This window comes from Salvia hispanica, chromosome 6, assembly GCF_023119035.1.
Source record: "Salvia hispanica cultivar TCC Black 2014 chromosome 6, UniMelb_Shisp_WGS_1.0, whole genome shotgun sequence".
NCBI classification, from domain to species: domain Eukaryota; kingdom Viridiplantae; phylum Streptophyta; class Magnoliopsida; order Lamiales; family Lamiaceae; genus Salvia; species Salvia hispanica.
In genome coordinates this window covers 15,349,831-15,404,663 of record NC_062970.1, presented here as the reverse complement: position 1 = coordinate 15,404,663, position 54,833 = coordinate 15,349,831, and the positions used below count along the sequence as shown (strand labels likewise).

The following is a 54,833-nucleotide window of genomic DNA, read 5'->3' as shown; positions in this document are numbered from 1 at the left end:
CACATCCCGCTAAGGTTTCCCAAAAGGGCATGTGAATGTTGTCTTATCCGTCCCCCGGGTTCACGTGTTTAAAGTAACCATTGTACCCATCAAAAAGGAATCTTCCTCCCCCCGGTCGCTCCGGCATTTGATCGATGAATGGCGGGGGAAAATGGTCCTTCGGTTGCGGTGTTCAACTTTCGGTAATCTATACACATTCGGGGGGTAACTATGGTGGGTCTGGTCATTCCTCTCATTCTTGACCCCCGGACCCGTTTCTTGGGGCCCCGTATGGATTGGTGCCCTTTCCCCATCGGTCGGTATATAATCCCCGGTGGGGAAAACCAGATTTCCTTGGTATTCCCCATGTTTGGGTTCACCTTTCTTTGAGAGTCTCTATGTGCCTTGGCTCCTCCTCACCTTGGGGTTGGGGGGCGTCAGGGCTTATCCCCCGGGTCGTGGCTCCTCAATAGCCTTCTTTTTTTTCCCCGACGGTTAGTAGTCTTGTCTCTTGCTCTTTAGTCACCCCGCATAAAATTTCGGGGAATGAGTTTTTCCCCCCCTAGGTAGGCATATTATTTGTGACTTTTTAACTCCAGGGGGGGGGAGGGCGTGTTTCGTAGGTAGGGGGTTCTTCTTTGAATCCTCCTCTTCTCTTGTTCGGCGTGATTTTCCTCCATGGGGCCGGTACCACGGCCCTACGGATCGCTAGTTTGCCCGAAAAAATTCCCAATTTTGCTTCCGATCTCTTCGTCATCGACCGTGCGATCGGATCACCCATGCGGTGCTTCCACATCCCGGCATACACATCAAGGCTTGGGCTTTCTCAATAATTGGTCTCAAATTCTTGGACTAAGGGGGCAATTACATCAACATAACATAGATTTTAGAATCGATTGGTTTTTTTATGGCTTCATTGATGTCAAAGACAAATTTTACCATTAAATATCGTTTTCCCTGCCCTATCCAATTTTCTTGCCGTTCTTTAAAAAAGGTTTCCCAAGGTATCCCCCTAGACTCTCGCCAGGTTCCTCATTTTTTTGACATAAAAAACAGCGGGATAAGTAAAATTTTGTATCGACCAAAAATCTGAGATTTTGCATAACCCGGGGTCGCCGGGCGGCATCGATGTCAAAACATTTTTACATGGGGCTAACTTCATTTAGCCATCTCATCGCCTTATGCCAGTTTATCGCATCCCCCTTTGGGCGGCTTTAAACCCCCCCTTGGAGCCGGGGAGTAGTGAGCACAAACTTTATATCGGGTCGATGCCCAAATTTTTTTTCCCATTTATTAATTTTGGCCCTCATTTTTTTTCTTTAAGAATTGAGAAAGGATTGAGTGACATGTTAGATTTAGTTTCCTTTTAAAAACATAATATATACTATTTGTCATAAATTTATTGATAAAATTGAGAGTTCCCAAAAAAATTTTTAAATTTTCCCCTTTTTAAAATTTAAAATTTTGTCCCCTCAGGAGGTCTCGCATTAAAAAACTTTTTTTCGGTCACAAACGAATAGTCCGGGGACGACACGGCATGGGCAAATGTTGCCTAACATGACCACGTTTGCATTCGGGAAACTTGTTTTACAACCCCTCCCCTAATTGATGGAGACCATATACAAACTTAGTTCGTAATTATCGCTTAGATATTTGATTTATGGTTTTTTATTAATTATCCTTATCGTTAGTGCAGATTAAAGGCTTAATTAAATTCTGTTGGCATTTAATTGACTGGATAATTAAATCTTTTATAATCTTTTAAACATCTTATTAAAGGATAATGTATTAATTACTAAAGTTTAATCCATATTCATGTCTTCTATAAGATTTATCTAAAATAATTAATTATTTATATCTTGGACTGAATGAATAAATAAACTTAAATTAATTCCTTATTAAGATTAGGAAGAGAATAATATTATATTATTTAATGAAATCCTACATATCTATCCTTATTAGGATTCTAGATACATATAATATTTAGGAAACTATTTAATTATTCTTGTCCATATCATCTAAAAATAAAATAAATATATTTATTTCCATAGATATAGTCAATAATCTAAATATTCCTAAAATCTAGAGAAATCTTCCCAAAATATTTTATTTTTATTAAATAATAATATTTTAATGATATGTTTTAATTGAGGAATCAAATAATCATTAAAATAATATTTCATCGTTATCTCGCGATCGAGGTTCGCACGATCAACAACGATGAAATTTTCGACGAAGGTCTCGCCGGAACGGCAGCTGGCCGTCCAGCCCTCGCCGGAAACTGCTTCCGCCCTACTTCTCCGGCGTGAAAACGCCATGCATCGCGACGTTGCAGGCTGCAACGTTGCGCTCCCTCCGTCGACGTCAACCCAGATCGCGACGGCTACCGCGCCTTTTCGGCGACCATCCCTTTCTCCGCCAGTGGACTCACGAGAACGAGCTGCCACCGCATAGAGTGGCATCGCTCCTGTTCAGCGTCGCACGGCTAGGGCACGACTAGGGTTAGGGTTCGGTTTAGGGTTAGGGTTCCTTGGCGGTGGAACCACCGCTGCTCTCGGACGAGCAGCAGCTTCCGGCGACCACCACCATTGTCGTTTGCCGTCGAGTCCGGGAAGGGTAGGGACCGCGGTCTTGCCGGCGGCATGGACGAGCCCTCGCTCGTTTTTACGTTGCCACATGATCGCGCCTTGCTCCCACTCAATTGGCACGATTTCCGAGGCTCCTCCAGATCCAGCGGTCTCGCCGGCGGCATGCACGAGTCCACCCTCGTCCCGCGTCGCCGGTTGATCACTTCTGAATCTTCCACTCGCTCGACAACCCTAATTGGATCGCATGTAGCACGATTCGTCTCGGCGCAAGCGCCGACGAATCGCACGTCTCGTGCGTTCCAAATATTTGAGCTCTTTGTTTCGATTGTTCTTGAGTTCATCATGCTTAAAATAATAACAACTAAAAACAAGAACATGCTTCGAAAACAAAACGCATGCATACATGAATTTCGTGAAATTTAAATCCAAATAATCAGAGCCAAAGACTGGCTCTGATACCAATTGAAGGGGTTGGCAGCAGAAGCGCTCACATAAATCGATTACATAATAATCCTGATCTTTTAGCAGATTATTTAGACAAATTCTATTCGCGCAAATATCACATGTATCATGCTCACAACTCAAATAAATCATGCTTTAAATTAATTAAAACCTAAAACATGAAGATCAAAGATAGCTAGTGCCTAATGGAAGATAGCTAGGGCCTTCTCCACTTGAAGTTAATGAGAATAAACCACGGAATCGAAGATAGCTAGCGCCTTCTTTTTTACTCTTCTTTTAGCTATTTTACCTTGATGATTCTCCAAAGAATCGAAAATAGCTAGCGCCTTCTCCACGTAAAGATCTTCATTACTAAACTACAGATCTTCTGTCTGGTTCTCGGACTATAAACTGATATCAGGGTGGGCTGATAGCTAGCGCCAAAGGCCTATTATATTTCACACGTTTCCAACATCTCATTCCAGCAATAGTAGTCTGTAATTAAATTGGTAGAGAATATGATCTGCTGTTCCAAAAGGGATTTCCCATTGAAACGTGATTTGGTGAACTGCGACTCCACGTACTCTTTGTACTTCATTGCATAGTACTTTGCTCCCCCGTCTTTCTCCACAGTGCCGCGGCCGGCAAGGGCGAATCTAGTTAAGGCTTAGGAGGGGCATTTGCCCCATCTCATATTTTCTACTCCATGTATATTTCACCAATTGTAAAAATTTATTTCTTTTGGTTTGTCACTAAATGCTCCTCCTCAACTTCTTAAATTTTCTTTATAGATAAATTTGCCCCTGTCCTTGCAAATTACTGGCTCGGCCCCTGGCGGCCGGCCCGATCGAGATTCTATCTGTTCGGTTAATTAAAATCTGTTAGTTTAACTTAACTATACTTATATACAAGTGTATAGCTAAATCTAATTATACCTCAAGTTGGTCAGCTGCATTGACCAAAATAGAATTATGAGGAGAGTCGGCGTTGAACCACTTGCCGTCGTGCTCGATTTGGAGACCGGCGACACCATTGCGTATGGTTAGAAGGATCGATCAATCTGATGATGGCGTAAATGAGCTGCAATGCCAAACGTGCAACATGGCATGTATTAAATCTGATCTGGACCAAAGGAGTGATTCACCTCAGTTGAAAGAAGATAATGTTTGCCGTTGAGATTGATCTGCTTAAATGTCAACTGTTGAGATTTGTGTGCTTAAATATCTGAGTTTGTTAGTGTTCTGAATTGTTCTCATTCTTTGTATATAAATATGATGCTCATGTACTCGGAACCCATTGTGAAATAAGAAAGAAAAAAGGCACTGCAGTTCAATATCTATCTCTTGATCTTATTTTCTCTTTCAGCTATGATTTTTCATATACTTCTTCATGAGAAATGTGAACAAACCTGGATCTGTATGCTGGGGAATGCCGATGGCTTGGTCCGACCGGATCCAGTTTTAACCGGACCGGTTAACCGGTTAACCAATTTCAAATTTTCATGAATCTTAGAACCGGAACTGGCCGGTTAAGAACCGATCGATTCCGGTTTCAAACCGGAACTAATGTGTAATTTTAATCCAAATTTATTTATAATATTAAGTAATTTAATACTACTAAAATAATAATCCAACATCTCGAAATATAATTATACCTAAAAATTCAAATAAATACATAAAAAATACAAACCAACAATACAATAATATTCATATATGGGTAAGAGTGATGTCAAGTGGAGTATGTCGGACTAGTTTATGTTGGCAATTCATTTATAAAAAAAAAAAGGAGTTATAAATTTAGCATTTTTTATAAAAGGAGTTTTAAAATTGAATTCCATTTCCCTTTTTTTTTTTGCTAAATAAATATTCAATGGAAATTCCATCACTAATTGATCTTGTTGGGACTTTTTGGTTTAATGCGGAACAGTTAATAAATCATTCACAAACATGTGAAAATTGTATATTAAATGAATTGTTAAATAAGTTTGTTATAATTTTAAATTTCTATCATATGAAATGATATTGTATTTGTATAGTTCTTTTGAAAATTAAAAACAAACTTATGATGTACTACTATTCATAGTAGTTACTCCCTCCATCCCCCAAATATTGTCTCACTTTGACTCGACACGGGTTTTAAGAAATTTAATGAAAAGTGAGTTGAAAAAGTTAGGAATGTGAGTCCTATTTTTATATATTAGTTTTATAATAAAATGTGAGTAGGAATGAGTTAGTGGAATATGGGTCCACTACCAAAAATGGTAAAAAGTGAAATGAAACAAATTTTGTAGGACGGACGAAAATGAAAAAATGAGACAAACTTTCAGGGGAAGAGGAAGTAGTTCATAAAAAATTGATTGGATATAATTGTAGATTCAAAGCATCATGGTTTAAACATTTAAAGTAATTCAGAAAACAAAGCTCGCAAATTTAGCACTGTTTAAATCTTAAAATCACTCAATGTTTCAAATTATTTTATTTTAATTCATTAATAATTCAATTAAATTAGATTTATTAGTATTGAATTATAAAAAAATTTAAATTGAATTATGATCCGGTTCCCGGTTAGGAACCGATTTTATATAAAAAGTTGGAACAGCTATCGGAACTGTAACCGGTTTTCTGATTCCCGATTCCTCAATTAACCGGCAGGTTCTGGTTCCGATTTCGGTTAACCGAGAACCAAGGAACCGTTTAAGCACCCCTAGAGAAATTCATTAGATCACATCAAACTCAAATATACTTGCTCCCTCCATCCCATTGAAATAAACCATATTTTCCTTTTTGTCCGTCCCATAGAGATAGCTCATATGCATTTTTGGCAAATTTTTTTCTTTTCTCTTTTACTTTATCATTTATGGGCTCCACCACCAACTGCACAATTTTAACTACTTTAATTTTCTCGGTATTCTCTCTTATTTTACTAATTACATATTAAAATCCATATATATCAACTCCAAATGGCCTATTTCTATAGGACTGGGAGAGCATGTATAAATACAAGCAACCCAGAAAAGGAAAATAGTTCAAAAGTAACAATCCAAACACAATGGCAACATTTCATGACAATGAGATGGAATACATACGATTTCAATCTCCTTCAAATATTCCAAACAATACAAAGTCTATAATTCTTCCCAGATTGATATAGGAAATTTATTATTCAATGTCACATGAATTAGCCATGATCTAGTTGTCTTCGATTATATGACTTGTTGCTCAAAAAAGGATTTACCACCGAATTTGGTTTTGGTGAGTTGCGATTCCAAGTAGTGTTTATACTCCATAGAATGGTAGATTGCGGAGCCATCCTTTTCAACTAGTAGCGCAGCCGACCCAACAATAGCGTCCCATGCCGGGCCATTCAGTACCGTGATTGAAATTCTCTCTCTCTCCTTATTCACTACAGCTCTATATGCTTTAGTGACTTAATCCGTTCATTTATAAATCTCTGTCCAACATTACATGCAAAATGTACACATATATTTAATTTTCAAACATTTTAGCTTATTAGTTGGAATAGGCAAGTTAATCACGAAACTTAGCTCTTTTACCATAACAAGTTTTCTATATCTTAGAAAGGTCATGGAAGTATTCATTTAAAATAATTAAGAAAATTACAAAAAAAAAAGTCTATTATTCGAATCATTTTAATCAAATGGTTATTCCCTTTTATTATATTTAATGTAAATAAAAAAATTAAGAGTGATAATGATTAATTACCCCAAGGTGGTCATCTACATTCACCAAGATTGGACGTTATACCATTTGCCATCATGCTCAATTTGTAGACCCTCAACTCCATTATTTATTAGAAATGTCATCAAACCTGGTTTTTGTGATGGTTGGTTTAATAAAAGGGAGAGAATAAAATTATTAGAAGAAGAAGAAGAAGAGAAACCTGGATCCGTATGCGGCGGGAGGCCAATGGCTTTATCAGGTTGAGGACATGCAGGATAACAATTTCCGACAACCGTTTGTGCCATGGAATCCATCTTCAAAACTTGATGATGTCTTGATCCACATAATGTTTATCCAATTCCAGATATTCAACTGCTGCTTCCATTATCTTCATATACAATTCTCGGATTTTTTTTACTGTAATCCATCACAATTTCCCTACCATTCATCACAAAATATAAGGATATATTTAGTATAATAAAATTCAATTGGCGTTGTAATTGCAATTTTATGAAATTAAATTTGAAATTATTTTAAGTCAATTCTATTTCTTTATTATTTAGTAAAGTTAAGGAGTAATAAAATAATTTTAATTTCAAATTCTTTGTTTGATAAATTAAAAAAAATAATAAATATTTGACATTAATTTTTAACTTAATAACTTTTTAATTCATTTTAGTTTTGTAATGTAACATCATTTTTCTATATATTTTGAGTTGTATGTGTGTGTTTTTATAGTACTAAACCCACCAATTTAATGGTAATATCTCATATTATTGTTGATTTCGTGATATAGAGGAATAGATGAAGATTAAACCTGAGGTGTTGAGGGTGGTGAGGGCAGTGGAAGTCGGGATGGACACGCAGCTTAAGAGTATCTCCAGTGACGTCCTTCCCACTAGGACTTCCACTAGGACTTCCCACAAAAATTTCCTGCCACGTCATCACTAGGACTTCCCAATTATTCAATTTACGGAATTAAAATTTACTAAATTAAAATGTCGACACGGAATACGGGAATATTCGAATACTTCATTAAAAAAAATTACATAATACTTAAAAAAACATAATTAAGTTAAAAATTACATAATCATAGAAAGTCGAGAAATACAACACTCGGCTCTCACTCCTCCTCGTCCTCGTCCTCGTCCCCGTCGCCCTTGCCGCTGCCGCCTCCGACGTCCCCACCCCCAATCTCGACGCCATAATCATCAATGGGTGGCATTCCTAAATCGCGCGGATATGCGTCGATCACATCCTTGCACATCCTTTTGTACGCAGGATCGTGCGTGCTAAACCACCTATGCATGTTTTGACTCAGGGTCTTCGTTAGCTGCGCGCGGGCGAGACGGTTGTACTCATCTGGGGCTTCAAGGGCCTCCGATTCGACCTTGAAGGACCCGTTGCGGCTCCGCTTCCCCTCGCCATTCGCTGCGCAGCCTTTTGCCCCATCGGTCGACGACGACGGAGAGAGTCTGATCGTGGTAGCGGGGACACTTCCTCGGCTTCGGGGAGCTCGTGCGAACCAACACTGCTGCTGTACTCACCGGAAGAGTTGATCTTCGTCCGCTTCCAGCCCGAGTTGACACCCGCACAAAACTTTTGCGAACACCTGACCACGAGAAAGGCCTCCCATTGGTCAAACTCTTTGAACTTCAATTCTTTGTCGGGGTACTGGGACAAGGCCCGGTTCTTCACATCCTCCTCAGACATGCCGTTGGTTGCCATGCGCAGGTTGTTTTGGTAGAGGCCGGCAAAACGACTGAGCTTAGGCCTCAACCGATCCCACTGTTTCCGGCATTGCTCGGGAGTGCGAGGCTTCGCCCCAGCTAGTTTGAGTGTGAGGTAGGCCTCACTAATGCGATGCCACAATCGGTCAATATACTGGTTCGCCCCGACATAGGGATCCTCGACTACACCGACCCAGGCCTTCGCAAGCGCGGCATTATCCCACACGGTCCAGATCGACCTCTTCCCCCGCTCCTCCTCACCCTCTTCCTCCTCTGCCCCCGTTTGCGAGGAAGAGCTCGGGGCTTTGCCCTTGTCCCTACCCCCGCCCCTGGCCTTGCCCTTGCCTTTGCCCCTGCCCCTTGCAGCAGGCACCGCTCATCGGGAGTCTCACGGATCGGTGATAGCCCCAACTCCTCAAAAGAGAAAGTCTCGATGTCGGCGTACTGAGTCTCCGGAACAGTACTAGGGGAATCATCGGACAACAAATCTATATATGGGTGATAGAAAGATTCCCTAGGTGTCTGAGGGCTCCTGTGCTGCATCGTCCCAACCATTCCCGCCATATTTGGCGGCATACTCCCCATCCTCGAGGCCCCGGGCATCATCCCACCCACCCCCGCCATATTTTGTGTCATGCCGCCCATCCCCGCTGCCTCGGGCATCATCTCTCCCATCTGACTCATCCAATTGTACGTATTGTACAACATTTGGGGATTCATCCCCCCCATTTGGAGATTCATCCGTGACATTTGGGGATTCATCCCCGCATTAAAGTTTCCCTTCGTTCTTGCGGAAATGTGGGTGTGTTTCCTCCGCTCGTGGTGGGGGAATTCCTATTGTACTCCATTTATAGTAGAAATGAAACTTGTAGATTAGTGAGAGAAACTTGTCAACACAAGTGGTGTGAATGAAATGAAGTTCAACGAGCCGTATTTATAGAGTTTTAAAAAAAATTATTTTTTAGTCGGACGTCCGACCTCGACGTCCGATCCACGCCACAATGGCTGACGTCCGCCTGCCCGTCGGTCGGATATCCGAGCCCATCTGACGTCTTCACGGTGTTAGGTTTGGTATACTGAAAAGCATGTTTCGAGCAAGTTTCGCTCGAATAGAATCTTGCTTGTATACGTAAAAATCTATAATCCACTTTTAACCCGATTCAGTATTATTCGAGCAGTTTCGCACGAATAGAATCAGTATATTATTACATTGTGTTTGCTTGTGCATTTATAAGATATTTTATAAACATTTAAATGTATAGAAGCAAACAAAGTCTAAGTCTTTTGCTTAGTAGACTGGTTGTGGGCGACATCCACTTTAAGGTAACACAGTCGGTTCTATGCAATGCTTTGCAAAAGAGAAAGAAGAATTTCACAACCTAGATAGGCTTTGGCTACCTATCGTGAAAGGTTGCAATGTCAGCCCGATTATTTCTAATCCTTTAACGAAATAAGATGATGTTGGTGTGGTATAGCATTGAATGGATCTAACAGCAAGACGTGTCTTTATGCTATCTACTGAAAGACTAGGTCTTGATAAAATACTATTTCTTAATCTACATACGTTAGCATTGAGCATACGGTATTGATTATGCACTACTTTGACTTATAAAATGGTGCGGGTTTTTCGCAACCCAATAATCCCGATATATTGGGTAGTGGTGATTAATATCTAGCGGTGCTAGGATTGCTATTATGTTGAATCGTGCGCGAGATGAGTCTCGTTTGACAATGTCCTCAAGAGGAGCTCGAACAAGGTTTTATTATTCGAGAAACTGGCCAGTTGGAGTTTTATCACTCTATGAATAATAAATAAGTGTTTCTTGCTAAGTCCACTCTTGGAATTAATAAGATGTTAATTAATTAAGTCCATAGTAGCAGACATTAATTAATTAATGGACATTTATATCTTAAGCACGGGAAATAAATAATTAACAAGCAATGGAAACCCGGATTACTTATAATTTTAGATTTGGATGGGGAGTGCAATATTACTTCTGTAGTGGCTGCTCGTAATATTCCAATTAAAAGCTTATATTAAATTGGGGTTCAATTTAATTAGGAAAGACCTAATTGGAGGAGCCCATATCCAAAACCTTCCATAGATCTCTGACTGGGTCCAATATGAACTTAATATAAATATGAGAATAAAGGAGAGACAGAATCAATTAATTAGTAGTAGAAATTTTCGTCCCCCTCTGGTTTTAGAGGAGCTCGAAAATTCTCTCAGCTCACCTTCGTGAGATTTTTCTGTCTTCTATATTCGAGTCCTAGTATTTTGATAAGATCAGCCCACCCTGATATCGAGATACAGTCCGGGGACCAGTCGGAAGATCCGTGGTCTAGCATTGAAGATCATCACGTGGAGAAGGCGCAAGCAATCGACGATTCTTTGGAGAATCAAATCGGTAACCCTAAACGTAGAAATCATGTTTAGGATTTATATTTTCTAAGCATGAATTATTTGCGTTCTAGCATGCAATTATCTATTTAACATATGAATTGATTAATCGCATAATCGGTCAAATAGATCAGTGTATGATTTATTTGTTTTGTACAAGTTTTCCGCTGTGCAAGAGGCACCAAACCCCAGCACACGGGACGTCCGTGTCCTACCTTTTTCTTCACTACGACAGACGTCTGGTCGGACTTCCGCGACGTCCGCCGTTGGAGATGCTCTAAGATACTCTCTCCAAAACGTGAAGCTTTGGTTTGAAGTATTTGCAAGTGTCAAATTGCCACATTGAATCGAATCTAACACTAATTTCGATTCGTACTGCTTCAGAGTCTGGCAAATCAAAGAAGTCTCTCACAGCTGCAATTGTATCCTTCATCAACCTCTCTGTTATACCATGATTCACAAGCTGCAATTTAATTATAATTATTATTAATCACATAACTAGAGGAATTTATTTGGCGAAAATGTAGTAGTTTTACGATGAAAAAGTCCCAAACTCGACATGCTTCTGAGAGATCTTGGACGGTTTTGGTGCGTTGGTGAGGATCACCGGAGATAAGGGAGGAGAAATCGAGGAGAGGGAGTGAATCACATGGTAAAGCTGTGTAGTCATTAGCAATATTAAATTTGGAAGGGACGGCTTCCAGAGTTGAAGAATCTGCTATAGCTTTTATGCTTCTGTCAAATTTTAACGGCTGATGAAATTGAACTGAATTTGATGCCAATTTCTTCTTGTCGGTGATGTGAACTAATTTGCCATTGGAAGTAAGAAGTATATATGCCTGTGCATAGATTAAATATTTAAAATATATAATATGACAGATCGAATGCACCGATCTCTATGCATACATATCTATTGTATCTTGTTTTCTTAATAGCACGCCTCTCACATGTAAACTTTGACTGCTTAAAGTTGATGTATCAACTACAGCGTTTTTAAAAGCAATGGTTCCTATCTCCGGATCCCACTCCATTTTTTACTGCCATAGCAGGTCTATCTCAAATCCTATTCCCCTGCAACAACGAAAGCTCATCTCAAAGCCTATTTCAGAGCTCATCTCATTTCCATATCATCACTATTTTTATACATATTTCACTTTTAATTGTTCGTGTAAATTAAAGACATCGTAGTATATTTTTATACATATTTCACTTTTAATTGTTCGTGTAAATTAAAGACAATGTAGTATATAAAAAAAATTACTAAAAACAAAATAAAACATCCTACATTAAAAAAACAAAAATAAAATAAAATAAAGATAGATAAAATGTAGTAATTGATGTAAATATAAACTTGTATTCGATTCTTTAATTCGAGTTGTTCGATGATTATGTATTACTGTAATATGATGATGAATGCAAAAGGGATGAGGGACTTGAAAATATACCTTTGCTGCAATTGAAAATTGGGGAGAAAAACAGATTATGCTTCTTCTTGAAAACTTAGGTAGTTGAGTGTGTGAAATAATAGAGCTGGGTTAAAACAATTTCTCTCCAAGTTTGGTTTGATTTGCAGAATAATTACCATAGATTGAGAGTCTCAATTTTGGAACTGATTGCAGGGAATTATGACAAGAAATCAAGATGGAAATTTGGGAAAAACGTGAAGAAAAAGAAGAGGAAAATCGTGATTTTCAAGAATTAATTCCATTGGTCTCGAACGAAATAAAAACTGGGCCCGAACAAAGCACTTTTATTTTTTATTGGGCAGGAGCCCAAATTAACCAGTTTATTTGGGGTTGGCCCAAGACACAATAAAAATTCACTTTTTTTTTCAAAGTAGAAAGAACTTCAGGGAAATAAGTACCAGTTCCTATTTCTCTCGTATTTTAAAACTCAAATACATTTACATACAAACAAATAATTAATAACTTGATGTCATTATCTGATGGTATTATATGGAGTAATTTTCAGGTACAGTTGATTGAAAATGAAGCGTTTGATCAATTCATCATCAAATACAAACACATAATACCATTACTTTATTTTGATGTTAATTTCTACGATTAGTCATAAAAATTAATGATTATATTTTCCTGGTTGCAACTTCACAATGCAAACCGTTAATAAAATAATTAAACACTTGATAGATTGAATATATTAAATTATATGCTAGTGAGTAGTGCGTAGCACACCAGTAGGATACTTTTTGATATAACGAGCAGTATAGCACGCCAATGGAGACTTTCGTAATATTAATAAATGATTTATAAAATGGAAAGCTAATAAAACAAATGAGGCTCCATAAAATAAACACTAGATAGATTGAATATATTAAATTCATATGCTGGTGAGTAGTGCGTCGTACGCCAGTAGGGTATTTTTCGATATAAGTGAAGGAACTGGCACCAGAAGCGCGCGTCGGATTATCATAATTTAATAATTATTAATCGCACAAATAAATCACATAATAATCAGATCTATTTAGCAGATTATTTAGACAAAATCTATTCGCTTAATTCTCACATGTATCATGCTCACAACTTGAATTAATCATGCTTTAAATATATTGAAGCCTAAAACATGTTTTTTTATAGAGCAGAAATAATACCTAATTAATTCTACAAAGAATTGATGATGACTAGCGACTTCTCCACGTGACACTTTGAATACTAGACCACGGATCTTCTCTCTGGTTCCCGAACTGTACTCCAATATCAGTGTGGGCTGATCTCACCGGAATACTAGGACTTAAATAAAGCAGACAGAAATTCTATTAGGGGGAGGGGACGAAATTTTTAAGAGAAAAATAATGTGTTGTGTTATTTTTCTGTCTCCTTTTATTCTCCTATTTATATTAAGTTCCTTTTGGGCCCAGACAGTGATCTATGGAAGGTTTTGGATAGGCTCTGTTAAAATGGATATCGGGTATCCAATACCCGATATCCAAACCCGAAAAGGTCGGATAATTGGATACCCAAAACCCAATTTTTCGGGTATCGGATCGGGATCGGGTAGTGAGAATTTTGGATTATCGGGTATCGGGTTACCCAATATCCGATCGGGTATACCCGAATTATCCGATTTATCCGATTTATTTTCTAATTTATAAATTATATTTTTATTATAATTAAATGTAATTTAATTTCTTTACTATAATTTAATTAATACTTAATAGTTAGCATGTAAGATATGTAATTTAATTTTTTAATTATATTTTAATTTCATTGACTTGTGATATTTATAATTTTGAATTTTTTGATGATATTATTGTTAGATCTTGATTCTTATGAATTATTGAATTGTGATATTTTTAAAGAATGAATGTTTGAACTTATGAATTTTGATGGTTATTAACTTATTGTGGATGGATGAAAGATGTCAATATGTAGTACTCCCTCCGTCCCATAAAAGTTGAGTCGTATTCTTTTTTAGTCCGTCCCAATAAAGTTGAGTCATTTCCCTTTATAACTAAAGACAAAACATCTAATCGCTCTTACTTTATTCCATCAATTATTTTACTCTCTCTTATCTTTTCTACTTTTTTCATCTCTCCTATTTATTTAATATAAATTCTTAATCTCCGTATCCAAAAGTTTTGTCTCAACTTTTATGGGACGGAGGGAGTATAACTTATGAATTTTGTATTTTTCAAAGTTTGTAGTTATTTTCTTTTAAATTCGAGCTACTATAAGAATTTTGTATTTCTAAAAGTTTGTAGTTATTTTTACTTGAATATTAGTATTTCAACTTTGTATTAAATTTGAATTAAATAATATTAAATATATTATAAAAGTTTGTAGTTTATTTTCAAAAAAAAAATTCAAAATAACAATTGGGACTGGATACCCGATTTTTCGGGACTGGATACCCGAGTCGGGTATCCGGATACCCGAAATAAAATTCGGGTCGGGTATTGGGTATTGGATTTTGGGAATTTCGGGATCGGGTACCCAAAAATTTCGGATCGGGTATCTGTGGGTACCCAATTTGGCAGGCCTAGTTTTGGATATGGGCTCATCCAATTTACTTTTTACTAATTAAATTGAACCCACAATTTGATATAAGCTTTAATTGGAATATTACGAGCAGCTACTACAAAAGTAATATTGAACTCTCCCCATCCAAATCCGTAATTATAAGTAATCCGAGTTTCCGTTTTAACTTTCATTTCTCGCGCTTAAGATAAAAATGTCCATTAATTAATTAATGTCTGCTATGGACTTAATTAATTAATTTCTTATTAATTCCAAGAGTGGACTTAGCATAAACCGCTTATTTATTATTCATAGAGTGATCAAACTCCAACTAGCTAGGTTCCGAATAATAAAACCATGTTTCGCGCTCCTCTTGAGGATATTATCAAACGAGACTCACCTCGCGCACGATTCAGTATAATAGCAATCCTAGCACCGCTAGATATTAATCACCACTACCCAATATATCAGGATTATTGGGTTACGAAAAACCCGCACCATTTGATAAGTCAAAGTAATGCATAATCAATACCGTATGCTCAATGCTAACCTACATTGATTAAGAAACAAATATTTATCAAGACCTCGCCTTTCAGTAGATAGCCCAAGGACAAGTCTTGCTGTTAGATCCGTTCAGTGCTTTACCACACCAATGTCATCTCTATTTCAGTAAGGCTTAGAAATATGCGGACTGACATTGCAACCTTTCACGATGGATAGTCTAATTCCATCTAGGTTGTGAAATTCTTCTTTTTCTTTGTTTAGGACTGACCGTGTTACCTTAAAGTGGACGCCGCCCACAACCGGTCTACTAAAACAAGGACTTAGACTTAGTTAAGTTAACTTATACATTTAAGGGAAATTGGTCTCTAAAATCATGAACTTTACCTAAAATTTGGTATTTCCCATAAACTTTGAAATTGGTATATAATATCACGAACTTTGCATTTTGTTTGGTATTTCCCAAACTCACTCAAATAAGATATTTTCATCAAAATCTTATTTAACGTAGGCAACCGTGATATGTTTTATAATATTTTGAACCACTTTTTAAGTTCATAACATGTAGGATAAAAAGTTACGTTGAAAATCACGTTGATTTAATTGTGTGAAGTATGATGAAAAAGCCTCGTAAGTTAGTCAAATATAGTAATAGACATGCCGTGGGAAATACCAAACAAAATGCAAAGTTCGTGATATTATATACCAATTTCAAAGTTCATGGGAAATACCAAATTTTAGACAAAGTTCATGATTTTAGAGACCAATTTCCCGGGAAATTGGTCTCTAAAATCATGAACTTTGTCTAAAATTTGGTATTTCCCATGAACTTTGAAATTGGTATATAATATCACGAACTTTGCATTTTGTTTGGTATTTCCCAAACTCACTCAAATAAGATATTTTCATCAAAATCTTATTTAACGTAGGCAACCGTGATATGTTTTATAATATTTTGAACCACTTTTTAAGTTCATAACATGTAGGATAAAAAGTTACGTTGAAAATCACGTTGATTTAATTGTGTGAAGTATGATGAAAAAGCCTCGTAAGTTAGTCAAATATAGTAATAGACATGCCGTGGGAAATACCAAACAAAATGCAAAGTTCGTGATATTATATACCAATTTCAAAGTTCATGGGAAATACCAAATTTTAGACAAAGTTCATGATTTTAGAGACCAATTTCCCTTAAATCTATTAAATACCTATAAATTTAGAATTTTAAAAATATTGTATAAAGTACTCCCTCCGTCCCCGATTAAAAGTCACACTTTTCCATTTCGGTCCGTCCCCAAATAAGAGTCACACTTCATTTTTACCATAAATGGTAGTAGGTCCCACATTCCACTAACTCACTTCACTCACATTTTATTATAAAACCAATATAAAAAAGTTGGTCCCACATTCCACTAACTTTTTCAACAAACTTTTCTTTACATTTCTTAAAACCCGTGTCCGGTCAAACTGTGACTGCTAATGGGGGACGGAGGGAGTATTATTTAAATAAAGGTTAATTCATTATATTATATTAAATTTAAATAAACTAATATTACGTGAAGTTAGAAAGAATAATTCAAAAGCATATTTATGTAATGAATTTAAATAAACTAATACTTACTTAATAAGCTGTTTGGAAATATATGAGAGATTGGTGAGAAGATTTGAGTATATATTTGCTTAAATCAAGCCATCCATAAATATACACAACTTTTTTAAGTGAGTAATTTTTAAATATGAATAAATGTTTCATATGCATAAGGATAGTATGGTATATGTACAAAACATAAATTTAAATAAAAATATAAAATAATCTAAAATGACTATTTTAACCCCATTATAGCATTATGACTTGAAGACATTATGTCTCTAAAACATTTTCCTTCTTTTTGTTACAAGTAATCACTTGTCATGGTCGCACACTACAACAAAAATATTATTAAATATATTTTTTAATGTAATTAAAGATATCAATTTATATTTTTAATTTAACTATTATCTTGGTCTAATTCAAGATATTCATAATTTTGAAGGGCACAGAGTTTCAGAAAAAAATATTTATTGTAATAAAGTAGAGATATGAAAAGTAGTTGAGTGTTTTAATGAGAAGAAATGAAAGGTGAATTTGTTTCTAAATATGGAAATTGACATCTTAAGTAATATAAACTAAAAAAAGAAAGATGAACATCTTAAGTGAGATGAAGGGAATACCAATCTTCAAAAAATGATAGTGCCTTGACTAAAATTAGATGAAACAAATGAGAACATCGTAATAAGTAAAAAGTTAAGTTAATTTATCTTTAATTAAAAAGTTAAATTAATTTATCTTTAATTTAAGAACATTTCTTTTGCATCTTAAATATTTTCTAACGCTTATATCTCAATTTTTGTGTCGATAACCATACGTGTTTTTTGCGGTGGTAGCTGTACGCGGGTAGATTAATTGTACACGCTTCTAGTTTGAATAAAACATAATTTTTAATTAATATTTAACTAGTGCAAATAATGTAACACAATAACTCAAATCGCGGGATGATCATGTTTTAAAAGTTTGCTACGTGTGCCTCTCAAAATTTGAACACCAAAAATTATTTTTTGTCTCTCTTTCCCGAGAAAGACAGTCACCTAAGAGCGCCCAAGAGATTAAAAAAAACAAATTATCATATTTTTTGACAGAAACTTAATTAGTTCACTAGCAAAGGTTCTGTTTTTTGAACACTTTAACATTATTTAATTTTTAAGAAACTACTCTACTACTCAAAAATATCATTAAACACAGTTATGACCCCTTGTGATGATGGGTAACTATTATAAGTGTCGTATATAAAATCATATCACAAAATTTGATGATATTGGGAGTGTATTATACAAATATTATCCGTTTATAAATAATACTTTACATATTGATTCATCTATCAAAATTATTCTCTATTTATTTAAGATAAATTTGTCTTCATATATATTAATTCTTAAATTATGAAATATACTAGAAAATATGTAATGGCACTAGTTTTCTAGGTATAACTAATTAATTGAAAGTGAAGCGTTGAGCTTCGTAGTCAAATTCAAAATACCATCAGTCAGAATCTGACGATGCTTCAGATATAGGATTGAGTTTTGTTACCATATCAGACAGCGTCTCTCCTATGTCTTCGACATCATCTCTTCCGAAACCCCAACTTCCCAGTATCTCTGACCCCAGCGCCCCTCGTGCAATCCCCAACTTCCGAAGATTTTGCAGTCGATTCTCCAGAAATGGCAAAATGGCAATGCTGGACCGTAGTCTTGCTGCCACTGGGACCGAGTGGACTTCAAGCGACCCTCTTGATGATGATGAATCCGAAACTTGTGTATTGAAAAGCTCCCCACGTTCGCCAACAAGTTTCCCGAATATTGAAGGATAAGGCAATGGTATGGGGAGAGGGCATTGAGCTACTGAGAGATGAGAGAACTTAGGTCTTCTTACTGCATTCGTATAAGCAGCCTGCACTGCTTCTGTTACTTCACAAACTGAAGCCCTTTCAAATCCTGAGATTAATTTACACAAAAGAATAATTTAGTGTTAATATAGTCCCCAGTGTACTCAGAACTGTAAATACATCTTTCATTAACAACAAACATCTTTAGAAGAAGAAGAATTGAACATCTCCATCCATTACACACACACAAAAGGATGTATCTGTCTCATTTTGGAGATATAATTGTATGGATATAGTTGAATCTATGCATGAGTTTTGGATGATCTTTGTAGATCAATGCAAACTCGAGATGATATGATAGGGTTCTTTTGTACATGGTGTTCACTGTTCACTACTAAAAACTGCATAAAATGCTTGGCGATGAGTTAAAAGAAAATTAACAAATGAAGGAAGATCTAAACATTACCTGATGCAAAGGCTCCATGAATGATCATAGCCTCCAAAGCTTGCATGTCTTCGACATCTTCAGCGGTTTCTGGGGTCAGCGGCTGCAATGTCTCCAACAAAGGTTGCTGGAACCCGGTACCTAGTATACATGATTTGATGTTTCATATACAACAGCAAATTAATGTCAATACAAGGGTGAGATAGAAACCAGAATATAGTACTTGTCAAAGCAGGAGCGGGCATAGAAGCATCCAAAACAGCGACCATATTCTGACGACCCTGTCCGGCTAAAATCTGTATCAGGTCATTCATAGTTACTGTACCAGATGTTGAGCCGTTTTGCGCACTGGGCCCATGTGGCTCCATTCTGAATGGGAGACTGATAGAATGAAGTGCAGATGCATAAACAGCACTGGTGTGGTAAGGGTTTCAATCTTCCAAATAAAGGTACTTGGACATTTTACCTTTGTCATTGGAAAAAAAGCATACGCAATTAGAATATGCAACTATAGATATTAAGATTTACGCAAGTTACAGTCAAATGGACGAGATGACATTAGATAAATAATACTCCCCCTTCCAATAATACCATTTGAAACTGCTCATTTATTTTGGACACATTGGGTGGTGTCCCACCGCATGTTCAATGTTAAAAAGAGATATGGGCCCACAAATTTTATCCCAAAAGGGAATTGAGACATTTCAAATGGGAAAAAGGGAGTTAAAAAAACCCCCTAATACAGAAATTAGAAAAGATCCATATAATGGTGTACTTGATACTATATCTCATTTATCTTATGCGATAAAGACAATCATCGAACCAATAAAGGCAAGCCTCTTGAGATGATTGCATGCTTACTTGTACTCAGGGATGGCAAACCAACGGGTACAATCAATTTACAGAGAGCTGATTGCTTTGCAAATGAAACTGCATTATGAAGTCTACGGGCTATTGTCAGCTTGCGGTGGCTGGGATCTAGACACGAGTCAGGACTGCGAATAGAGTACAGTAGAACTGGAATGTTTGGATAATCATCTGCTATAATTTCTAAAACCTCCCCTGCTACACCAGAAAATCCTCCAGAGTCATCAACAATAAATTGAATACCCTGTGTAAATAAGGTCACACAGAAATTTCAATAGCCATAGAAAGCAGGTATGGCATCAGAATAAATAAACTGGCTGTACAATGAGCCTCTACTACTTCCCGTTGATTATCTAAAACCGCTCAATGAAGACCTTAAAGGTTAAAGGAGCAAACGTTTGGTAACCCTTCTATCAAAAATCATCGCAGTTGAATATATGAGATATGTGTATTTGTTTCAACCTTTTGGCAAACTCGCAAAAATCTTGAATATTAGTGAAGAAAATCCAAAAGGGTGAAATTGTAGATACGAGAATTCCTAGAGAAAGGAAAAGGTAACTAGAGATATGGTGCAGTAGAAACTACCTGAGGATGGTCACACTCTTCAAGAAAAAAACGAAACGAAGCCTGTCATTGACTTGTTCAGCATGCAGACCGCCAGAAAATGCCTCTCTCCCGATCCCATAATTGTTAAAATCTTTACTGTCTGTCCATAATCCACATAATTCATACAGACTTTGTGGGTGATAATGAACTTTTGAGAAGTCCGTCCAATACTGAATTTCATTCTCTAGAGACTCAACAATTTCCTTATCTTGAATTTTAGCACGAGCCTCACTTTGTTCATTTTCATAAGCTCCGGACCTATCCACATTTGAATTCTCTTCCCAGTCCAAGCTTTGCAAGAACAAGTTCTTCTGTGAGGGTTGAGATGTTTGAGTTGTTACAGGACCTGTCCTAAACAAATTGTCTGGAGCTATTTAACATATGCTTTTAAAACAAAACACAGATAACTTATAAAGATAACATATGTAATTACACTATAATACTACTCCCTCCGTCCCGCTTAAGATGACACGTTTTCCTTTTTAGTTTGTCCCAACTAAGATGACACATTTCCTTTTTTGATAACTTTATCTCTCCAATTAATACACTCAACCACTTTTTCTCACTCCTATTAAAATATCCATCTTTCTTTATCTCTCTACTTTAATACTTACATTCACCTTCTCTCTCTCCAATTAAACACTTTAACCAATAACTCCTAAAATCTCGTGCCGGCTAAGCAATGTGTCATCTTAGCCGGGACGGAGGGAGTATTAAATAGAGTTTGGAAGCCAGAGCATGAGATCAATCTTGTATCTTAATTCAAGGAAAAATTATGACATTAACTTGAAAGGAAAACAAAGTCTCACCATGTTAAACTACCAAGTTGGGCATCTTGAATCTCTATGTACAAGGTTCCACGCGAACTCATTGATCCTAGGGATCCTGCATCAGTATCAATCCCATAAGATAAAGTAATCCATTTTCTAAGAAAAAAGAATTGACCAACATGATTGCAAAAATCCCTATTCCATTTAATAAAACGAACAAATCATTTCCGCAACACAGAGATAAAATCCTTTAGCAATGCCAGTCAAGTGCCAAACAATGAGTTTCTAGTAATAATTTTGGAATGACATAAATAACTTGAAGGCTCATGGAAAGCAGTCGAGGGGTGTAAGTGAAAATGCCCTAGACAAGAAAATTTTCACAAACAGAACAATGGCTAACAAAACCACAGATGAAACAACGAAAATGAAACATTTGAGTGAAAAAAAGATGAACCTGGTGAGTTTCACCAGGACGATAAAGAACATCCATGTTAAGAGCATGGCTTTTGAATATGTGATCACTCTCTGTGCTGTCGGCCAGTCCAAGCAACTCGTCCTTCCACGAATGAAGCAAAGTATCATTTTGCAATTATAAAAGGCTTAATTACTAGTAGTAATTCTAACAAGACTCTGTCAATGAAATTATATATACAATTGAACATGTGAAGCTATTTGAAACGAGAAAAAAAAATGGTACCTGGAAATTCCAGAAGTGCGAGCCCACAAAATTTGCATAGTTGCCAGCTTGGATAGTGACGATTTCCCTCATAATGTTGGAATTTGGTTCAAGATAAAATTATAAGCGAGAGATGGGGAATTTGAAGTTAGAGAGCTGAGGAGAGGCGGTGCAGAGTGAAACATAGGAGGGCATAAATCAATTAAGAAACTAAAATATTAGCAAAAAATATAATCAAAGGCATAAATTGCTTATTTAAAATAGTAAACAGTTGTATATAATAAATTTAACTACTTTGCAATTACTAAGATTAAAAAATTAAGAGATTTAAAGAGTCACAAATTCTATATTAAACTAGTATCACGTATATGCATAGCATAGATTAATAGTATATTTTTAAAATAATAATTTTAAATTTTAAATTAATTAAATAAAATTAGAATCAATATTAACAGTGAACAATATAAGTAACAACTTTAATTATATGAGAATCAAAATCCTATACAAATCAACATTGCAGCATAATAAATTCGAAACGAATCACATAATATATTGTTTAAACATTAAATCATGGAGTATGAAGATAAAAATCTATCATAACAAAGAATTTAACACAATAAAGAATTAAACTTATCATTTTTAAAACTTCTTTATACACTATATTAACTTTAAAATTAAAATCAACCTCATCATTATAAACTAAAACCTTCAATTTTCACACTCTTCAACAGAACTCATAGGTAAAATAACTCGTTTGTCATCTTTAAAGTTTGTCATCTTTAAGTTGTCTGTCCCACCTAAAACTACAATAAAATAAGGAACAAATCTACAATTGCATATTTATTTGACAGTAAGTACTCCAATGGATCCACAAATAAAAGTAAAAAAAAAATCTACAACCATCAGATTTCAGACCTGAATTCCTTAGCACGTTGGTAATTGGGACACCAACGTCAACGATGATGACGACCCCATCTATCTTACTGAAGTCGTGGGTTCGCATAAAATATACCTATAACAACAAAAATCAAATATTATCAATATTTCTCAATTGATTTATTGAGGCTGAATTTGGAGGGAAAGCAATTGTTATTTATTTATTTATTAGTGGAGTTGGATTTGAAGTAAATGGTAAAGAAAATGAAGAAGGCGTGTTATTTTAGCTTTTAATCTAACGTTTATAACCTCCCACTCACTCACCTTCATGGTAAAACTTCCCACTCACTCCATATAGACTTTTATAATTCAATATTTTTAATGTAATATAATTTTTAAAATTAAATAACAAATAAATTCTCTAAAACTCCTCCAAAACTCCCCTTTCATAGTATAGATTATAATATCATTTATAAATCAAAGCAAAGTGAAGTCAATACTAATAAGATAACTTTTCTTTAGCTTTCATATACTATCACAGATCAAAAATCTACTATCAAACTGATGATCTGTGTCCACTACTAAGAAAATAATTTTGAAGAAATAGAGAAATTCTCGGTGAAATTTATCATATTTTTCCTACCAATTCAAGTTTAGGATTCGAATTCTTGGTTACCCAGGGTTTAGCATATTGATAATACCAAGTATAAATGTATAATCCAAGAGAAAACAGGCAAAATGTTTACCTTGTTTGAGCTGGGGAAGAGGCAGCCAACGAGAAAGAAAATGAGAAGGACAATTGTCGAAGGATACGGCGGCGGCGAACACAAAAAACATAATGTACACCACTCCCTACAATAATGTACAAATGACAACAAATAATGCACGAATGAATACAACATTCACTTAATTACAGACAGTTTACGAAACCAATTGATGTAACTTCAAACAAAAAACATAATGTACAATAATGTAAAAATTGCAGCAAATAATACACGAATGAATATAACATTCATTCAATTAAAGTCATTTTAGGAAACAGAGTGACGTAACTTCAAACAAAAATCATAATGTACACCACTCCCTACAATAATGTACAAATACTCCAAGAAATATAAAGGCAAATGCAAGAGACTGCTGACCTGCAGTCTGGGTGGGTTGGCTTTTGAAAGGCTTGACTCTTTTCGTCATTCTGGATCTGTGAGACGAACCAAAAATCAAAATCGGCCCAATACACAATTGTAAACCAGTTATTAACTACAAACATATCAATAATGTACCAACAACTTTATATAATTGAAGGTTGTCTTTTTCAGGTTTTTCTCTCGGTTAACGTATGTAATTTGGAGTGTATCCAACTGATCAGGAAGAGATTCCCGACCCAGCTGAGTCGTTGGTACGACAATCGGGACCTGGCTTCAAACAAGTTTCCTCAACCCACTTCTACTGATTAGTATAATGGAGGTAAGGGTCGAATCCCACAAGGATGGACACGTTTAGATAACTGCGGTGACTTTCCTGGGTGTTTTTGGTTAACTACCACGCTTGGGTTGAGATTTTACCTAGGCAAGAAATAAAGGAGGCACTCTACTGACTAGTGGTTGTGAAAATAACAGGCATATGGTGGTGTTCGTGAAAATAGGGGACAAGGTGTCTCAGAGGCATATGGAAAGTAGACAGTTACTAAAAAAGGAAAATTAGACAACAAGGTATATCTGGTGGTGGTGGCTCTCTGACAGGTCTGGATAGTACAACTGAAAAGTAGGGAACAAAAGCAAAAGTAACTTAAAAGTAAAAGTGGTCCAAACTAAAGTTGATTTTGACGTTTTCTTCTTCACCAAGTATTGACAAAAATCATATGAACACAAACACCATAACTAAACTCAGATTCATAACCTCAAACTCAAGATCCATTGATTAAAATGCTCAACTTAAAATAAACGGTGAAACTGCAATTTTACTTCTACTGACTGACATGCAAGGCGGTGATTATAATGCAGAACGAAGACTCAAGCACGAAGATTAGACTAAAACATAACTACAACTTTAGATCGACAACTCCATGTAAGAAAACACTTAGAAATTAAAAGCAACAACTAGATCTAATTTTCCTAGGTAGAATGAAGCAAACTCGAACCAAAGCGACATACGAAATAGAAACTTCATAATTTAAGCGTTGGAACTTCACAAGTACTTCAAAAGGCAACAACGATGAGTGTTTGCAACAAAACCAACGACGAAAGCAAGTAGAGATTAAACTAGAAAGCAAAGTAACGATTGTTTGGCCACTTCGGGCGATGATACTGCTATACTACTACGATAACTGGCTGGAACGGTAGATCGATGACTTCTCCGGCAGACTCTTGGACGTCAAGTGATCATGGTTGTGGCAAGGAACGAGAGATTGGACAATGCTGAAGGAACTGATCTTCTAGAGAGAATTCTACTAAGTGTATTTTTGAACCGAGAACTAAAGGCCGAACTCTAAAGGCGTACTCTTCTCTCTCTCCAAGTGGCTTCTTTTATAGGGAGGCTTGCCCTTGCTTTTAGGGTAGACTTCCTTCAAGTTTTGACTTTTATGCCCTTGTTAATGATCATCCCAGCTATCCTTCTTCTCCAACTCGAGCCTTTTCTCTGGCATGCATCCTGGTCAGTATTGCACCCTTCTAGTGCCCTTTTCACTTGCGTCACCTGAATCGTCTCCTACTGACTTGGATCCTTTAATCCTGCACACTTGAGCAACTGTTTTGCAGATAATACATGCATTTCACGACATACTGACCAGTAACCAAGACTTAGAATACGACTTATCAATAATGCATACTTTGTAGATGCAACAAGAAAAATAGATATGGATATCAAACCGTAAAAGATCAATAATGTACCAAACTGTATATATAATGCTGTAAGATGTTGTCAACAAAATCGACCAAAACACTAATATAAAACAGTAATAACTAAAAAATTCAATCATGGACAGAATTATAAAACAAGTGAACAACATTTCATGAATTACAGAAAATATCGATCAAACGTTTGTGCAAAATTGTGAAATTGTTTAGTTCAATCAACCACAACCCAATATCAGTAAGGTTTCCTCAACAAAATCGAACAAAACACAAATCTAAATCAGTAATCAACTAAAAACTTCATTAATGGTCAAAAACCTAAAACAAATGAACACCAATTCATGATTTTTACTATAAAAAATCGAACAAATATTTGTGCAAAACATAAAATTGGTTGCTACAAAATTGTGAACCGTCGACTATGTGGGGTTGTGCTGCGGACAAATATTAATGTGGGGTTGTGCTACAAAATTGTGCTACAAAATTGCTACAAAAATCGAACAAATATTAATGCCGAAAATTGACGGTACAAAAGTGGATCTTACCAAAAATCGGAACTTTAGAAACACTCCTAGTTGTCGACTGCGACGATGATGACACGTTTTCGTTTTTAGTTTGTCCCAACTAAGATGACACATTTCCTTTTTTAGAAATTTTCTCTCTCCAATTAATACACTCAACCACTTTTTCTCACTCATATTAAAATATCCATCTTTCTTTATCTCTCTACTTTAATACTTACACCCACCTTTTCTCTCTCTATTTAAACACTTTAACCAATAATTCCTAAAACCCCGTGTCGGCTAAGCAATGTGTCATCTTAGCCGGGACGGAGGGAATATATAATATAAAATTAATAGAATATATATAATACATATTATATAAAACTAGTATCACTCCTTTGCTATGCACAAATTAATATATTTTTAAAACATTAATTTTCAATTTTAAATTAATTAAACAAAGTTAGAATTAATATTATCAATAAACAATATGAGTAACAATTTTAGTTATATGAGGATAAAAAATAGTATATACAAATCAACATTGAAGCATAATAAATTTGAAACAAATTACATAATACTCCCTCCGTCCCATTAGAAATGCAACGTTTTCCTTTTTGGGTTGTCCCACTAAAAATGAAACGTTTCCTAAAATGGAAACATCACTCTCTCTACTTTTCCTTCTCTCTTACTTTACTCTCTCTTCATTAACTCACAAAACAACACTGCATAAAATCCTGTGCCGGAAACCAAATGTTTCATATTTATTGGGACGGGGGAGTATAATGTTTAAACATTAAGTCGTGTAGTAGGAAGATACAAATCTATCACAATAAAGAATTAAACACAATGGATAATTACTCATCATTTTTAAAACTTCTTTATACACTACATTAACTTTAAAATTAAAATCAATTTCATCATTATAAACTAAAACCTTCAATTCTTCACAATTCGTCACTCTTCAACATAACTCATAGGTAAAATAACTCGTTTATCATCTTTAAAGCCGTCCGTCTCCCCTAAAACTACAATAAAATAAGGAACAAAATCAATTTGCAATGCACAAAATTAATAATCAATATGTATTGAAACAATCATCCGTGGAGCAAAGTATACGATGAGACCTATATAAGTACACAATCGAACAATTCACACCATATGCATTCGATGAAAGGATAAAAGATATTTTTATTTGCAATTCTAATCAAACGTTTAAACCAAATTTAAATGACATAGTAAAACCTCATGAAACAATTATCACAAAATATAATTTTTCCAATGTTAAATCATAGGAAATCAAAAACCATTACAAAAATACATTAAACAAAAGAGTAATTACTCATAAGTTTTATAGAACTTATTTATACTCTTAAGTCCGTGCGATGCACGCTTGAAAGATTAAGTTGAGATTATAAATTATATAAGTATAACATACATGAAAAATATCATAGGCTAATTTGGACAGTACCCAAAGGTTCGGCATTCTTCACGGTCCAAGCATGTCTGATGATCTTCTCGGGGACAGCCTTCTCGACGAATCCTTCACGATTAGCTGCACAAAAAGGCCGCGCAATCAAGAAGCGAAGAAAAGTAAAGAAATCGTCATGCACCCTATGTGAAAGTGAGAAGGAAAACTACCTGCTAATGAGATCTTTAGCTTCTCTTCTAAAACATCTCTTCTAAAACATCAGGAAATGCTAAATCAACTTTCATTATCCTGCGGTTGTAATCCGTAAACACATGATTAATAATCTATATGAATGTGATGCAAAATTAAGATAATATATTTAATTTTTAATGATTCCCCCCACCACAACCGGATGTTACATGCTTTTAAGTTATAGTGGGCAGTTAAAAAAACAAATTGAAGGGAAAATTTTGTAATATTCAATAATTGTCATCCAAAATTTACAAATATTTTAATTTATATCCAAAACTTATAATATTTAAAATTAAAGCTAAAAACCTCCCGCTCACTCCACTTAATCACATATTTAATGGCCTTTAAATTATAAATATTTAATTTAATATAATCACATATAGATGATATAATTTTAATTTAACACTTAATCACACTTTTAAATGGTAGTATTATTTTGATGGTAGGAAATATATTATTTAGTATACGTGGAAGCATTCCTATAATTTTATATGCTAAAATATTGGAGTATATATTTTAATTCACACGTTTTTGCCTAACCTCCCAATCACACACATTTAAATTTTATATTTTTAATTCATTTAAATATTTATTTTAAATGGGATTCCCTAAAAATATCCCCAAAATTTCTCTTATTTCCCTGAATACCTCCAAAACTCCCCTTTTATATATTGTATAGATATATTAAAAGAATATATATTATATATATGATATAATATATTAAATTAATAGAATAAATATATATAATATTAAAATATAATTCGATTTTTCGATTATTTTTTTTGCCCGAACCGAACCGAACCGAAAAACCAAAATATTTGTACTTTTAAAACCGAACCGAACCGAAAAACGAAAAAAACCGAACTGAATTTCAAAATTTCGATTTGATTCGATTCGGATATTCAGTTTTCGGTTTTTTTTCTCACCCCATTCTTGGTAATGTAAATCTAAAGAGTGATCTGATCAACGTTAGTGCATGTGTTATTTTTATTTCAAAAGTAGTCAATGTTATGTTTTTAGTTGTCTTAACCCTTTAAAAGTCCATGTAACGATATTGTTTCTCTTTTCAATTAATTAATTGAGAAGATGAAGTTTGTAATAAAAAATAAATGGATCATGCAAGTGGATACTACTACTACTACTAATAATAATAATGAGAAAAAGAATGCTAATTATTTCAGCAAAGTCATTAGCAAGAAATCACACGCATCACATCCGAATGAGAAAAGTAAAGTGTATTAAATTAAGCTACTAACATAGATGAGAAAAAACAAGTAAATTAAAGCATCTCTCTATCAGCGTTTCCAGCCAGCCCATTTTATTGGAGTTTGGGCAACCCATGTTCGAATACATGGGCACTTGATGCCCACCAGCATTACCATACCTCCTGACCCAGGAGCCAGAGAGCTATCGCCATTGTCCTTAGCAGAATCACTTGAACCAAAATTCAACATATTCGGAGCTGGACTATTATTGGATGACGGCCTGCTTTTTCCCTTCAGCAATGAAGCTCCTGAAAATGGAAAAATGTGATTTCATCGACGAGGAAATGCAAGACAGATGGTAGAAGATGATAAACCTGAATGGGCGATACAGCTTTAAGCACTCCAACAACCCCACCACCCAATACTTTTCCATCGGTCTCTCATGTTGGAACCAACCTGATAAAGAGATGATCTCATACCTGCCCTGTCAATTCATGTATGACCCATATCATCAACACATCAAAGTGTGGAACTAATCAATGTTATAAATGGCAGCGCCACAAAGTTATTGTAACATCTCGGAATTTAGAACCCTAATTTTAGAGCCCTAAAATTTATTATTAATGACGTGGAAGATGTGAATTATTTGATAAGTGAATTTATTGCATGAGTTTCTTTGACCGGGATGTTTGAAAAATCAAATTTGTTGACTATGTGATGTGGCATGTGATTTATTAAATTATGAGGTGAAATAATTGTTTAAAGGTGAGTGAGAATATTAGAGAAAAATTTCCATAAATATTAGCCACCTAATTCTCATGATTTTCGAACCCTCCTGATTTTTGGAGAAAGAATTCTATTTTTCCGGATTTAATTTAATTATTGGGATTTATCCAAATTAAATCCAAGAACCCAATTATTCCTTATTTTAAAGAGGAAAAATCGACACCCCTTTGTGCCTAGTGATTTTCGAAAATCACCAATATAAGGAAGGGAGTATGATTTTTATTTTAGTTAATCCCTTATTTGATTTCCTTCCATACTTAGAATTTAAATATTCTACCAAGTCTTTCCATACTTCAAGAGATCTTGCCTTATCTCATTCTAGTCAATATTAAAAATCCATGCCTTATTTAAAAGGCATAGGGGACGCCTCTTTTAACTCCAAGTTGGGAGAATTCTTATTTTTATTTTTGCTCCGTGATATTTTATTCTACTCCGTAAAATATACCAAAACAAAATCTTGGCTAATTAAAAAGCCTAATTTTCGAAACCTACATGCCTTGGAACCCTAGAGCTTATTTTGGTATTTCTTCTTCCCTACTCTATAATATTGATTATTTAATTGTGGAGAATAAAATCTTACCAAATATTCTAAAGATCTTATTGGACTCTATAAATAAGAGCCAAAACCCCTAACCCTAGCCCCCATATTTTCGCCCTCCACCCTAAGTACACGCCCCCTCCCTCTTCCCCTTACTCTCTCAATTCTCTTCTTTTTTTTCTTCAATAATCCTTCAACCTTTGAGAAGAATTGGAAGTTTGATCCAAGAATCTTGAAGAACCAAGTCTAATACTTAATTCCTACCGATCGTTTTTCTCACAAAGTATTTTATATTCATCTTCTTCGTTTCTACTCCACTCCTCTTCTTTTTAACCGATTAATCGGTCTTCTTGAACCCTCATGCATCTTGGTTGAGTGAAAGTGGGACAAGGGGATATGGGAATATGTTACATGTGTGTGTGGCGTGTGTGTGTGGCGTGCGTGCGTGTGTGTGTCGTGTATGTGTGTGTATTGTGTTTGTGTAGTGCGTGTTTGATGGCTAAATATTCTTGTGTGACACATGTTGATGTTAGATCTAGTTTTGGAGATGCTAATGGAACTTGTGTGATAAACATGATCTTGATTGATTAGTATTGATAAGATAAATCGATGGGAAAAGGGAAAAGTATTGAGACATGCATGAGTAAGAGTAGTGTTGAACTTAATTTGTGATATGTGCCTATGTGATTAAAAGGTGAAACTTTGGTTGCGAAGCCGGATAACGGAAAAGCGAAACTACTTGAAATCTAAGCAGTCGAGGTGGGCTTTACTCTTAAAACTCTCTTTTATTTTGTAAAAAATATTGATTGGTGTTATAAGGGTGGTTTAACTGTTATGTCATGCCTATGTTTGCTTTATTGTGATATTGTGTGCCTGATGCCTAGTTTGTGAGTTCGCTCCATTGGGCTATAGGGCTATGAATGTGATTATACGAATTCGGGTCTGAGTATGGGCCGCAAACCCTACCAGGCTGTGTACACGATGGGATCGGGAGCCGTCCTTGCTAGTCGGCCGGTCTCGTGGGCGAAAAGTGTGGCCACACTTTCGTCGCACCATGGAAATATTGTAATTGTGATTGTGGAAACTTATGAGAAAATGGAGAGTTATTTTGACTGGCCAGTCTATGGAAAATATATTTTGTGATACTCGTGATATTTCTCTTATAACTGCTTAAAACTCGAGTTCACTTGGTAAGGGTGGCATAACTTATAAAATGTTTTGGCAATGAGCTCACTGAGTATTTCAAAATACTCAGCCCTGCATGTGTTTTCCTTATGTGCAGGTTGAACGATGACGATTGGTGGCGGGTGTTGAGCATGATAACTAATTAAGATGGATATTTTGAACTTCAAGCGTAGTTGTGTCCTCATACATAGCTACTCTTTCTCTTGGTCGTCTTCCGCTGAATTTTGATACACTTTAGGATTTGTTTTTGGGATATTTGCATCTTGCCTTCGATTTGAGGCCTTAGCCCTTTTCTTGTGATTCTTATCTTGGATATTATGTCGTACTCTTGAGATTTTGATCGTTATTTAAGAACCCCTTTCTCTTTCTTATTCAAGCTTCTAGGATAAGTTGTTGCTTTATTGCTCTGATGTTTCCATTAAATGCTTTGGTCAACACTCTTTAAATAAAACCCTAGCCTATGTTTACTTCCTTAGAGTCCGTTTGGTAGCAGCCGCCGTATTTATTGTACCCTAGAAGGGCGGGCTGTTACAGTTATAGCGGTAGATAAATAAAAAAGTAAATACTATAAAAGGCAAAAAAATAGAAAATGATAAAAACATAATACTTCAAATCTTAGAAATAAACCATTACTGCATAATACATCTAATAACTGAAGTCTTAGCTCAATAATCAAAATGCATATTAACTCTAATATATCATATCATCCTTGATCCTTATCAACCTCAACATAGTCATCCTCTTCCTTATCATTATCATCGACATCCAATGAAACAAATCCTTCTCCATCTTCACCTTCAGATATACATCAATATTCCCAACATATTCTCGTGCAAATTCAATATTCCCAACTCCAACTTGTTATATAATTATAGTAGTATAATATAATTAATATGAATTTAATTATTCTCTATCTATTTAGTATTTAAGATAAGTTTGTCTTCATATATATTAAGTCTTAAACTTAAATTATGAAATAGAAAATATGTAATTAATGGCACTAGTTTTCTAGGTATAACTAATTAATTGAAAGTGAAGCGTTGTGCTTCGTCGTCAAATTCAAAATACCATCACTTTATTGTTCTAACTCAATTCTTTGCCTATTTGATCGCTTGGTTTATTTTGCAAACAATTATTTATGTATAGATGGACAGTTTTGTCATGGAACTTACTGACTTTTATCATTGCAAACCTTTAATAAACTAGACGCTAGCTAGATAAATCATAAATCGAATATATTAAATTAGTTAAATTCCTCTAAACAACTAGTACAAAAAGAATGGATTCCTTACAGTCTTAGACATTTAATTTTCATGTGAAATGCAATTCCATTTTCAAAGTAATTTTGTCTCACCAAGCTGTGAGATATCTGCTCCGGATGATTTCAATGCGGACTGTGTGGTTTGGTACGATAATCCACACGGTCTGTGTCTTCTGTTCTACATAACTTTTCTACACAGGTCAAGTGGTTTGCAGCAATGAATCATGTGGTCTGCGCACTGGCGGAACTACATGGGGAGGGGCTTTAGCCCCTAATGAATTTATTTTTTTAAAACTTTAGTCTATTATAAAGTTCTAAAATTTATTCATATTTTATATCACAATAAATAGAGTAGTTTTATCATTTTGGGCAGTTCTCTAAAATTTGACAAAGTCTAATATAAAAAGTTTTACAACAAATAATAATCACACATCATTAATAATATGGATCTCATAATCCACTAACACCCATTCTACTATTTTTTTCCTCTTTGTCTTACTTTTTCTCATCTCTCTCTTACTTTACCAATATAATTGCACATTAAAACTCATGTCATTTACAAGTTTGTCAATTTTTTTGAGAGAGAATATTATATAAAAGGCCCTAATAATACGTAAATTACCTACAAATTTATTTTTAATAAATTTTTAGAATTTAGCCCTTACGTTTATTTCTGCGTCTGCTACTGGATCTGTGCTATATGTTTCGGACGGTATAGGGCCTTCCACACTGGCCATGTGGTTCGCAAAGGTTTATATAACGCAAAAGAAGAAACGTTCTTAAGTTATTATATTAAGCAATAGACGAGAAGTAAATACTTGAACCTGGTACACATGGGCATCAAACTAGATCAAGTGTTTTATTACTCATCTTTTATAATTGCAAGAAATCATTTGTCCTGGTTGTATAATGTGTATGCCAGAAATTAAGTATAATTTTTAATTTTTAATTAAACTTCAAAACGTGCGAGTAATATAACACAATCTCGGATATTGCGGAATGATCATGTTCTAGAAGCTTGCTACGTGTGCCTCTCCAAATTGACAGATCAACACTATTAATCTCTATTTGATTCCCTTCTGCCATTAAATTAATCACACATAATCGAGAAAAGTTGGTAGTAAATAATGACCACCCAAGAGATTATTAAATAACATAATTTTTCGTCTTTTAGGATAAGACTAAGGTTTAACTCGCAAAGGTTCTTCTCTATTAACTACTTTATCCGTCCATCCACGGTTAATGGAGTCCGTTTGACTGGGCTTTAGTTTTAAGAAATACTAGTAGTAGAAAAGGGATAGAAAAAGTAAAAGGGCTTTAGTTTTAAGAAATACTAGTAGTAGAAAAGGGATAGAAAAAGTAAAAGAGAATGTAGGCCATATATATATATATATATATATATATATATATATATATATATATATATATATATATATCCTATATAGGGAGATGATCAAAACAAGTATGTGTTTAAATTTAGAAATGCAGCCCAAATCTTGGCCCTATGATTAGATGATCTAATGGTCAATAATTAACCCAAAACACGGAAGGTCATAATTAAGTAGTTTTAGGTCATATTATAAGATTTGGGTTTATGTCATGTTAAGATCATTTTAGGTCATGCTTTGTTAGCATGACCTAAAAATAAACTAACTATGACCTAAAAATGCCTTACGTATGACCGTGTTCTGCATTTCTGTATTTAAATCTGGTCTTTATAGATCAAAACCCTATACATATATATATATATATATATATATATAAAAGGTATCAAGATCTAACTAATTTTAAGTGTATAACTAAAGAATAAATCTCAATCATACAATATGTCAATCCAAAGGCTAAAAATAAAGGCAACAAACCTTTCATATTTAATTAACAAAAATAGAATAAGGGCATTATTGGAAACCAAATTTTGTGGTGGAGTCATTCAATCTTACCCAGAATTGCTCACGCAAAATCAAACTCAGCGACACTCTTCTCCGCTCCGCCACCGCTCGCAGCACCGACAGACCTCCATGCTTGTGCCTTCGCCTCCTCCTGCTCCTCTTCCGCCTCCTGCAACTTCATATCTCTCTCATCCATCACCGCCGGCCACTAAGAGGTGTCTCCGACGCCGTCGATCTGGAGCAACGTCGTAACAACAGTAGAACTCCTCTCTTGATCGAGAAATTCCATCGCGTCAACAAGACGTAGCAAGACTCATGCTAATTTGTTGCAATCTTCATCGTTTACGCTTACGCTCAGCAATCTCCATTGTTAATTGCAAAATCTTCATTGCAAGAGTTGATTTCTCTATCTCACTTGTGGATTTCGCAATCTACTATATCTGTATATCATCTCAAAAGATCATTTCTCCATTATTAATTGTCGATTTCAGGATCTACTAATTCAATATTTCATCACAAAAGTTGAATTCACCATCTCATGAATTGAATTATGAGATGATCGAAGATGGGTCACTTTAAGATAGAAATAGTTCACTGTACTTCACTAAAATATCAAACATCATATTTAATTCACTATAAACAACATTTCACTATAAATATTATATGCATCACTATATGCTCAATATACTTCACAGAAATGAAAAAATATTAGACTATAAGACATGCAGAATTTACTTCACTATATGCACAACATACATCACTATATACTCATTATACATTATAAAGCATGCATAATATACTTCACTATAAGTACAATATACATACATCACTTTATATGTGTTCGTTTTACTGCTTACAAGCCCAACATTATAATTGATATGCTTGATAGTGAAGTAAATATTGATTATAGTGTACTGTTTCCCACATCCCACTAACTCAATTCACTCACATTTTATTATAAAACCAATATAAAAAAATGGGTCCCACATTCCACTAACTTTTTCAACCAACTTTTCTTCTTAAAACTCGTGCCCGGTCAAAGTGTGACTCTTAATTGGGGACGGATGGAGTACAACAGTGAAGTATATAGTGAACAAGATATTAAAAGTAAAATAAGAACTGGCTATTGAATTTAAATGAAGTTTTCTACAATAGTCCAAGAACACTTGAAGTTTACAATCATTTTTTTTCCACATCTATGTCCATGTTTTTCCCACATTCTTCATAATGCTTTGATGTTGTTGTCAAATTCTTCAATGACTCATGGTTTGTTTCCGACAACATTAATGCGCTGCAATACTTTGCTCTTAGTCTTTGGAGTATTCCTTTGCTTCTTGTAGATAATCCACATTTCCAATCTTGTTCCCACCTACCATAATAACATTCCATATGTCTCATCAAACAATTTCCATAATCTTCTACATTTGATTTTGTTTTCCAAGGCATTTTTAGCCTTTTTATGTTCACATCCTTTATTGATTTGCATTGCATGTGATAACCCATTTTTGTCAAATAATAACAAAAATACATTTTCTGCAATACATTATCATGAATATCGAAGGTAGTTCACTATAAAGAATACTCTAGTTCACTGTAAACCTAATAACATGCATCACAGACACTTCACTCTAACCATGAAATACTTCACACTAAACACATTTTACTTCATTGAGATGAAAAAACAGATCACTAATAATATGGATCACAAACACTTCACTCTAACCATGAAATACTTCACTTTAAGTACATTTTACTTCACTGAGTTGAAAAAACAGATCACTAATAACATGCATGACAAACACTTCACTCTAAGCATGAAATACTTCACTGAGATTACAAACACTTCACTCTAACCATGTAATACTTCACTTTAAGCACATTTTACTTCACTCAGATGAAAAAACAGATCACTAATAACATGGATAACAAACACTTCACTCTAACCATGAAATATTTCACTTTAAGCACTTTTTACTTCACTGAGATGGAAAAAACATTTCACTCTAACCAAATACTTCACTTTAAGCACATTTTACTTCACTGAGTTGAAAAAACAGATCACTAATAACATGCATGACAAACACTTCACTCTAAGCATGAAATACTTCACTCTAAGCACATTTTACTTCACTGAAATGAAAAAACAGTGCACTATAAGCATGAATCACAAACACTTCACTCTAACCATGGAATACTTCACTTTAAGCACGTTTTACTTCACTTAGATGAAAAAACAAAGAACTACAAGCATAGATAACAGACACTTCACTCTAACACTGGAATACTTCACTCTAAGCATGTTTTGACTTCACTGAGATCACAAACACTTCACTCTAACCATGTATACTTCACTTTAAGCACATTTTACTTCATTCAGATGAAAAAACAGATCACTAATAACATGGATAACAAACACTTCACTCTAAACACTTTTTACTTCACTGAGATGAAAAAACATATCACTAATAACATGCATTACAAACACTTCACTCTAATCATGAAATACTTCACTCTAAGCACATTTTACTTCACTAAAATGAAAAACAGTGCACTATAAGCATGGATCACAAACACTTCACTCTAACACTGGAATACTTCACTGTAAGCATGTTTTACTTCACTGAAATTGAAAAACAAAGCACTACAAGCATAGATGACAAGCACTTCACTCTAACACTGGAATACTTCACTCTTAGCATTTTTTACTTCACTGAAATGGAAAAACAAAGCACTATAAGCATCGATGACAGACACTTCACTCTAACACTAGAATACTTCACTCTAACCATATTTACTTCACTGAAATGGAAAAATAAAGCACTACAAGCATAGATGACAGACACTTCACTCTAACACTGGAATACTTCACTGTAAGCATGTTTTACTTCACTTAAATGGAAAAACAAAGCACTACAAGCATAGATGACAGACACTTCACTCTAACACTGGAATACTTCACTAAATGAAAACCAGAGCAGGTAGTTGTTACTCACGATCGGAGTCCACGGTTGTTGTTTTTCTTTTCTGTCGATCAAAACCTACACAAAAAGATTGAAGTAGTTAACTGTAGTAATTAACTGTAAGCAGATGTTCTTATGTTCAATTTGGATTCCTTAATAAACTATTGCAGATCTCACTTATTAAAAACTGTAGATGTTTGAATATGCAGAATTCTCAAAACTAACTTTTATTCTAAAACTAAATCTAAATCAGAATGAAAAATCTAAATCAGAAACTAGTAGAACAACTTACATTTGAAAAATCTTTCTGATTTGAATTCATTGTTCGACGATGGATAGAGGCGACGGCGATTGCAGCGACGGGAAGACGGCGACGAAATTTCGAGAATAGGTGAAGAAGGAGAAGACGGGAAGATGAGTGATGGCGGGATAGATTGAATTCCGTAATGAGAAATTATTTCAATTGTTAACCCTAATTTCATTTGTGAAATATCCATTATACCCCCGCCTTGTATAGTGAAGTAAATCTGTGATAGAGTGAACTGATTTCTTCCTCAAATTCAAAAATCACATGTGTTAAAACTAGCCCTTGATTTTCTTGATCTTGTGGTTGTGATTTGTTCTCTAGTTATGTACTTAATGGGCACTTGCCCTATATCACTACTCTATATATATATATATATATATATATAGGGATGTACTAATATACTAACTAATTTTAAACTGCTAACGTACATCCAATCACGTGCTGCCACGTGGCATGAAAAAATGCAATATTATATATAGAAAAATGCAATATGCATTTGTAGAAGCTATAAATGAATTTCGACAGATTGCATTTTTGTTATATGCAAATTGCATTTTTTATTGTTGAGTTTTGCATTTTAGATATTGACGGTTTAATTTGCATTTTATATCTAGACGGATTGCATTTATATATGTGAAAATGCAAAACTTAACAATATAAAATGCAATTTTGTGAAAATGCAAAACTTAACAATATAAAATGCAATTTGCCTATGACTAAAATGCAATCTGCAGAAATGCATGTACAACTTGATAAATGTGTATTGCATTTTTCTGTATACAATATTGCATTTTTCGTGCCACATGACAGCATGTGATTGGATGTATGTTAGCACTCTAATTAAGGATGCGCCCTAATGCTCCCCTATATATATATATATGGTTTTAATCAAAACAAGAATGGGTTTAAATAAAAAAATAGAGGCCAAATGTGGCCCTTAGGATTTGGCGAGATCATCTTAAGATTATAATATCTAATGGCTATATTAATTTCTGGAATATTATTATTTTAATCACTAATAATGCTATAAGGTTACTTATGTCATATCATGTAATCGTCTGTTAGGGAAATTCCTATAATGTTGCCTCACTAACAAATCATCCGCGTGAGTAATGAATTAACATTCCATAACTTTCAACTCCTTTATATCTTCCATTTCTTCAGACAATCTTCCATTCATCTTCCATTAGACTTATTTCCATGGAGATTTATTATTCTTGAGCAATTAGTTTCCAGATTTCGTCGTTGCATCAATCTGTTCCAATTTACCCATAAGTTGACATGACCCAAATATTCGTTTAGTATGACCCAAAGTATGGATGTTGTTTGGATTATTGTTTGTGTATTCTTCGGCTGTATTAATATTGGATTTTTTTAATATGTCAAAAACATGAGAATAATCATGTATTTTACTTTAGTTTGTTTGATACGAACATTTCGATCAGATTTGTATGATGCATTCTGGTACTCCTTAGTGTTATATAATGACCCGAATGTTGGTTTATTATGACACAAATTAACCATATGATGCTATGCCCCAAATATTCATTTATTATGATCCAAATATTCGTTTATTATGACCCAAAGAATGGATGATGTTTAGGTTATTGTTTGTATATTCTTCGGCCGTATTAATATTGGGTTTTTTTAATATGTCAAAAACATGAGAATAATCGTGTATTTTACTTCAGTTTTGTTTGATACGAATATTTCGATCAGATTTGTATGACACATTTTGGTATTCTTTAGTGTTATATAATGACCCGAATGTTGATTTATAATGACACAAATAAACCATACGATGCCATGACCCAAATATTCATTTATAATGACCGAATGTATGAAGTAATTTTCATCATATGGTATTTCGACTACAAGAAATAAAAGGAAAACATTACAAGGTCATTGTAAGTGCAGTTTTACACAAACGACTAATTTTTTATCTAGAAGGCCAACTTTAGGTGATTGTAAGTGCAAAAATGGGATCTTCTTCAGCCGTTCCTTTCCCTTTTTCCCCTTCTGCACAGATATTTTTATGTGGTGTTGTATCTGAAACATCAAATAAATTAGTATATAACATTAACACAAACACAACATAAAAATATGCTTTTTTTCATAGCATGTTTCCCATATGTCTCCTATTATAAAAGCATATCCCATATTAATTCATGAGTTCTTCAAAAGTAGAGGTATAGAAGCTAAAAACATATAACTTTAACCTTGTTTTAGGTCATCAATACCATGTCTCAGTTCAGTCGAATTTTGAGTGTACTTTTACCTATTGCTTATGAAAAAAAACCACAATTAAATACCAGAGTTCCCAAAAAGAATCAAAACTACATTCATTCAAAACCCAGAAAATATAGTTTAGGTTACATCCAACCTATTGAAGTTAAAATTTGGTCAGATTTGGTCAGATTTTAGTCAATCGGTATACACAATCTTACTATCCTTTTCCGTCATGCGTCGCCGTTCCAGAAGAGCGTGTGTCGACCATTGCTAAAGAAGACGCTAGGTTTATCGTCCTCGTTGATTTCAGAATAGTCAACTGGGATTTGTTCTTCGTTGATTTGAGAGAGTAGGGCTTTATCTCGTCGCTGATTTTGTAGGTTTTAGGGAAAATTAATCGAATTTTTGGTGAAATAGAGAGATGGACTGGCGTGTGGAGTAATGACTCCCATTTAATCCGCTCTTAAAAAACGGAACGACAGTTCTCTCTATTTTCTATTCCTTTTTTACCCTTCATATGATGCAAATCCTTCTTATTATGCCCCAGAAGATTTGATGATGCAATCCAAATCGTGGCCATCCATCTACAGATTTAACAGTCCATATATGGTCTGTATTTCTATACTTAGAGACTTCTTTTGATAGATTAAAACCCTTTATATATATATACACATATTTATATAGGGATGTATTCAAATCCTTTTCATATCTTTTGTCCTTTTTTCTTCTTAATCCTAGCCCCACGATTTTGTCATCTGACGGTTAGATTAATGCCACGTGTCATTTAATAATGCAAATTTTCATTCTAATAATGCACAGCGGCTAATAATGCAACATTATAGACTAATAATGCACATTTTCATTCTAATAATGCACAACGGCTAATAATGCAACATTATAGACTAATAATGCATTGATCACAACCATCCAATTCAAGGATCCAAGGGCTGAGATTAAGAAGGAAATAGGACACTTAGGGTGCAAAGGAGCCTAACGCACCCCTATATATATATATATATATATTCTCTCTGTCCATCATTTAAAGAACTATTTTGACTCAGCATGAAGTTTAAGAAATTATTTGACTTTGAGAAAAAAATATTCCCTCCGTCCACAAAAGACAGAGCACAATTATCATTTTTAGTCGTTCACAAAAAATAGAGCACATTCATTTATGGAATGTTTTCAACAAATAATAACCCTGCACATCATTCCACTAACACTACTTCTCTCTTATTTTTTTCTCTTCTCTCTTACTTTACCAATTCTACATTAAAACGAGTTGGTGGAATATTATAAACTTCAATTTATTAGAAATGAGTCACTCACCCCTTAAAAGGCCTTACAAAAGGGACGATTCTCCACACTTATATAGAGGAGCTAGGATCATCACCAAGTCGATGTGGGACAAGATTTTAAGAGTTTTAACACGCCCCCTCACGTGTGGGCCGGAATGACACATCGGACTTCCATCACATTGGTAGACAAGAGAAGAGAGCCGCTCTGATACCATATTAGAAATGAGCCACTCACCCATTAAAAGGCCTTATAAGAGGGGGGGTTCTCCACACTTATATAGAGGAGCTAGGATCATCACTAAGTCGATGTGAGACAAGATTTTAAGAGTTTTAACACAATTTTAATTGTGTTAGTTTTATAATGGATTGGGAGTGAAAAAAAGTTAGTGGAATGTGGAGTCCGTATACAAAAAAATGGAATAAAGGGGATAGTTCTTTAAATCATGGATATCCAAAATGTTAAAATGGCTCTTTAAATTAGGGACAGAAGGAATATTATTTTTACATTTCCTTTGTCCTATTAAAATATGTGTACTTTTCATTTATGTTCATCCATAAAAATATAGGCATTTCCATTTATGGAAAGTTATCACCAACTTATTAATCATATAGATTATACAACTATGACCCATTATTACAATTCATTAAACACAAATAGTAATGTGGATTTCACTGTCTACTAACACTACTTTAACTACTATTCTCTTCCTCTCCACTTTACCCATTGTACATTAATTCTCATGTCATTTCATATGTATATATTTTTATGGAACAGAGACAGTAATAAAATATGAGTGTCATAAGTTAGTGGAAGATGTGATCCATTACGAAAAGTAGTAAAAAATATAAAGGGTGTCAATCAGTGGCGAATCAGGAACTTTTAATTTGGGGGTACAAATTTGTCGGACAAATAATTACATTATATATTAAAAATAAAAGAAACTAATAGTTTGTATTTGTAAAAAACCACAAAGAAAATAAGAAAAATTACAAACTATTAACTTTTGAAATTTGAAATTCATACCTAAGCATAAAACGTAACTGAAAAAAATGTACATATGTATACCTAATCTTTGATAGAAACTCAAATTCATAGTACTAACTATTAAGAATATAATTGAAATAAAAATAAAATAAAATATAGACCTAATCTTTAAAGAAGAAAATAGACTAATTGAATTTTCAAATTTTACATCACATTAAGAATATATTTTAGATTATAGTAAAAATGCAATAAAAAAAACTACATAGAGAGATAGGAATAAATTGCCAGATCATTTATAATTCTAGGCCAACTGAATTTTCAAATTTTATAGTAATTCAAATTAAAGTAAAATGCATTAAAAAACTATCTAGAGATAGAAGTAAATTCAAATATATTTTTGAGACAATAAAATAAAATAATTGAACTCCCTGATATGTCTAATACTAAAAACACACCATTTAAAATTAATAGGCACAAGTAGGAACCGAACCTAGCCAACAAGCAGAAATAGCCAGCCGACAATCACCCGACCACATGACCTTATACTTCGATTATACTCCCTCTGTCTATAAATAAATATCCCATATTTAATTGACACGTATTTTCAGAAATTGTTTATCTTTATATAGTAAATGGGTAGAAAACTTAGAGGAATGTGAGACATACTTTTATATATAGATTTTATAATAAAATACGAGTGTAATAAGTTAATGGAATGTAGGGTACACTTATTATATTATATAGTAAAAGTGAAATGAGACATTTATTGGCGCACGGACGAAAAAGGAAAAATGAGACATTTAATGGCGGACATAATACTCTCTCTGTCTTATTAGAAATGAACATTTGCTTTCCGATATAGAATTTTATGTAGTGTTATTTTGTGAGTTAACGAGGAGAGAGAAAAGTAAGAGAGATGAAAAAGTAAAGATGATATTGTTTACATTTTAGGAAATCGTTTCATTGCTATTGGGGCATCTCAAAAAGAAAAACGTGTCATTTTAATGGGACAGGGAGTAAGACATAAATAATTGGAGGTGTAGTTGTACCCTCTATACTCATGTGGTTCCGCCATTTAGTGTCAATTATAAACGAATGAAAAAGGAAATTAGTGTCAATTAATTGTGGAGGAAGTGAGTATATATAACATTGAACTTTCTATGTCCCATTTAAAATGTAATGTTATCCTTTTTTGGGTGTCCCATTAAAAATGAAACGTTTCCTAAAATAGAAACAATTCTATCTCTATTTTTCCATCTCTCTTACTTTACTCACTTTTCATTAGAGTGTATCCACAATAGCGGATGTCACGGTGGACGTCGGACCGGCGTGCGGGGCATCCGCGCGGGACGTCCGCCATTGGATCGTGAGAGGCGGACGCGGACGTCCTCGGTGGATATGAGGTATCCGCGGCCTTCCGGCGACGTCCGTCGTGACGTTCGCCATTGCGGTGCCATGACGGACGTCCCGATTTTTTATTTTTTTTAACTATGTATTTTTTTAAAAATAATTATGTATGTTTTTTACTATTTAAATAAAATCGATGCATTTTCCCCGTGTTCGTGTCGAAATTTTAATTCCGTAAATTGCATATTTGTGAATTTGTAAGTTTTTATTATTGTGGATGTCCGCTGGGATGTCCTTGGGGATGTCCGCTATTGTGCAGTGGAATGTACTTATGACGTGGCAATGCAGTGGGATGCCCTTATGATGTGGCAAGAGGTATTTTTTGGTGTCCGTCGGGACATCCGTTCCTATTGTGGATGCTCTTAGCTCACAAGACAATATTGTATAAAATCTAATACCGATCTCTAAATATTGTATTTTAAGGGGGCGCAAGGAGTACATTTTATATACCAGTAGCACGCCACTAGGGTATATTATAGACTAAAGTCTCTTTTTGGTCCTTAACATAGGCCGATTTTTTGATTTTGGTCCATGACATTATCTTTTGAATTATTTGGTCCTTAACAATTAAAAATCAGTCACATTTGGTCCGAAATAGACGGAACCGTTAAAAATTAACGGTCAACGAATTTAAAATCAATTTTGACCGGATTAAGAGTTTTAAAAATTAGATTTTTTTTTCTTTTTCAAATGAATTCTAATTTTTTCCGAAATTATTTTTATTAACTTAAAAATTACAAAACACAAAATTTATTTCAAAACAAAACGCCATAACTTAACATTTCAGAATCTAAAACCAAAATTCAATCATCTCTCCCTGTAATTGGAGCAGATTTAGTAAAATTATTTTGAATTTTGGAGGGTGTTTTATCAAACACTTGGTGTGCAACCAAGTTTGTACGCACTTCTTCTTGCTCTCACCATTCCAAAGAAAACACAAATTGTTCGCCATTCCAAATTGTTTACAACGAGCACTACAATTAAGCTAATTGTTCACCAGTCCAGATTTTTCATCATCTCAAACTTCATTACTTCAACTTCAACATATAAACAAACATTACAATAACAAAGAAACAAAATCAAAACTTCACAACACTAATCTAATTTTTTCATCGATTGATGCCAAAATCAAGCCAAAACTGTCACTTTCGGTCTCTCGCTCAGCGACGGCGAAGAAGTGCTGTTGCCGCCGTCGTCTTCGTCGATGGGGTCAATTGGTTCGCACCACTTGAAATGGTGCAATCTTTTCTCTCACAAACAAAGTAGAGCCCCCCTTGTAGAGTTGTCATGGCTTTTGAGAAAAGTAGATCTAGGGTTGAATCCACAATTGATTTGTATGTAAATCGCCGCTGCGAACTACGGTGGAATCGCCGGCGAGAACCTCACTTCGATTCGCCGGCGAAAACTAGGTGTGCAAAGTGAGAGAGATCAGGAGATCGACGCAATTTCTCGATTGAGAGAGATCGAGAGATTTGCGATTTCATTTTCTTTAATTTAATTTTGTTATACTTATTATTATTTACTTAAAATTTTGTAATTTTTCAGATTTTGGTTAATTATATATTAGACATTAATTAAACATAATTAAAACTTTTAATCCGGTCAAAATTGATTTAAAATTCGTTGACCGTTAATTTTTAACGGTTCCATCTATTTCGGACCAAATGTGACTGATTTTTAATTATTAAGGACCAAATAATTCAAAAGATAATGTTATGGACCAAAATCAAAAAATCGGCGTATGTTAAAGACCAAAAAGAGACTTTAGTATATATTATAATACTTATATACTAATAGCACGCCACTAGGGTATATTATAACAAAAACAGATTTCATGTGTTGGTAGCACGCACGCTATTAACTAGGACATAATCACGTATTATAATAGATTTCATGTCCTATAATAATATGGGCTAGGTTAGGTTAGGTTGGAAATTTTTTAGCTTAATTGAAAATTGAGATGCATTTTCAGTCACTTATTCATAATATTTTTGAAATGTCAACTGCAAGTATATTATATTAATTTGGGGGTATTATCATCAATAGCCTGCACATCAAATGTCAATGGTTTGCACATCAAATATCAACTACTTATAGTTGATATTATATTTGTATAGTTGACATGAATTATATATATATAGTTGACATTATAGGGGAGTGATCAATTGCTAACTTATCATTTAATTGCTAACTACAACTAATTTAAGGCAATATGATTTTAGAAAACACGTGGTCTACAATTTGCCACGTGTAATTTTCGTTTTTATTAATTAAATAAAAAAAAAGATAAAAAAAAAATTCCAAATTAGGGTTTTGGATGAAAATGTCAATATAGTGTTTCGAAAATATCAACATAATGCTTTGAGAATGTCAACATAATTTAGGATTGACATTGTATATGCTTTATATTGACACATTATCTTAGCTGCATTGACATTAACCTGTGTACGAAAAATACGAAAAATTCTAGATTTTTTTTTCAAATTTTGACGTCGGAACATATGCATGTAGTATATCGTTGGAATCCTTATAAAATTATCTTTAATATGATATATGTTATATGAATTTAAAGTTTTGGGATTTCTTTTAAAAGTTAGTTATAACTAACTTGACATTAATACCCCTATTGATATTTTTTGGAATTAATCCTATGGCCTTATTGACGTTTTTTGTTGATCGTATTGACATATCGTGTTTGATAATCTAGACTTTTAATTTGAATATCTAATGGCTATTATTGAGTTGTAGTTAGCAATTAAGCATTGAGTTAGCAATATAATATTCCCCTAACATTATATATGTGTAGTTGACATGAATTGTATATGTAGTTGATATTATATGTGTGTAATTGAAATAAATTGTATATGTAGTTGACAAAAATAAAATTAAAAATTTAAAAAAATTTAAAAAAATTAAAATTAGAAAAAGTATTTATTAAATAAAATGTACCAATAAATTATCATTCTGCCCTTTTATAATTAATTAATCTAAATATTTTTCATGTGGCAAATTCTATACCACTCATTTAATAAAAATGAGTGGCTGATAATGTAACTCAATTCTAATTAGGCTAAAAAATGTCAATTGAACCCATAATAGTATTCCGTCAAATGATTTCCAATTTATAAGCCCAAAATTTTTATTTCAATTTAATTGAGACGCAAGAAATATAACTTTTTTCAAAATGAGTATATAAAAGAATTGTACCAAACACTAATGAAATTGATCGGGATTACATTTTATATACTAGTAGCACGCCACTAGGGTATATTATAATACAAACAGATTTCATGTTTTGGTAGCACGCACGCCACTAGGGCATAATTACATAGTATTATAATAGATTTCATGTCCTATAATAATATTCCGTCAATTGATTTCTTAATTAAAAGGGTAAGAAAACAAACGTGGGAACACGTGGCGGAGTAGTGGAACCCTTACCTGCCAATCAACATTATATACTTCTATTCACTCCTACTTCTATATATACTTCACTCACCATCATCCTTTTCCAAACGCACTTTTTGTTTCCCATAACCTAACAAAAGAAAAAAAGAGGAGAAAGGTAACTAGCAATGGCATCAAGAGTTGCATCTTCAGATTCATTTAAGCACTTCGAATTCGATGCCACTCCTAAACACTTGTCATCTTCTTCTTCCGTCCCTTCCAAATTCAACTTCACCAACGATCGCACTGCTTTCACTCCCGACTCCCTCCCTATCATCGATTTCTCAGCCCTCGTCACCGGAGATCCTCATCAACGCTCCAAGGCTGTCCACGATCTCGCCACAGCATGTCGGGATTGGGGTTTCTTCATCGTATGATCAATACTATATCAACATATATAGTACCTTTATTGATTAAATGCTGTTTAGTAATGTAAATTATGTTCGTGTTTGGCAGCTTGTGAATCACGGTGTTCCCGAGAGCTTGATGGAAGCAATGTTTAGAGTAGTAAAAGAGTTCTTCAGTTTGGCTGATTCGGAGAAGAAGCAGTACGAAGCCAAGAGTGCTTCAGATCCCATCAAATGTGGGAATTTCAACGTTGCCAACACTTCAAACCAGAGCTTCACTTTATGGAGAGATTACCTTAAGCTCTATGTGCATCCCACTTTCCACTGCCCCCATAAACCCAAACCTTTGTGGTACATTTCAGACCCTTTTTCATACTCCCTCCGTATTTAAAAAATAGAAACATTTGATACGCCACGTGTGTTAATGCACAATTGGTAAAGTAAGTGAGAAGAATTGGTAAAGTAAGAGAGGAAAAGAAAAATGAGTAAAGTAAGAGAGATGAAGAGAAAAATGAGTAAAGTAAGAGAGATGAAGAGAAAAATGAGTAAAGTAAGAGAGACGAAGAGAAAAAGTAGTGAAAGTAGAGTTAGTGGATTGTGAGGTCTGTGTCCTAAAATAGAAAGATTCTAAAGTTTCAATTTTTGAGGAACGACCAAAAATGGAAATAGTTGTTATTGAGGGAGTATAAGTTTAATTAATTTGATAGTAGTAATAAATATTAATGGTGTTGTGATTATAGGGATGTGGTGCAGGAATACACCCTAATAACGAGGGAATTAGCATTAGAGCTAATCAAAGCAGTATGCGAAGCCCTAGAATTGAATCAACGTTACGTGGATGAAACATTGAAGATGGAATCGAGTTTTCAAATGTTTGCGACCAATTACTATCCACGTTGCCCTCATCCGGACCAAGCCATCGGCATTCCGTCGCATACAGATCCAGGTCTCTTCACATTTCTCATACACAACGGGGTCGCCGGTCTCCAAATCGAGCACAACGGCAAGTGGTTCAACGCCAACTCTCCTCAGAATTCTATTTTGGTCAATGCAGCTGACCAACTTGAGGTATAAACCACTAAATTAAATTAGTCTACGTTGTATAAATGTACTACTCCCCCCATCCAGTCACACTATATTATTTCGGTCCGTCCCAAGTCACATTTTACATTTGTCATAAATATTATTCAACTAACTCTTTCACTCACATTCTCTTATAAAATTAATATAAAAAAGTGGACTTCATATTTTACTAACTTTTCCAACCTACTATTCTTTACATATTTTAAACCTCGTGTTCATGCTAAATGTGACTCCTACTGTGGGACGGAGGAAGTATTAGATAGTATAATTGTTTTTTACTAATAAATTGCTAACAAGATATAACCGAATAGATATTCACCAATGGAAGGTGCAAGAGTGTGAAACATAGAGCGGTGTTGAATGAGGAGAAAGATAGAATCTCGATCGTGGTGGCGAATGGTCCCTCGGGGGAGGCGGTGCTCGGACCCGCGGAGGCGCTGGTGGAGAAAGATGGGAGAGCAAAGTATTGTGCAATGAAGTATGAAGAGTATCTGGAGTCGCAGCTCACCAAATCACGCGTCGATGGGAAATCCATTTTGGAACAGCAGATGATATGCTCTACCAATTAAAATATGGAGTTGTACTTTGTTATGTTTCTCTCTATTATGTTTAATGTGTTCGGTGTCTTTCATCGATAACTGGAGGTGGGACTCATTTTCCGTAATAATACTTTAGTTATTTTTTTTCTAGCTCTTTTCTTATTTTATCAGTTCTGTATTAAAACTCTGGTCAACCAAAAGTCGATGCTTTCATACACTTCAAAGTCAGCAATAATTTCTACAATAATTAGGACAAAGACAAACAGCTCAAATACTTGGACCATTACTGTCACGACCGCGTTTTTTAGGGTTAATAAATGCGGGTGATCGCGACTAATGGGACTTTAAGAAAGAATAATTTTCTAGGGTTTCAATAAAGAGTTTTACGAAAATAATTAATATTTAGATAACAAGGGAAAATGCAGAGTAAATGCTTAGGTTTTGAATCCAAATACAACGGGTATCATATTTAATAATTTATGATCCAAGAGAAGAAGGGGTTCAAAATATAATTATGAAAAATAGTATTATATCAGCGGAAGCATCCAAGAGTAAGAGTGACGCCGTGTATGAAGACACGACGACCCTCGGAGTTCAAAATAAAATCCAACAATAATTCAGGTTCGACTCAACTCCACTCCAAGCTCGTCGCCGCTCAACTTGCACATAAGGAAAACATATGTAGGGCTGAGTACTTGATGCACTCAGTGGACTCATTCCGAAAACAAGTTATCAAAAATATTTATATTTATCATGCCATTGTTAGGTCACCGTCGGGGTTTTAGCTTTTGAAAGGCCCGAGGCACCAAATATTCCATTGTTCAAAATCACGACTGCGCAGTCATTTTCCCATAGACGTTTACCATATCTGCTCATACATGACTTGGAATGTGGCCACAAACCAAGTCACTAGACCGGCCAACCCGTACGCTGACACACGGTCTACCATAGGTGTACACTAATCCAAGTAGGGTTTGCGGCCCTACAAGGACCCGAATTCGATTTAAATAATAAATGACAAAGCCATTTCAGATAGGCACGTTGAAATAAAGTACGGCATGATAAACAATTTCGCATTTCATTCCCATCGATAAAATAGTTAGGACATTGTCCTTATTTAAAAATAGAGTCCACCTTAAAGCGCTTAATTCTCAACTATATTCTTCCCCTTGGTATCACGTTTCGCGCGCAAAAAATCACCTTTAGATATTAAATAACACATATATCAACATAAGAAGTCAAGCAATAGATAGGATGCATGCTTCCTAGAGCTTCCATTATTTTCTTGATGCGAATATGAATTCTTCCAATTAGAACTTGGTCTTTTTGATTAAATCCTTCCGCTCACGCCCCAACGAATTTTATTAAAACGGCCCAAAGATTAAAACACCGTATAGTCCAATAAAAAGTCAACATACTCAAGCCCAAGAAATTTAAAAAGAAATGAAGAGATCGGGCCATTGCCAAGACTTAAAAGAATTGGCCCAAAACAATTTAATCAACCAACCTCCATTACTTTACAAATAAAAATAAAGGAAAAGGTTTAAAACCAATCAAAGGTATACTCCTTTCCAAACTACACGTGTACTTCCTTTCCCCATCCACAATCAAATTTTAAAATCGTTATTGAAAGTAGAGTAAAGATCAAAAGTGGTCCTGAACATATGATCATTTTATGATTTTGGTCCTAAATTTTATCCTTTTGATTTTTTGGTTCTGTACATTTCAAATCGGATCACAATTGGTCCTCCGTCAATAGTTCCGTTAATTTTATAACAGTCAACATGTTTAGCCCAATTTTGACCAAATTAGAATTTTAATTTTAATTTTTTAATCCCTAATTAGACTAGGTCCCGGAGCTCCCGTTTGCGATGGAGATGGAGCAGGAGACGTCGGCTTCGACAGAGTCGGGGCTGGAACTGAAGCCTGAGGGGAAGCAACCGGAGCCGGCGTAGGTGCAGCCGGTGGAGGAGGAGATGGCACCAGAGGCGGCGGCGAGGCGGGAACCACCGGCAGAGGCGCGGAGACTGGCGGTGGTGTTGAAACAAGAGGCGGCGTTGCTGCTGGAGGCGTCGGAGTGGTCACCGGAGGCGGACTAATTCTCTACAAGTGCCGCAACAAGCGTATGGATGAGTTGCAGAAGCTTGTTGGAGGGAATTCGCGAAGGATGGTGTTTTATTGCAGGAGGCTTTTTGTCGTGCCATTAAAGCTCGACAAATTAAAGCACCAGACTTTTAATTGAAAGCACCACCCAACACTACTACTCAAATTAGATTCTCTCTAAGAGAGAGAAGGTGAAAAGCTCGCCGGAGGTTGAAAAATGTAGGGTGCTTTGGGATTTGAGAGATGAGAGAGAGAGAGAGTGAAGATGTAGAGAAATAAAGAAGAAAGGGAGTGATCTCAAATTGGAGCTGTGCTCTATTTCTGCCACCTGCTGCTACTCCCGTCGCCGATCCTCCTCCAGTTAGCACACCACCGCCAGCGTCACCTCCGCCGGCAGTTTCTCCTCTCGCCTCGCCGCCGCCTCCGGTGCCATCTCCTCCTCCACCGGCTGCACCTATGCCAGCTCCGGTTGCTTCCCCTCCGGCTTCGGTTCCAGCCCCGGCTCTGTCGAAGCCGACGTCTCGTGCTCCATCTCCATCGCAAACGAGCTCTCCGGCTCGGCCGACGGGAGCTCCGGGACCTAGTCTAATTAGGGATTAAAAAATCAAAATTAAAAGTCTAATTTGGTCAAAATTGGGCTAAACACGTTGACTGTTATAAAATTAACGGAACTATTGACGGAGGATCAATTGTGAACCGATTTGAAATGTGCAGGACCAAAAAATAAAAAAAGATAAAGTTTAGGACCAAAATCATAAAATGATCGTATGTCCAGGACCACTTTTGGCCTTTTACTCTTGAAAGTAAATAAACAAAACTTAACACTCTTCTTCCTAAACCATCGGCTATTCCCTCTCTCTTGATACTGTGTTCTTCCCCAAACTGCAAACAAATTCATCTCCCTCCCTATCGATTTCTCTCACAAAAGGCAAGAACACAGTCCCAAAATCCCAGAGGTCGCGGAGGTTCGCTGCTACCGCCGGCATCCCTCCGTGGTGCCGCCGCTGCCGGCTCTGAATTCATCGCTCGCATCCACCACGTCACTTGGCGCCGCAGCAGCCGCTGCGTCACTGCTCCGACGGCCTCGATCTCGCCCCCGATTCGCCCCAGAGAACCCGCATGTAAGTTGTAAATTTTATTTTCGATTTTGTTAAGGCTAGCTCTTTAAATTCAGACTGAGTTGGGTTCGATTTACTCGATTAGAGATTGATTACAGGTTTCATGCGATGCACAAAAATTGAGGTGATATTGGGGTGTGTGATGTACCTTTGTAGATTGGGGACGAATTGGCTTAAACAAAGGAGGAGGTTCTGGCTTCCGTTTCTCTCTTCTCTGTTCATGAAAGTTCTATGAGTTTAGTGCATAGTTTAGGAGTTTTCGATTGAAGATTCACAAGGTGGAACGTAGTTGGAAAAGATTACCGTGGTGCAAAAGGGATTAGGATTAGAATTCGGATATCTGCGCCGCCGGAGGAAACCCGGCCGTTCTCTTCCTTGATTGAGAGAGAGTTTTCAACTGTGGAGGAACGGTGCCGTGAGAAAGAGATTAGGGTATGGGGAATTTATATAGCCGTGTAATTTGAGTTATTTTTGGTGGTTGATTTCAATTGATTGTGGAAAATGAATATTTGGAAAGACTTCTTGCAAATTGCAAAGGAGGAGCGTGGTGTGGGAGGAAGGAAACTTGGCAATTTATTTGCTAAATAAAATAATAAAAATACTTCCTTCTGCAATAACGGAAATGATTTAATTTTGGAATAGGATATTGCAGATTAAGGGAGAGGAGAAAAAAAAAACGCGTGAAGATGTAGGAGGAGAAATCTTTGGAAAGTCTGTAATTGAAATTAAAGGAAAGTCTTTGGAATCAAGACAAAGATCTTATAATTTAATTAATTTAATTTAGGGCTCAAACCCTTGTATTTTATTTAAATTATGTTGCTCACAAATTATGTTTCACCAGATCGGACTATTATTATTTATTTATTTTTATCATCAGATCCAACACGGAATTGAGTTCAATAAATATTCTTCACCGCAAGGAATTAAATATATATATATATATATATATATATATATATATATGGAGTGCGTTATAATGATAGCCACGATTTGTGTGATAACTCTATAACTAAATCTGTACCACACATTTTTAAAATATGTGATGCTAGATTTAATCTAACAAAACTATCATTTTATCAAATAAAACTATCATTTTCGGATATATTAAGGGCAAAATTGTCATTTCAATTTTAAAATTGGTGGGAAAAAAGAAAACGCTCTGAATTCATCTCAGACTCAAACACTCTGAATCGAATTTCAAACCCTACGAATCGAAGGAAACACTCAAACACTCTGAATCGCATTTGAAACCCTACGAATCGAAGGAAAAATCATCACAATTCTGGAATATGTCGAAGGAAATCATAGTTTTTTCATCGAAGAAAGGTTGGATGAAGTTTATTACTTATTTCACTTTTGATTTTGATCGATTTATCATTTTGCTGATGATTTTCTCGATTATTTTTAGATTCTGTAGTTTTTTAGTGTAGATATTTCTTATATTTATACAATATCGTTCATGCATAACAATATATGCTGCTGGTGTGTGTTTTGCTTTGTTTATGTGTGTTTTGCTTTGTGTGTTGCTATGTGTTTGCATGATCTGTTTAAATGTAGATAAAATGATACTTTCTGATAAAATGATAGTTTCAGATTATAAAATGATAGTTTCATGGGATATATGGAATAAAATGATAGTTTACATTATAAAATGATAGTTTCATGGGATAAAATGATACAGATTATAAAATGATAGTTTCATGGGATATATGGAATAAAATGATAGTTTCTGAATGAAAAAATGATAGTTTCATGGGATAAAATGATACTTTATGTTTGTTTTTGTGTGTGTCCTGATGCTACTGCTGCTGTGTTTTTGTGTGTGTTGTTGTGTGTGTCTCTGTGTTTTTGTATGTAGAAATTGTGCCTTTGCTTGATAAAATGATACTTTGGGTGCATAAAATGATAGTTTCTGAAAATGATAAAATGATACTTTGTAAATAGTGTTTTGTTCTACTTAAGTGACAAGTTATTCCCTCTCTGCTATTCCCTCTCTGCTTTTTTAAACTCATTGAAATATAGAAAATGATAGTTTCAGAAGATAAAATGATAATTGCCCTTGATAAAATGATAGTTTCAGATTATAAAATGATAGTTTCATGGGATATGGAATAAAATGATAGTTTCATGGGATAAAATGATAGTTTCTGAATGAAAAAATGATAGTTTCATGGGATA

The 54,833-nt window shown here is 34.9% G+C and overlaps 2 protein-coding genes, 2 long non-coding RNA genes and 1 pseudogene across 4 annotated transcripts; 2 read left to right on the top strand and 3 right to left on the bottom strand.

The window, feature by feature from the left end:
* Nucleotides 1-6,750: 6,750 nt before the first annotated feature.
* Nucleotides 6,751-11,850, bottom strand: LOC125194773 (annotated as a pseudogene).
* A 6,472-nt stretch (nt 11,851-18,322) lies between these two features.
* LOC125196941 (protein misato homolog 1-like) lies at nt 18,323-22,174 on the bottom strand. The gene is given in 10 exon segments (XM_048095607.1): nt 18,323-18,822; nt 19,180-19,299; nt 19,382-19,624; nt 20,020-20,269; nt 20,611-20,646; nt 20,649-20,982; nt 21,441-21,518; nt 21,719-21,762; nt 21,856-21,957; nt 22,099-22,174. Coding segments are annotated over 10 exon segments (1,731 nt in total). The 5' UTR covers nt 22,171-22,174; the 3' UTR covers nt 18,323-18,370.
* Nucleotides 22,175-47,559: 25,385 nt separating this feature from the next.
* LOC125196940 (2-oxoglutarate-dependent dioxygenase 19-like) lies at nt 47,560-49,584 on the top strand. Its single transcript, XM_048095606.1, has 4 exons — nt 47,560-47,836; nt 47,922-48,163; nt 48,553-48,880; nt 49,207-49,584. The coding sequence occupies exons 1-4, from the start codon at nt 47,594-47,596 to the stop codon at nt 49,462-49,464; spliced, it is 1,071 nt and encodes a 356-aa protein (XP_047951563.1). The 5' UTR covers nt 47,560-47,593; the 3' UTR covers nt 49,465-49,584.
* Nucleotides 49,585-50,493: 909 nt separating this feature from the next.
* On the bottom strand, nt 50,494-53,286 carry LOC125196942. Its single transcript, XR_007171964.1, has 3 exons — nt 52,959-53,286; nt 52,804-52,869; nt 50,494-50,634 (listed from the first exon to the last, which is right to left on the bottom strand). It is a non-coding gene; the product is annotated as an uncharacterized LOC125196942 (long non-coding RNA).
* LOC125196943 lies at nt 52,170-53,167 on the top strand. The gene is made up of 2 exons (XR_007171965.1): nt 52,170-52,658; nt 52,754-53,167. It is a non-coding gene; the product is annotated as an uncharacterized LOC125196943 (long non-coding RNA).
* Nucleotides 53,287-54,833: the final 1,547 nt, after the last annotated feature.

What these genes read in the sequence shown, in the direction of transcription:
- LOC125196940 (XM_048095606.1), top strand. Translation starts at nt 47,594, where the DNA reads ATGGCATCAAGAGTTGCATCTTCAGATTCATTTAAGCACTTCGAATTC. An exon ending in CATAAACCCAAACCTTTGTG is followed by an intron (nt 48,164 to 48,552) that starts GTACATTTCAGA and finishes TTGTGATTATAG; the next exon opens with GGATGTGGTGCAGGAATACA. An exon ending in ATGCAGCTGACCAACTTGAG is followed by an intron (nt 48,881 to 49,206) that starts GTATAAACCACT and finishes ATAACCGAATAG; the next exon opens with ATATTCACCAATGGAAGGTG.